This window comes from Pinus tabuliformis, chromosome 8 (assembly GCF_031772625.1).
Source record: "Pinus tabuliformis cultivar Carrire ecotype Pingquan chromosome 8, CPIR1, whole genome shotgun sequence".
Lineage (NCBI taxonomy): Eukaryota > Viridiplantae > Streptophyta > Pinopsida > Pinales > Pinaceae > Pinus > Pinus tabuliformis.
In genome coordinates this window covers 1,461,646,506-1,461,718,594 of record NC_142294.1, presented here as the reverse complement: position 1 = coordinate 1,461,718,594, position 72,089 = coordinate 1,461,646,506, and the positions used below count along the sequence as shown (strand labels likewise).

The following is a 72,089-nucleotide window of genomic DNA, read 5'->3' as shown; positions in this document are numbered from 1 at the left end:
TCCTAAGAACTAGTATTCAACCCATAGCCTTCTAGAGCTCAAGAGTGTTTACCCACTTGGATATAGGGACTAGTAACTCAACCCACCAATGGCTCTAGAGCATTTTTCACAACCTAGGCTCCAGGACTAGTAACTCAACCCAAGTTGTTCCAAGGCTTCTAGAGCATTTGTTCCAACCCACAGCCATAAGGAACATGAGCACCACTCGGAAAAGCAATCATGTGGAAGACCCACAACACCATGGCTATCCATGAAATGGAAAGGCAACACTAAAACCACTATCAATCCAGAAAATCCTCCGTGCCAATGACAACACATAGCTAAATAAGCACATGCATATACCATGCATCCATAAATCAGTAAGGAAATCACATATGTAACCTGTTACCTACAGAGCAATCTAGTTGTAGATATTTATTCACTTGTTCCCTTACACTTTCATGCTTTCCTTTTCCTTCTTTCTCCTAATCCAACGTATGCCAAAGTGCTCAAAGAATGCTCCAAGAATTCTCTAAGTGTTCGAGAGTGTGAGAGAATGAGAGAACAGAAGAGAGATCTACCCAAAAACCGTCAAAATACCATGAACTGATTCATGGAATCCTTTTTATCATTAAGGCCTCTATTTTCTTCATTTTCCTTTATTTTTCCTCCTCTAATTTCCCTCTCATGCAAATTTTTGTCTCTTCACCTTCCTTTTCTCGTATTTTCCTTTATTTTCATAAATAAATGCCAATTAATGCCTCTTTGCCTTTGCCAATTTCCTTAGCTATTAATAAACCGAAAGTGACAACCACTATGATGTTTTTCCCACCATTCAGCTTGGAATACATGTCCCATGAGATTGATCTTATTTTAATTACATGGAAAATCAACCAAAGGTTATTACAAGGATAAAGTCCTTATAGATACCAACCTCAGCAAATGATTGATTTTTGAGTTGGAGATTGATTGGGGTGGGAAGGTGTTAAAGAAACCTATAGACTACTAGAGGGTTCCTTTTGAGTGTTCATGGTGTTTGAGGCAGGACACTTTAGGAGGAATTTCCCCTTATACAACTAGAAGTTTGTCTTGGATGAGATGAAGAACCATAATTCAATGTTAAGAGACAGACATTCTATTAGTGCTCAACTATAATACGGGTTCATGATGTGGAAGTTGAACAGACCAAGATGGTATGAGGTTCATGGTTCTTCTTTCTGTAGTTCATTAGCATCGTCAAAGGAAACTTTCCCGATAGGTAAGCCTACTTCATGTTTTATTGTTTCATTTAGGTCATAGGATGCTTTTGTTACTCCCTATTTAGAGAGTAGAGCTTCTCCAGTAATACTTTAAGTTATGGACCATGAAGCTTTGGTATCCTTGACCTCTTGTCACTAAACGCCTATGGAATTCCACCCTATTTTTCCTATGGAGCACTCGATCATTAGACCATCCCAATTGCCCCCTCTCCATATTCTTGGACTTTGACATAGTAATAGTCATGGAGGAGATTAGAGTAAGGTAAGAGTTTCAAGTGCTCTAGACACAATGTTCATCACATGAATTTCTAAAAATTCAAATCCAAGGATTTTTTTGGACTTATGGCCCATCTCATTATGTAACTTCCTCTACAAACTTAATGATAAAATCCTCGCTGATAAATTAAGAGAATTATTCTCACAAGGTATATGACAAGAAAAATTTAGGCTTTTTCTCAATCAATGGATACTTGATACCATTGGAATCGCATAGGAGGGACTTCACAATATGAAAGAAAAGAATTCGTTGGATTTGGTCTTGAAACTAGATCTAGTAAAGGTTTATGAGAGGGTTAACTAGATAATTTTAAGGTTGATCCTTTTGGAAATCAACCTTTCATTAGAAGTGATTAATTGGATTAGGGCTTGAGTTTCCTCAGCTAACTCTGTTATTTTGATGAACGAATCACATACAAAGTTCTTTAAGGCAACGAGGGGAGTCAGACAATGATGCATGTTGTATCCTTTCTTATATATATTAGTAACATAGGGATTGAGAATCTAGGTGGATGATGCCATAAGGAACACTAAACTAAAAGGTATTCAATACTCTACTATAATCAAACTATTACGACTTCTAATGATGTATGATGTTGTTATTTTCGGACATGGATCCATAGGGTAGTGGAGAACTAATGGAATTGTAGCGTTGACATTGACGTCAACATGGACTTAGCATTATTTGTCTTACCATTGACGTCAACTTGATGATGCTGGATTTTATGGTTTTTGTTTAGTATGATTGATGCATATACGTTGAATTGATGTAGAGATGTTAATCCATGTAGAGTTGTTTGGCCAACTAGGCCTTCATGATCCTAACTTCATGCATATGTGTTTTAAAAGATAGTCACTTGTGATTAAGTTCTTGATGATGTAGAGGAGTTGGAGGAGATATGGCAGGGTTTGGAGAAGGTGTAGGAGCTCTGATAGGGTTTTGAGGCCCTTGCAAGTGAGGTTATGAGCATAAAGAGAGCCTTACATATGGTAACATAGGTAACTTGAGAAAAACCTATATTATAATGTAGGTCCCCAATGCATTAGGAGCATTAGTAATGCACTTTCTGAAAGGAATACATGTGTTAGTTATTTTGAGTTGACTTTTCCGGATTTTGTGCAATTTCCACATGCTTTCCAATGAATTCTAGTGGCATAAACCATAGTATTTTCTCATGGTTTTGCATCGAAATTTTGATTGACTTAATCTATAGCTGGAATGTTTGATTTGGTTAGTGATTAAGGTGTGAATACATTGATTCTTTGAGTAGTGGACAGAATGGTTCGAATAATTTAAATAAATGAACCAATGGATCAATGTGAGGTTACATAGGGCGCATAATGTTAAGAAGAGGTCTATACAAAGGTTAGAGGTTAAGCTCCTAAAGCCTATGAACATATAGTGGTCAATCACATGAGAGTAGTATCTAGAGATTAGTAAGGTGCATGAAGATGTCATTAATAGAGGAAAAGTTCTATCCAATGACTGAGAAAACGTATGTAGTGGTTGTAGCAGAGGTCGATTAGGGGCATAAAGCTTTGGATCATATTATTTTGATTACTGAAACTAATGGTGTATTGTAGGGAGATCCAATGTGTGTTTTGTATATATATATTTTTTTTACATGGCTAAGTTCTTGTATTTAGATTTGTTATACTATTGATAGAGATGTATTGATTGTGTGTATGTAGGAGATTTGATGTGTAGTGGTATTGAAGGAGTTTTGTGTATGATGTTGGTCGTATTAAGTGCAAAGTTGTATTTGTGAGAGGTTGTGTGGTTATATGGTTGACTGTATGAGAGCCATAGCTTGTGTATATGTTGAAGAACATTGTTGATAATTGGGTTGTAGAGTGATGATATGCTGCCAATGTAGTGAGGGTTTATCTACTAAGTATTTTGTATGGTTGTGTCAGAGAGGGCTATGAGTTAGTGGGTTTTTTATTTTTTTTTCAGCTTAAATTCACTATGACTCCAGTATGAAAATTCATGAAAAGAGGCTCATAATTTATCGTATAAAAAATATATGGGCCCAGTGTGAAATATTTTGAAATGAGATCCATGAGGGTTCTGTTAGCGCTCGAATCTGCCTCAGGCTGAGGAAGGAAAAATCCAAGGCAACATCAAACCACTTAGCCTCGTAGCTAGCCCTACGAGGACAGGAGAGGGCTCTCTCCAGTCTATCTCAGCAAAAGGTCTTCAAAGGGGCTGAGATGACTTTAAAAGAAACTGATTTTAGGCTAGTAAATTGATAAAAAGGGGTTTTTAATAAAATGATGGGGTTTTTCTGGGCTGCATGGGGCAAAGGAACAGCTTGAACAGAGAAATGTAATCAAAAACAAAGATTATCCCTTGAGGCAAGGTAGGCAAGAAAGTTTAACATCAAATTGAGATTAAATGGAATGGCAAGACTGCTGAGGAGCTGACAAGGGCATAGAAGATGAATCCTTCTCAAACAGAAGAAAACATTAAATATGAACAAACTTAAAGGCAGAGCATATAAATTATGAATTCTACCTTAACACTTCATTTGTTCAAATGGAAACGATCATGAAATGAAATGAACACATAACAGGCTACATGTAACAAAGGAGGACACAAATGTTAAATTTCATACCACAGGAATCTCAGAAGCCAGAGCTGTGTATTTTCATTAAAATCTCTGTCAAACAGCTGTACAATGAAACTCTCTATTCTCCACCAGCTCTCAAAACTCTCTCTCTTTTTTGCATTAGTACAGCTGCCAATGTGTGGTCAGAGGCAAATGAAAACAAAATAAAGTCTTGTGTGTAATCCGGACTGATTGCAGTAGGGGCTGAAGATAGAACCAACTTTACCAAATTGAAAGATTTTACCGCCTCTTCGGTCCACTTTAGATGGCTGTCCTTTTTCAGCATGTTTGTGATTTCTCTAAGATGCTCAACAAGATTCGGAATGAAGCGACGCAGAAAATTCAACTTACCATTAAAGGACTATATTTCCTTTTTGTTCCGAGGCTGCTCAAGTGGCTGAATAGCTTTAACACGTGCAGGATCTATACATATGCCGTCTTTGGAAATGATGTGGCCCAAGAGCTTGCCTTCACTCATGGCGAAAAGACTCTTCTTTGGATTCAGCGAAATACCATATTTTCTGCACTTTTGAAAAACAATTTTCAAGTGATATAAATGTTCTTCATCAGATTTCGAAAATACAGTCAAATCATCAAGGTAAACAACTAAAAAGACATCTTTCTCATTGGCAAAGGCCATATCCATCGCACGCTGAAAAGTGGCACCTGCATTTTTCAAACCAAACGGCATCTTTGCATAATGAAATGTTCCCCATGGAGTAGTGAATGCAGTTTTGTCACGATCATCCTCATTTACCAAAATCTGATTGTACCCGGAATAGCCATCGAGTAGCGACATCCTTGATGCTCCAACTACTCGCTGCAATATATGATCCATCTTGGGCAACGGATAATTGTCTTTTAAAGACACCTTATTCAAATTTCTGAAGTCAATGCATAAACGGATCTCACCGGTCTTCTTTCTTACGGGTACCAAATTGGATATCCAATCGGAAAATCTGATAGGTACTATGATTCCAGACTTGTACAACCTATTCACTTCTTTTTCTATCAATGGCAGCAATTTAGGATTGATTCTCCTCAACTTTTGACGGAAAGGTTTCTGATTTGGCTTTATAGGAATAGTATGCTGAATGATATTAGTGTCATATGTTTTCAGATCTGAATAATCCCATGCAAAGACATTAGAAAACGAAGATAACAATCTGACATACTCCTTCTTTACCTTTGGTGACAATGACTTTGATAGCTTTACCATTTTGGGATTCTCAGCTGCTCCAATGTTTACCTCTTCAACACCTTCTTCAGTTGGTCTCAATGTCAGTTTGCGGGCCACATCATCTTGATCAAACAACTCTTCCAAAGGAATCAATCCTTTAGGAATAAAATTGTCCTTAAGTTGTAGCACATCCATTTGATTTACTTCGTCTGGTTCTGCATCTATGGAAATGTCTTTAAACTCACCTTCAATCTGCAGAAAATCTTTGATTTCTTCATCATCCTGGAAGACTTGCCAACATCGTTGATTATCCGGAACTGTGGGGCGATGTTTCACATAAATATCAAATTTATTGCTGGAATTCGTTGGAATTTTTAAGTTACTTGCTGCCTTGGCCAATGCATCAGCAACACCATTTTGTATGCGGGGCACACATGTCAAAGTATGTTCAGAAAATAATTTCAAAATATCTAGGACAGCATTTCGATATGCCCTCATGCGAGGATGCTTGGCCTGAAACTCACCTTTAACTTGCTTTATCACCAACTCGGAGTCACCATAAACTGAAATCTTCTTCGCTTTCAACTTGCGAAGAATTTTAAGGCCAGCAATGAGAGCCTCATATTCTGCCTCATTATTTGAACAATCGAATGCTAGTTTATAAGAACACACTCTCACCTTGCTTGGGACTTTGTCTCAGGCAGAAAAGGGACTTCGAATCCACACACCAACACCAGCACCATCGCTGCCCACAGCGCCATCAAAATCCATGGTCCAAAGACCATCTTCATCTTCTTCCAACTGCTGAAACTGTGTTGCCTCTGTTTTCCCCTTAGCTTCAGCTGTTTGTTTCATGGTAGCTGGCTTTTCTTCTCTTTCCTTTTGCAGAACTTCTCTAAAATTTTCAGTAATCTCTGGTATATCCTCTGTCTGAACTAACTGAATATCTATCTCATTAAAATTATCAGCAAACAAAACAAACGACTCCAAATCTGTATGTACATAATTTACAGGATGATTTATTGGCTTTTCTTTGCTAGTTATCATGCATTTCATCTTTTGCTCTCGATATAACTTTCTCATTTGACCGAAGACTGGAATTGTAGCATAAGAAAAATCTAGCTGAAGTGTACCTTTCAACTTAGCTCCCCAAGATCTTGAAAGCAACATACCAAAACGTGGAGGAATATCTGCCACAACCACATCCATCAAGACATTCTTAGCTGTAATTTGATCTAGGCTTACCACCAAGTCCTTGATCAATCCGATACACTTTACCCGGCTGGAATCAAATGAATACAAATCATGATATCTTCTTGTGATGTCCAATCCCAGCCTTTCCATGATTGCTTTCGGCATCAAATTGTGCGAACCACCCGAGTCAAACATAGCATTATGTAAAACATACTCGTGCAACCTCAAACTGATATAGAAGGGAGGAACATCATTTTCAGGAGACTCACCATTTAAAGCAGGTCCAAAAATTAATTCCGGCTGATCATCTTCTACATTTACCGTGTCAAGCATTGGATCAATATTCAGAATTTTGGAAATTTGACCTCGGTAGCTGGTGTTTTTCATTATTTCTGTCAATGGAATAGACACTTTTAGCTTTGAAATTTCATTCTCCAAACTAAATGCTGAAACCTTTTCACCTTCTTTGGCCGAAACTTCTCTCCTTTCAACTTTATCCTTCATTGTGCTTGGTAGCTGATTTACCTTATCTGCTGAAGATGATTGACTTGTTGGGGGATCAATTATCTCTTTTCCTTTTTTCTATGGGGAAGCTGAATCATTTTTTGCTGAAGTATCTTTCCTCTTCTGAATGGGATTTATAGGAACAACTCGATTTCTTAATTGTCTCTGCTGAGAGGAAAAAGCATTGAGATATCCTCTTTGGTACTCCTCCGATTCCTCCTCAAGTGCTGCATCATTTGATAAAATATAATTCTCATCCTGATGGATGATGGAGTTTCTCACAAATTCTTCTTCTTCTGTAATATAGGTAGGCAGATCATCAGGAGTGAAAAAATGATTTTCCTCCCCGATAGTATCACCTTCATCCTCGGATTCTTGACTAACAAAATTCTGCTGAAGAGGAGGTTTTATTTGCTGCTGAGCTGCTAACTCTTGTGCCCTTGTTTCACGCTGCTTAATTCTATATTGTGGCTGCTGCGGACCTCTGAAATTAGGATTGCGAATCTGCGGTTCCGGCTTGTCGAGATGAGCGTTTTCAAGCAGCCTTTCTACCTTGCGAAGGAGCTGATCTGATGTAGAAGCTTCTTCTTTGATTGTCACTCTTTTTTCGGCTTTCATCCTTGCTCTTTTATCATTCAAATTCGCTTCAACACTAACAGCGATTTTCTGCATATCCTCCAAGGTAGGCGGATCTCTATCTCGCAATGAATAAGCCATCTCTGGATCAAAGCCATCCGGGAATTTGAGAAGAGCTGATTTTCTAGATGGTCTTAAATCATCTGGAATAGCATTGTAAACTATGTTAAATCTGATAATGTAATCTTGGACAGACTCACCATGATTACGTTTGAGATTGTTGTACTCGGCATTGATTTGAAGTGGATCCTTTCTGATTTCCCATCGATCTAGGAATTGCTTCTGAAGTTCATCCAATGTGGGTATGCTCCTAGCTGTCAAACCTCTGAACCATTTTCTTACTTCTCCTCTGAATGTTTGCACAAACAAACGCATAGTTACATCTTCTTCATCTATCTCATATAGATCAAAGAATGTTGTCATTTTATCTATATGCTGCTGAGCGGAAACACCTTGAGGAGTGCCATCAAACATGGGAATTTTACTCTGATAATCAGCTGGCATATCATGCAGATTTTGAGGAAGAGCAAGTGGGGCAAACCGAGCAGCCATTGCTTTAGGTAGATTGGGTCTAGGAGTAGCAGGTGGAGTAGGTGTAGCTGTAGTATGAGGGGTATAGGGAGGTGTAGGCGGAGGAGAAGTGATATGAGATGAAGAGGGAGAATTGACTGTGGATTCAGGATGTGTAACTATAGGGGATATAGAAATAAAAGGAGGATTGGTCTATTCGTGCGGAACTGAAGCCGTGATAGTAGATCCAATATTGCCAGATATAGTTTCGAGGAAATCAGCAAGATTAGTGACTTGGATATCTGTCTGAAGGTGTCTTAGGATGAAATTTTCAACCAATTTATTGTGTCTCTCGATTTCAAGGGCAACAGCAAAATCAGGGTTGAGAACTAGAGAATCAAGTGCACTTTCTGATTTGGTTTTGAACAGGGACAACTCAAAACTCTCATCAAAGTCAATGTCTTCAAGATACTTAAAAACAGCTGGACATGAGTGAGATTTGAATATATGACTAGAATCTGAAGCCAGCTTGGATATCAAGGAACAAATAGCCAATCAGCTTGTGAAAACTCTCAACTTATCATCAAAAGTTTCAGTTTACAAATGTACTGGGGTAAAATGCAAATGAAGTGTTGTATTCACAAGCTCACGGAGATGGACTGAAGCAACGTTTATCTACTTCGGCTTATGCAAAGCAAAAGCGTTTCGAAGGCTACCTGGCATAACTTCAGGCTCCGTCTAAGACTTATGAAACAAACACATCAACCCACAAACAAGTTTGTTCTCCCCAGTATGGTCACCAATATGTTAGCGCTTGAATTTGGCCTCAGGCTGAAAAAGACAAAATCCAAGGCAACATCAAACCACTTAGCCTCGTAGCTAGCTCTACGGGGACAGGAGAGGGCTCTCTCTGGGTCTATCTCGGCAAAAGGTCTTCAAAGGGCTGAGATGACCAATAAAGAACACTGATTTTAGGCTATTAAACTGATAGGGAAAGTTTGATTTTAGATTTTTAGGGTTTTGTTGGAAAACTAAGCACGACAATTTTGGGTGCGGGGATGAGACACAGTTTTTGCAGAGGTCTTTTTGGGGCAAGGTAGGAGATTGTCTTGATGCCTTTGAAATAAGTGAATGGATAGATATGACCGGTGAGGAGCTAAGGAGAGCAAGAAACTATCGAGAGTTCTCCTTAAACAAATGAAAACATAGATATTAAGCAAACTTAAAGGCAGAGCATAGAAACCATGAATTCTACCTTAACACTTCATTTACTTAATTTGCAGAAGAGAAAAGTAGGAAAATGATACACATAACAAACTTACAAGTACATGAGAGAAACACACCATCAACACAAATCACCACAGGAATCCCAAATAGTGCTGCAAAACCCTGGTCTTTCCTTTGCCAAAATTGTAGAGATACAAAGAGTAATACAGTATAAGCTTATCCCTCAAGAGTCCAACCATGAAAATGACTAAGAAAATACATAATATAGGCAAGCTAACACATTTCCTTGCCTCTAGGGGTCGAGCTCATCATCCTGGGAGCTGTTTCAACCAATTCTAAACTGAGCACTACAAACTAAGCAATCAAAACAACTTGCCTCTATAAGCTAGGAAACCAATTCATTCATTAATTTTTTTGCCATTTTATGAATGAATCTTCTAGAATAGGTAAAAAAGTGTCATGTCAACATAAAATTACATTAATTACATCAAGGAGGGTGAAAAATCCCACCAAAAGTCAAAACTGGTCAAATGCTGTGTTTTCCTGAGCTGAAGATGAAAAATAGAGAAAATGTCCTGATGCGTAGCGCGCCATTTCTCAATGCGTAGCGCGCCTTTCAGCCCACTTTTGGGGCACTTCCCGGCATCCAAATGAGGCACAAGTGGGCTTGTTGGAAAGGTCTGGATGTCTACTCTCCAGCCCAAGTGGAATTTCTCAATTTGGTGGCCATTTGCCCCTCCAAAAATGCAATCTCCCAAGACTGCTTCCTGTGTGTCCAAAAAGTGGCAGAAGGTCATTTTTTGCTTGTTTTTTGACCTTTTGGGGGCTCAAATCTCCATGAAATGTCTTGGTAGTGGCTGAGCAAGTGTACTTTGTCATGACAAATCCTGACGATGAACCACACTGGTTGGTTCGAAACGCGTCGACAAATAATTTATCTTGTGATTTTCGCCGAAGATCTTCTGTTAAATCCAAAAATGCTGAGTTTTCGTGAAATGGACCTCCCCAACTTAAGGGTAGCGCGCGGCACGCTACGCGTTGAGGGCAAAAACCTGTTTTTGGCACAAAAAATTCAAAATTGACCAAAATTGCTCCAAATTTCCTGAATTTTGAGCTGGAGGTGTATCATTGAGCACCATGCTCCTTCAAGGTGGCTTCAGCCAAAATTTGAAGTGGATCGAGCCTTTTCCTCCGTTTTAGTGCCTTGGCCAAGCGTGCTTTGAGTACCTTCATTTTTGCTTTGCACACATGCATGCGGGCCCAATAATGATTCTTCATGTGGCAGAGCATATCTTTGTCCCTGTTTGCCTTGGCTATCAACCTCTCTAAATGAGTGTTCACCCGAATGAGCATAGACCCTTGCTCAATAGGTGTCAAATCACCGGGTCTCTTACGAGCCAAGTTCCGATCTTCTCGGATCCTCCGCAACTCATCAAGAGTGTGTTCATCCTCTAATTGCTTGTTGCGCTGCTCTAAGTATGTGATTGTCCAATTTTCCATTTCCAACTTTTGCTGCAACAAGTCATTTTCAGCCCTTAGTTGCTGAATGATCTCCTTTGGCTCTAAGCTAGGAGAGCTGATATCAAGGTCAACAATATCTATGTCCAGATCTCCTGATGGCCCCTCATCAATCATGGGCTGCTTGCCTCTCTCTTGTACCTGTGCTGCTGTCGAAAGCGAGGCCCCTTCCACCTGATGTGGAGATAACACTCACTGTGCTGATGAAGAAGGCGAGACCCCTTCCACCTGATGTGGAGATAATACTCGCCGTGCAGATGCAAATAAGACCCTGTGGCCTCTCTGATATGTAACATATGGAGGAGCGCTGACATGCTCTGGCTCAGGAATGTCAAACTGTGAAGGCCCTCCCTCATCATGGACAATCTCGGGAGGTGGCTGTGGCACCATGAAGAAGTCGCGAGAAATGAAATCCTCCCAAGCAATACCCTGCTGTGCCAACTGATGCATCACTATGATCTCGATCAATGCATAATGATATATACTTTTGAGTTGCTGTGCGGGGTTCTTCCTTTGCACTACGAGCACCATCTTCTCTATATTTCGGCACATGAAAAATGGAATATTCATCATTCGTACCCGGGTGAAATGCATCAACAAACAGATATGGTACGAATATAAACGTGAAAATCTGTCCTCACAAGTGAAATAGCGCATAATGAGCCTCATCAAGGGTGCATACTCATCCCTTAGGAATCTGAAAGGAAAAACAGCAGTTAGGTGTCTCATGCATCCGGGTTTGATGTATGGTTGATAATGAAATTTGTCTAGCAGCTTGCGCTTGGTCCACTCTTCCCCAACATTTGGTATCCCGGTGGCTTGAGCAACAATTTCAGGTGATAGGGTGAAATCCACTCCTGCAAGGTTCACATGGCCATTGTGCAAATGTAGGACAAACAAGCGGACTAGTTCTCTATGGTGTTGAATTTGTGAGATCCTCTCACAATATCCAAAGCATGATTGATACTGAAAACATGTCATTGCAAGTGGACAAGCTTGAAAATGAGCCAGAGAAGTGGGCTCCTCCCTGACATGCCGACCACCCTTACCACCCTTGTGATGCCTCCTTGGCACTTCTACCTCCAGTGTTGAATCACTGTCATAACTCTGCTGATAATCTGATTCGGTTTCTGACATGGTTTTGAAGGCAAGATAGCTGAAATGTAATGCTAAATTTGCACCCAATTAACTGTTGTTTGACTTTTTCAAATGCTGTCACCAAGGGGACATAAATACAAGGGGATTGTTAGGGAAAGGGGAACATGGGAAATTATAATATTGTGGGACTTTAAGGTAGAAATGGGGTTTGGGAATGTAGTAAGTTTTAGGGATTTTAGAGTATGAAATTTTATGGGAAACTTTGAAGGAGAATGTTGATGGAAATAAGGGAAAAGAGGGATTACAAATGGGCAACCTTGGACAACAAAAGAAATTTGAAACCCTAGCACCATAAAGACTTTAAATCTTCCACATCAAAGTAGGGTTTTGACTTCTCATTTTCATGGCATTTAAACATATTAAGTTCTCATTCACCTTGCAAAACCAAATCAAGCCATGGAGGAGAGGCCTACCTGCAATTGCTTGAGAGAAAAATCGATTTGATGGCTTGCTGGCAGTTTGTTGAGCAGAAAACCCAACACGTAGCATGCCTTGCCCAATGCGTAGCGCCCCTCTGACGCGTAGCGCACGTGAAAAATAACATTGAGAAAGGCTCCTTGATGCGTAGCGCGCCCCTGACGCGTAGCGCGCCTCTGAAACTGCCCAATTTGCTCAAGAACTCTTAAAATCGCCTTTGCAAGGATTCACTTAGCTTGTGAGAGGCAAATGAGTTGCTAATGAAGAGTGATGTGCTTTTATAAGCTTCCTTTAGATTTTTACTGTCCCAAAACCCACTTTATAAGGTTTTGAGTGTTGACACTTTTTTGAATTAATTGGCTTTGACTTTTGGTTTCTTTTCTTTGAAAATTTTTGCAGGGATAGATTCTAAGGTTCTTTGGCAAAGGAGACCAAGGCTGCGCTTCAACATTTGGAGAATTTGAAATTTTGACAATTTTTACAAAAACAAGATAAAGACCTTTGTTTTCCAAAAACAGAGCTTTGAAAACAAGGTGAAAATCTAGCTATACAATAGTGAGAATTATTGAAATGATGTTTTATGAAGGACATCCCTCTGGCCTACTGGTCCTTTATGACCTCTCAAGACAAAAATGGACTCAACCCTAGACCTAAAACCTTGAAACTTAAAGCAAGATGAATGACCCTTTGAAGATTTTATTAACTTAAACAAACCTGAACCAGCAGTGCCAAACAAGAGGGGAATAAAAGACACAAACTCCCTTCACCAGGATTATGGCATGCCTAACGGAATGCAACATGATCACACTGATGGGACACCTAATCATGAAATGCAAAGAGCTTTGATCTCTGGTGGAGGGCTACTAGACCGACTCTAACAGGTTCGAAGGTTGGAGCCTTCAATTTTGTAGGTAGAGTCTTGCAAGCGATTGATGCATTACCAAGGGAGTAGTGGCTTCCTTCTAGTAGATGTTGGAGAACTTGCTCAGGGAGTAGAGGCTTCCTTTCAGTGGTGGCTGGAAAACTAGTGAGGGTGGTGGCTCTCAGCAGGTGACAACCTGCATGGTTTATGGGAGTGATGGCTTCATAGTGAGTGGTGTCTCACATTTCTTTATAAGTAGAGGCATGCACACTTGTTGTGGCTAGTGAATCACATGTAAAATAATTTTATGATATTAGAAGAGATGACAACAAGGAATATCTGCCGATGGTGGTTTTTAGCCTTATGGTTTCCACCTTGCATTTGGTTTTCTTGTGTGATGTGATTATTAATGCGTTTTGGTTATGTGTCATGATGGCTTATGGTTTATGAATTTTTGATCTCATGGTTATATGCTCATTAGTATTTTTGTTCATATGATTTTGGTTATGCACATGTTATTTATTGCTAATACATGATTATGTGTTGCTAATTAAATGTGTGATTCAGTTAATGTTTAAGAAAAGGAAAAAAATGATCGTAATTCATAGTAACGATCCCTCCTTCCCCCCCCTGCCCACCCCCTCAATAGCGTTCAAGGTTTCTATCAAGAGGTATCAGAGTGAGGCTCTTGGTTGCAACTTAATCATTGGAGAGTAGATCTAGGGAGTGTTGGTAGGACTTTGCAATTTATTTTATTTTATTTTATTTCTCGAGAATTAATCCTCTAGGAGTATCTACCCTCACTGTTGCAAATTTTAAGGTATGGCATGAAAAGGTCAAATATCACTTATTACCTTGTCGATTTAATATTTGGGAGTTTGTATGTGAAGGATGTGGCGAGGATCCACTTTCATCTAATGTAGTGCAGTAGGATGCTCAAGCAAGGTGCATCATTTATGGTAATCTACATAATATGCACATGGAGGAAATAAGCGATTTAAAATATGCCAAAGAAATGTGGGATAGATTGGAGATCATGTTTGGTGGTGATAGTATTAGCAAGAATGGTGAATTTGAGAACATCAACAAAAAGAAAGGAAAGAAGAAGGGCCTAAAGAATGAAGAGAATTAGCCTAAAGGAATAAACCACCCTAGTGTGAATGGTGCAATAGATCATAGTGACAAAACAGATATTAATTTAGCTTCAAATGAACATTTGTGCTACAAGAGAAAAAATTTGAAGGTAAAAGTATGGATGATTTAATTTTGAGTATGAATTTGACAAATATGATGATTTTCTTAGTGATTAAGAAAATTATTACATGCTTCTTAAGGAAGGATATGAATTGGTAATGGTGGTGATTGAGAAATTACCTATTGAAGTGAGTATGCTAACAACTGCATGTAGGGATCATGAAAAGATTTTGCATATATTTGATGAAAATGAGAATGAACTTAGAGAGGAGATCCATATCCTGAAGATCCAGTTGCAGGAGGCCAAAGGAATATAGGATGTCTTGACCAATCAGTAAAAGGAGAAAGAAGGCCAAATTGAAAAGTTGGAAGGTGAAGTGGTCTCCATGAGGAAATAGAAAAATGATTAGCTGAAGTAAGATAAAAGAAGAAAACTCTTGGATAGTGTGCCTCAGAGCTAAATATATCCTATGAAAATATACGAACTTGGCTTTGGAGAGTCTAGTTCACAACCAAGAAAAAAAAACAACGAAGAACCAAAGAAGCCTACAAGGAAGTATGGGACCAGCAATGACAACAAGTAAGGAAAGAAACAATAAATCCACCAAAAACATCCAAGAAGATAACAAAGAGGAGAACTTACATCCAGAAGATCATTCACTTTTAGAGTTGATAGTGGCAAGATTCAAAAGAGGAGACAAAATTCCTCTTACCCCCTTGATGGAAGAGATCAAGTGCTTTATCTATCATAATGTCTAACATGTGGCAGCTACTCAGTGAAGCATAATGCACACATATATGCACCAATTTGAAAAATGAAGAAGAGGACTCACCTTTAGGTATACAATTTCTTTTAATGGTTATTATTATTCTTGTAACTTGTTTGGCCATAAGTCCATTGATTGTAGTTCTAACATGATGAGATGGAGATCCAACATGATAAATAGAAGATTAGATACCTTGGCCTCATATATTGCTCATGTGGAGTGTTATGTGCACCACAATTTCAAGTTCATGGACAAAGATTGTAGACTGTTCAAATTCTTCAAGCCATCCAGTCAAAAGGTGCAGAAAGAGGAGAGTGCTCAAACAAAGAAGAAGTGAAGGACCATGTGGAAGAATAAGGAAGAGAAATTAGGAAAGTGTGGTATTACCCTATGCTCATGTGATTATAATAATAGGTAGTACATTAGCAATGGATTTTCCCACCATATGTTAGGATACATGAGGATATTTTTGTTTTTGAAGAGAACTAAGAGTGGCCATGTTTTTTTTAGGGTAATGAACCAACAAGAATGTTGGGGAAAGGAAAGGCCAACCTTGGTGATGCGAAGACCAATGCAGCTGATGTGAGGCTCATTGAGGGTATAAAGCACAATATTTTGAGTATGATCCATATTGTTGATGGAGGCAAGGAAGTGGTCTTCAAATCTAAAGGTTGTTTCATACAAAAAGAAGCTTTAAAGAGAATGATCACTAAAGGATTCAAGACACGGGATGATGCATATGTGTTGAAGGGAAGAGTGAGAAAAAATAAGATATAAAATAAATATTATTCATCATCAAATTCTAAGTGGGAGATATCAACCCCTATTGTAGTTCTTTCTTGCATGACATATATTTTAGACTGCAAAAATGCTTGTGAGGCCTTCATAGCCTCCAGGGGAGTGCATGGCAGAGTATACCCAAATGAGGTAACATGGTGGGTTGTTGATGTGTAGTAATATGGCATCATGATGGGTATGTGTAAAAATTGTAGTAGCAACAACATGTTTGATCATGATTTTTCTTTCCCATATAGGTCCACAAGGCCATGAGCTTAGGGGGAGCTATACATTTAGCCATATTTTCACTCATTTGTCTTGTAGCAAATTTATCTTTTTGTCATCGTGATTTGGAAGATATGGATTATCTCAGAATGTAATTATTTATGATCATCATTTTCATTGGTTATGTTTTCTTAGAATTGGTCATGCATTGGTGTGAGAGTTATAGATTGTTATTATAATTAATCATGGGGTGTAGGGAAACATGATTCAACCATGTACTTATATTGGTATAGTAGTGTTCTAACAGTATTGGGTCATGTCTTGGTGAATAGTCATGCATAGGAGTGGATATATATATTTTATCCTTGTATGCATCCTATTATGCAATCATTGTGTTGGACGAGTATGAGAGAGAGAGGTGTTTGGTATGTATTATATTAGACAATTTAAATCAGACATATATGCTCTCACATGAGCAAGATCAACCCTGTAACATTATTTCATTCATCAATTGGTCTTGATGTTTAACTTGTCTTGGTGTCAAGCATGCGTTGAAGAGAGTCTTGATATGGTTTTTTTCATGAGTGGGCGTATGGATTCATTGGTATAGCCATGCATTTTGTATTGATTAATCCATGTAGCTCATGTATTAGCCTTGTATTCTCATTATGTATCATTTTTCCATGAGGTGTATGGTGTTTTGATTTGGTTGGTGGCCTCCTCCTTACTCCAACGAGGTATTTGCAGTAGCTAATGTTAATATGTAGTAGTATGGAGAAGATGGTTACAACCCCATTACATGTTCAGGGGAAATATGTTCATCTTGTAGTTAGCATGGTGTTGAGCATTTTAGGGGGATTATTTCTTTTAGTATCTGTTTGCATTTTTCTTTAGTGTTGGCATTTCCCTTTTCCATTGATGTCAAAGGGGAGAGAGAATGGAAATATGGAAGAGTATGTAATATGGAGAGAGTTTTGAGATTAGCCTCAACATTATGGATGATCAGGTTGAGGTTGACATTAATTCCAAAGGGGAAGCATGTTGGCATTGTGGCATTGGCATTGATGTCAATAGGGACTTAACATTGTTTATTTTACCATTGATGGAATTTTAGTGTTGGCATTGATGTCAATATGGACTTAGCATCGTTTTTCATATCATTGATGTCAACCAGATGATGTTGGTTCTTGTGGTTTGTGGTATGTATGATTGATGTAGAGGTGTTGAATTGATGCATATATGTTGATCCATGCAGGGGTGTTTAGCCATTGTTTATCTAACTATATATTCATGATCCTCACTCAAGATCCATATGTGTTTGGCAAGATAGTCACTTATGATGAAGTTCTTGATCATGTAAAAGAGTTGGAGGAGGTATGACAGGGTCTGAAGAAGGTGTGGGAGGTCTAACATGCTTTGGAGACCCTTGAAAGTGAGGTTATGAGCATGAAGAGAGCCCTATATAGGGTAACATAGGTAACCTAAAGAAAACATATGTTATAATGAAAGTTCTTAGTGCATTACGAGTGTTAGAAATGAACTTTCCAAAAGGAGGACCTACATTACTACTTTTGAGTGCATTTTTTGGATTATGTGCACTTTATAGTGTATTCGATTGGCATAAACCAAGATATTTGGTCATGTTTTTGGGTTGAAAGTTCGATTGACTTAATCTAAATTTTGAATAATTGATTTGGTTAGTGATTAAGGTGTGAATGCAATGATTCCTTGCGTAGTGGATAGAATGGTTCGAATAGTTTAAATATATGAACCAATGGATCAATTTGAGGATACATAGTGTGCATAAAGTTAAGAAAAAGGTCTATGTAGATGTTAGAGCTCGAGCTATTGAAGCATGTGAACACAAAGAGGTCAATGACTTAAGACGAGTATGCAGAGATTAGTAAGGTGCATGAAGGGGTCAGTAATAGAGGGAGAGTTCGATCTCATAACTGAGACAAAGTATGTAGTGATTGTAGAAGAGGTCAATTAAGGGTAAAGAATTGGATCATATTTTTTTGATTGTTGAAACTAATGGTATATTAAAGAGAGATCCAATGTGTGTGTATGGTATAAAGAAAGAGGATAGTGTGGCTTCCTGGTTGTGTGACTGATATATTTTTGTGTGTAGGGGAAATGTAGGTTTTAACCCTATACATAAATTACCTACAAATGAATTCTTAAAATAGAAAAGTATATAATGTCAAGAACATCAAGAAAATATACAAAGAGATTTTCCACTAGATCCAAAAACTAGGACTAGCAGATTGATTTTTCATTCTATTCCTTTCAATATTAAAATATATATATATACATGTTGAAGAAGTCATAAACCCCAATCCATAACCCTAGATTAGAACATAACCATAGTTCCCTTGACTAGATCTACAAAATACCATGGGTAGAAAACCATCATGCCTAAAACCATGTGCAAAACCCATGCATAAAACCATGGATGTGTATCCCCGCCATCCTTGGGTCCACCCAAATATTACTGTGTTTGCATAAAAAGAAAAAAAAAATCGCAAGGTGTTGCTCCAGATCCCATGTAGGCGGGCTACCACCCCCCAACAGGGATAGGAAAAGACTCTATTTGAATCACTGTAGCATTGTATCTATGTTTTATATGGTTATTATTTTATTACATCGATGAGTTGTTGTATTCATATTTGTTTATGCTACTAATGGTGATGTATTGAGTGTGTATGTAGGATATTTGATGTGTGGTGGTGTTGCTGGAGTTTTGAGTATATGTCTTTAGTTACATTAAGAGTAGATTTTTATGTATGAGAGCCATAGCATGTATGTATGTTGTTGAACATTTTTTATAATTTGGTTGTATAGAGATGATATTTTTTTGATGTATTGAGGGTTGTTTTGGTGATTATGGTGTATGGTTGTGTGAGAGGGAGCTAGGAGTTATTGGGTTTTGGATCGAGTTGAGAGGTTAGAGTCATAATGAGTCCAATTTGAAAATTGATGACAAGATGCTCATAATTTATTGTATGAAAAATATATGGGCCCAGTGTGAAATATTTTCAAATGAGGTCAATGAGGTTTTAAAGGTTGGGGCATTTAGTGTTGCAGGTAGAGGGTACGTGAGTGGTGGATTGTGAAGGGAGTAGTGGCTTCCTTCCAGTAGAGGTCAAACAACTTGCTTAGGGAGTAAAGTCCTCCTTCTAGTGGTGGTTGGAAAACTAAAGAGGGTGATGACCCTCAACAAGTGATGGTCTGCATGGTTTATGGGAGTGGTGGCTTCCTAGTGTGTGGTGGCTCACATTACTTTGCAAGTAGAGGATTGCACATTGGCGGTCTCCAGTGAATCAGATGGAAAATAATTTTCTAATAATATAAGAGATGACAAAAACTACTATCTATCGATAATGGTTTTTACACTTGTGGTTTCTACCTTGCTTATGGTGTTCTCGTGTGATGTGATTATTGATGCGTTTTTGTTATGTGTTGTGATGGTTTATGCTTTATGCATTGCTGATATCATAGTTATATGATCATTAGTATTGTTGCTCATATGATTGTGGCTATGTACATGTTATTTATTACTAACACATTGTGATGTGTTTCTAATTAAATGTGGGATTCATTTAATGTTTATAGAAAAGCCAAAAAATGGTCATAAGTCACACTACTAAGTAACATGAAATCATTTTTCCTTTATAATGGAATTTCATATCACCTTTTGATGGATATTAAATATTTACTTCCTTTTCATTTTTATCCTTAGGAAGTTGGTCTAAAATACTTATGTTATCAACTGAAATCTAACAATTATAGAACCACATATTGGATATGGTTAGTAAAGAAGGTTGAATCTATGATTACTCAATGGTGAATTCATTGGCTCACTCTAGGCAATCAAGTTATCCTTGTTAAATTTGTTTGAGAAGGAATATCAATTTACTGGTTAGTAGTCGCTAGATTACCCAATGCTATTCTGGAGAAAATGTGAAGGTTGTGCTTCTTTTTCCTATGGAAATGTATAAGGAAACTTGGTTACTCTATAGAAAGTTTTAATTTGTTAACAAAGTTGAAGAAGGCTGAAGGATGGGGGATAAATAATATTTTATCCTTTCCAAAAGGTCTAGCAGAAAAAAGCTCTAGAGATGTATGTTCGATATAGGTCTGTGGGGTAGACTTATGAGGGAAATTATGGGAGGAAAAATATTGTCACTAAATAAATAAGATCAAATTAAAAATTGGTACAAGGGGGGTAAGATGTCTAGCAGGCCCTGACAACATCTTACCCAATCATTAAAAAATATTTATCTTTACAGACGGGCGATGAACAAATTATTGATCTATTAGTTGATACTTGGATTGTTAGGGATGGATTCAAGAGGTTATCATTAAATCTTATGTTATATATAAATTTTAGAGGCATCGAAACACTTGTAAATGCATCCTATATAGATGATGTTGACCCTCCGCAGAAGTGGTATAAAACACACGTATTGGGTCTCTTAGTTGATCATGTAAATGAATGGTATTCCCTTATTAGATCCTTGGCATAGAATGAAATTTACCTAAGGAAAAGTTTAGACTTATTTTTGTGGGCTAGACATAAATTGAATGGACTCTTCATGGTCAAACTAGTTATGAAGGAGCGGAGGAATATGAATAGGGGATAAGTCATTTTCGATGGTACACTATAATATGGAATTGGAAGTTCACTCTCAAAATTTGGTTGTTTGTTTGGTGAACACTCCATAACAATATTTTAAAATAGGACAACGTGCAAAAAAAAATTGGCTAGGCCTGAGATGGTTTGCACTATGTCAAAAGGATTTAGAGACTATGGATCATATTTTTTCCAAGTGTGACCTTTTCATCCATATTTGGCAGACTATTCAATTCGAATTGCAATGTCCTAGAGTATGGGAGGGTTATACTCTTGTTGAGTTTATTTCCAATTGGTTGACATCTCCTTTACCTGCTACTTTTACTTTCCTACCTTGCCTTGTTATGTGGAATATTTTCTTTCCTAGAATAGGATCGTATTCGATGACTAGGAAGTCAATATTTCCTGAGCGGTCTACAAAATCAAACAAAGATTTTATGAGCTCAAAGAGGAGAGGCACATTAAACCTACATGGGTTCTTGTTATCCCATTGATAGTTAGAGAGTTGCTTTGGGCCTTCTTTGGAAAAGTGAAGAAAGGATCCCCTGATAAATTTGGAGCATGCATCATCTTTTATCTAAAGTTTGATATATCCTTTTCCTTTAGATTAGGATTGGGAATGAGCACAAATAACAAATCATACCTTGTGGGGTTATGGTTCACATTGTTTTTCATGTAAAAATGAAACACGAAAATACTGCAGCTATTTGGTGACTCTGGAGTGGCCATTGATAAGATTATTTCTTTAAACAACTTAATTATGTGACCATAGAAACATAAGACTAGGTATATGGAGTCGTTTTTTGAGGATCTTTGAATATTCCATATTCATTGAGAACACAACTTCCTAATTGGTCAATTTTCTAAAATAGTCATCAACCTACTAATAGGGTAGATGGAGGTCTTGGAAACCACCTTATTAGGCATCATAGAGAATGGATTGTCCTTGTTGTAAACTTGGGGGAAAAATTTTGGCCTTCCTATTTTCTGGCTACAAACATTAAAGTTGTTTTCTACCCATGTTATAGAATGGTAAAGAATTATTTGTGTATATTGTCCTAGCTAGTTCATTCGACTAGAAGCCATCTCTATTATTCTTTTGATACATTTGCTTATTATTGAACCTCTCTATGTATAATTTGATTCATGTAAATAATAAGTATATTATTTGTTTCTGCGAGAAAAAAAAAATGAAACATGTATAATATCTCTTTAAGGTATTGAAATTTTGCAATGCTATATTCCTTTACTTCACTTTCTTATTATTAAATATTTAAAAGGGAAAAAAAAAAATTGTTAATTAATTAATTAGATATATAATAGTTAATATTAGTGAATTGGGTTTATCTCAAGTGGTTGAGAAGAATAATTGGGATCCTCCCCACTGAGGTCAATCCCCTCATGTGACATGATGAACTCTCATGTAATGAACCAAAATATATATATTTCTCACATGAAATATATGAATATTTATCTGTAAAAAATTTTTACTAATATCAACGATATCTTAAAATCTATATATGTAGTGAGATATAAATAATTATCATAAAATGAGTCATCAACGAGGGTGTTACTTAAGCAGCATAGTGGGTTTAGGGGTCCTACCCGCCACTCTGCAAAGATGACCTTATTAAATGGAGAGGGTGGCATGGCCACCTCCATGTAGTTAGATGCATGTGAGTAAATTATAACCCAACTACCATGGGTTGCAATGCACAACGAATTAAGGGGGGTTGACGCTTCTTATTGTATTGTAGGGTTGAGGGGAAATAGCTTGGGGCCTCAGAGAACACGGTATGGCTTGATGCTAGAGATAGTTTGGAGAGGCATATGAGTAATTAGTTGCCAACAAAAAATATATTTATTCTTCATACGCATTAAAAAGACACTTCATTTATATATTGGATCATAACTATTTAATTGACAAATGTGAAATCACAAATTCACTTAGTATTCAAGCAAGCTCAAGTAAAATGAACCCTTGTCAACATAGTAGTGGGGAAACTTAATCACACACCCTTATTCTGTAGTCAATATACACATAACCCAAACTTTTCATGCCCAAAATTTTAATAATCCAAAACCACTAATTAATTAATTAATATGTAATATACAGAGGTACATAAAATTACCAAAGAAAGAGTTTATTCCTTGCTTCACACACCCATTTTCCCACACAACACTTCTTCCTCGCACACATTAATAACCCAAAACTGCTTATTAATTGATTAATATGTAGTGTTATGTAGAAGGGATGTGTGCGGTAGAAGTGTGCACAAGGGGAATGTATGTGGAGACACAAGCATTGCGAATGAAATTTTTTGTTTGTTGTTATATACACCAATTCTCCTGTGGAACACTTCTTCATCATATATATTAAAAAGACACTTCATTTAATATTAGATAATAACCATTTAATTAACAAATGTGAAATCACAAATGAACTTAGTATTTGAGAAACTTAAATAATACGAGCCAACATGGACATATCAGTGGGGACAGTTAATTTTCGACCCTTATTTTGAACCTGATATACACGTAACCCAAACTTTTCATGTACCAAATTTTAATGAGCCAAAGAAGCTAATAAATTGATTAATATTTAGTGTGCAGAAATGTATGTGGAAATATAGAACATTGCAGAATAAATTTTATATTCGTTGCTCTACACACCCATTCTCCTACACAAACCTTCTTCCTCACATGCATTATTAAGCCAAAATGCACACCACAACTATATACAAATGTATGCAGAAGTACCAAACATTGTGAAAGAGAGTAGTATTGAGGAAGTGTGAATACTAAGATTCATCATTTCTATTTTGATATAGTTTTTAAATGATTGAAGCCATAACATTAGATCTGGAAAAGCAGTTTTTCGACAGTTCCTTTATATCCCCAAATCAAATAAAGTGTACATGTAAACCAAACTTTTTATACCCTAAACTTCAATAATCCAAAACAATTAATTAATTTATTAATATGTAGTGTTCTACGAGAGGGAGATATGGAGAAAAAGTGTGTGGAGGGGGAACGTATGCAGAGATACAACACATTCCGGGAGAAAGTTTTTACTCCTTGCTTCACACACCTATTCATCCACAAAATAATTCTTCCCCACATGAATTAAAAAGACATTTCATTTAATATTAGATAATAAGCGCTTAATTCACAAATGAGAGATCACAAATGCACATAGTATTCGAAAATTGTGAGAACCAATAATTATTGTGTCTACTTTGACATAATTTTTAAACGATCTAGGCTTTCAAACAAAATTTTAAAAACCACACAATGGGTCATTGACAAAGCAAATTTTCCATAGCTCCTTTGCATCCTAATATCAAATAAATAGAGCCACATCAACATAACTTGATATACATGGAAACCAAACTTTTTATCTCCCAAACTTTTTATCTCATTAATTTTTTGAAAGGTATGTGGAAGAAGTGGGCAAAGGGGAAATGCATGCAGAAATGATGAGCACTACAAATCAAAGTTTTTTTTCCTTGCTCCACACAAATGTTCTCCTACACAACGCTTCTTTCTCACATGCATTAAAAGCAAACTCCATTTAATATTGGGTACTAAGTTTTTTCTTAAAGTTAAAATAATTTCATTTCTACTGTAAAAGGTTCCCTTTGTATCCCCATTTATTTCACACACATTAGCGACTCCATACACCTATTGTCCTGCACATACCCCCTCCTATGCACACTCTTTACTCCACACACATTAATGGCTTCAAACACCTATTCTCCCACACATAACCCCTCTTATGAACACTCTTCATTCCACACAAATTAATGATTCTTTACACCCGTTCTCCCACACAAATCAATTTGTAAATGTTTAAAATGAAATAAGAGGTAAACGCACTAGGAGTTTGTGTGTTAGTGTTAGTGTCATTGTCAATGTCTATGTTTATCCTTCTGCATCTCCATGTTCATTCCTCTCTGAACATATCTTTTAATCAAATATGTCAAATTTTTAACTTTACCATTGCTTGCATCTCCGCACTCGGCACAATAAAAGTTTCCTCTGCATATTTGTTCAACCCCCATCGCTTACATAAGAAACCTGAAACCTCATGAGTTCTAGCATCATTGGGCATAGCACTAGCAATGTCGGGCATAACAATGTCAGTGTTAGAGCACTCACTAACGGAATGACCACTTACAAAATCAATATTTTTTTATTTTAAAATGATTTGTCAGGAGATGACAGATACCCAAAGTAAATCGCCCCCTACCAGAGAAATTATGTCACATCAAGGCCCACATAGCCAATGGAAAATTAGAAATAAGATTCCCAAAAAATAGAAAATTATTTTTGAATTTATGGGAAAAATAGAAATATTCAACATTTTCTCAAAACTTTGGTTAAGGTTACAAAAACTTGGCAAATTAATTGAGAGACAATGCACTTTGACCATAAGACAAACACTATAATCCCCGATGTTTAAGGGACTAATAATGTGGCTCTCTATGTCCCTTATGCTTTAGGAATTGTAATGTATGATGTACATTTTTAGTTCTTTCATTGGTGTTCATACCAAGGGATGTGTATCCTCGCAAGCCTCATAAGTAGATATTCACATAGAGAATATCTATTTTTCTTGTTTTTTGAAATTTAATTCAATTCATGGATATTAAATTTTTAATTAATTATTTAAATAAATATATATATATATATATATATAATTTAAAATTTACATTTAGCAAAAATATTTTGTTTGTAATTTTATAATATAATATACTTACATGTGTCTCGTGCCAAATAAAAATACCATATTAATACTATATTAGTGAAATTCTTAATCATAGTGAAAGATCATAATTGGGTAGGATATCAAAAGTACCATAATTCTCCTCTACCACCTCCCTATGGTGTTCGGGTATTCCTTAGCTTACCCTATCTTGGCTTTTCTATTCAAATTCGAGAGATGAGTTCAAAACTGAACTAAGCTCCTACAAGAATCACATGCCTCCTCTAGGCTTTCCTTAAGTTTCCTTTACCATGGGATATTATGGAATATACCACCTTATATATTCATTCTCAAGCTAATGTCTAAAAATCGACCAATCATGCGATGATAAGTATTTGATGTTTAGTCATGTCACTGATACTTCAACATTAGATTTCACAACATGTTGCAAATAAAGTTACTAACGCTCAATATATTAGAAATAAGTAATCAGAAATGAGTTGCTTGAATCAGGCCTGATTTCCAGTTGATAGGGGCTTGGAATCTAACATCTATATCCATACTCAATCTAATGTATGAATTTCACCAATCTTGTCGTGCTAAGAATTTGATGTTTAGTTATGAAAGTGATAGTTCAACTTTGGATTTCACTACATGTTGCAAGTAATGTTATTAATGTTCGATGCATTAGAAATGAGTTGCTTGAACCCAATTGATAATGGCTGGGAGGTGGGCGAGACAGGAATCCATCCTCCTGCCATCTCTGTACCATGTATGCAAATGCAATAGTACCAAAACGTTTGGTTAAAGATATTATTGTTAAAAATATCATTGTATCTGTGAATTCTTTTAGCCATCCCGCAATTGTATTTATTTTGTTATCAACTTTTGGAGGATCTCTTTTTATTTCTGCGTATCTTAACTCCATATTGCTACTTCGAATTGCAGAAGGGTTGATACAATACCAGAGTAGTTTGCATTTAATAATTTTTGTAATATTTTATTGGTTGGGAATATGGTGTATGCCTTTGCATTGGTATCATAGTCTATGCCGGGCTATATCCATGTGTCAGTTGAATGCCCTAGGGGTTAGTTTAGGCCCTCCTTTAAGGGTTTAGAGTAGAGCCTTAAAAAAATTTGATACATTATTTTTGGTATTTTTGCTCATGGTTATTTATTTGTTTTTAAAGAGTTATGGTTGTAATATAATTTAGGTAAATGAGTTAGGACCTTGGATGCCCAGTAATGTTTATATATATATATATTATATTGTGAATGGTGAAATTAATATAATATGTAGTGACAAGTTCATTTTGAAGTAGGGTTTCTACTTTTTTCAATTGTCTTCAGGGTATATCTTTGTTATCTTTGTCTACTAATTGTATGCAGTTGATTATTCTTTTTATCCTAATTAATTAAATATATATATATATATATATATATATATATATATATATATATATATATAGTTTCCCTTCATAGGCCTAAAACTGATTTGTAAGCTATGGTGGATATTTAATTGGAATTGTTTATAAAAATAAGTTTGACATTATTATTATATTTTTAATTGTTCTTAATATAGATTTAATAATACTTTTGAAATACTAATTGTGTATCTTAATTCTCTTTAGATCACATATTTTTTATTAAATATATAATAAGAAGAAATACACACATCATCCACAACAGGAAGAAAATTGTCTACAAAAAGCTTTTATGGGATAAATCCAAACAAGAAGGTGAAACTTCACAGTTATTTTTTTATGGTATGGAAATTTTCAAGTACAATCCAAGAAGTATTCTCTACTATGTTACTATCATCTGAAAGGATGCTACATAACTTTAATTTTTCTTTTCTTTTTTTCTATTATCCATCTTCCTATTCTCTATTTTTTTATTCAACTTTGGAACAAAATACAATAACATGGAATGGAACCCCTCATTCTCCCATGGAATGACTTTATATTTAACATCGGGTAGTAGCCAACTAATGGTAACATTTGGTATCCTCAACCTTCAACTGGTGTTACAAATTTGAACCTTCTAGAGTCTTCATTGAATTCCACATATGGATAGCCTTATATGCATAAGTAATGAGGGATTATATGACATCCACTTGTATTATGGTGGTCAAAATGTTAGGCCAACTTGTTGAATCCATAACTTTGCTTACCTACTCCTTTTAATGTGTTTATTGCACAATTGGAGAGATCTTTAAGTATAGAGTGATGTCTCTAGATCCAATTAAAAATTAGGAAATTTTTGTTCCCAAGAGATTTTGTTTGATGCCTCAAAATGGATATGTAAGGTTTCAAACTCTAATTCTTCAAATTGAGACTCACCATTAAAACGAACTTGCAACTTGACTCTTCCAATTTTTTCCACTTTGAAAATATTAAAATAAATGAAAAATAATATCATGCTCCAGTTTAAATAAAAAGAACTTATACTAATTTCATTTTTGTTCTATTAAATTCTTTTATGAATAAATACTAGAAAAGTAAGAATATAGCTTATTCTTATATTTTGATAAATGGTTCGTAAATATAAATTTTTCCTAAAAAATTAATAAAACACATCTCATGACTAAATTTATAAACTAAACATTAAATTAAAAAAAGATTTGTTTTTTTAAGAGATGACATGAGTTATAGAATCTCAATTTTTAGGGTATTTCATATTATAAAACACTATTTTAAGTTTTGTGAAGTTAGTTTGAATATTTTTAAATTAAATAGTTTTGAAATTTAAATATTGAAAATGGTATAACATAATTTTGAATTTAGATAAAAAAATAAATAAAATGTACTTTTTATTTTAGAAATAGTTTATAACAATATAATAAATTATTATAGGGAAAAACAAAGTTATTATAGAAAAAAACAAAGTTCATACATTTAAACATTAATGAACTACGGATAAAGTATTTACTTAAAAAAAATGAACAATTTGACGTGAGTAACAAATAAGATATTATTTTTTATTTATTTTTATATTTATCAATTAATAAGAAAGAATTATATATTATTTTTTTTTACGAAAATATAAAAAATAATTTTGAAAAAAATGAAAGATAAAAGAATAATATGGATAGTAAAAATGAAAAGATAAAATATTACAAAATAAATTATTTATATTTATATTTTAATCAAATAAAATATTAATATATTTTTAGATGAAATATAATTATATTTTTTAAATATAAATTAATTGTTTTAGTTTTATTGAATTAGAAATTTTGGATTCAAATCTTATTCTATCTTTGATGGAGATGAGAAATTAAACATGATGAAAATAATTTTAGGGAATTAAAAAAAAAAAAATTGTTTAAAAATTTATTTTTGTTATTATAACATTTTAAATTTTAAATTATTATAAAAAAATTAACTTAAAATAAATAAAACATTATTTACATTATATTTTGAAAATTTTATATACAAGAGGAAGAATTGTGGTTTCTTGACGTAGAAGCAGTTGGTGTTAATTTTTAATTTGTAACTTTTAGTGAATGTATTTTCACATGAATATATATACTTTTTAATTTAATATTTAAATTATTTACATAATTATTCTTTAAAATAATAACGCATCTACCATCTTTGAAAAATTACAGATTATAGAAAAACTATTTTTATACATACTAACGACACCTCCCACTCCCATTTCCCAACTCCTTCCATGATGATGATGCACCACATATTACAGTCGACATCAATTCATCATAAATTATATATAGTTTACCCTTGCCAATGTGGTTTACCGCCTCTGAGCCCCGCCCGTGGCCCTAAGCAAGTCCGTTTCACACGGTGTCTTTCTCCTCCACCCAGCCGAAGAAACCAGAAACAAAACCTGCATAGTATCATCGACTTTATTTTTGTATTTACATGCAACAAAATCTCTTCATTTAAAGCAGAACAGCCGGCCGTTAGAGTTCACAGAATAACCGCTATACGGAGTCCGCTTAGGTGTGGCCACAGAACCAAGAGGCAGCAACGAATGTCGCGGAGCAAACAGGCGAAGAGGAGACAAGAAAGCACGTCTACGAGGTGTGGAAATTGAGAAAAAGTCGCCGTCCCCGCTTCCCTATGTTACCAGAAACGGGAAACGGGAAACGGAACGAGAAACGAGAACGGTACGAGAAACAGAGTTTGCAGGTTTCTTGTATAAGAAACGAGGTACGAGAAACAGAGTTTGCAGGTTTCTTGTATAAGAAACGAGGAGAGAGAAAAAACAAGATTAAATGTTAACCATATAAAACAAAACATTAATCATAAAAATCTAAGACTTATCACTTAGAAATTGGAAGGATATGTAAAGGAGATCCACTACCAATGACGAGTTTAGGTAATTGAGTAGCCTCTAAAAACCCAAAATATAGGTAGTCTAAGGGGACACTGCTAATTTATGAGATTGTATATTGGATATAAATTTGTTGAACATAAATCATGGCTAAAAGAATTAACGAAAAAAAATTTACAGTGGGGAGGACAGGTTCCGGGAATAGAAGTTCAAAAAATATTTAATTTAACTGGAATGACCTGAATTAAAAATACTTAAAAAAACATGAAATATGGAGATATATGAAAGCGCTCCCGAAGGAGGGTCATGCATTGTTGGAGATTATTTTTTGGAGAGTGTACCCTTAATGTTCCATATCACTATTGTTTATCATTTTTAATTTTTTTTTCCTATATTTTACAATACTAACTTTTGAGCTGAAAAATATGTAAAATAGAAACAGCGGAATGAAAGATTATTTATCAAATGAAACAGATAATATAGATGGGAGAGATTGCAAACCCTGTTGTAAATCCTTTGTTATTGCTTGTTTAGTGCTCGGTGAAGCAGGCTTGTCCTGAAGTGGTTATGTTTCGAAATGATGTGTGCTTGTATGTTTAAAATGGAACCTTCACTCGCCTAATGCAGAGTCTATTTCCACAGGCGTCAGAAAGAGGCATGTTTCGAAATGATGTGTGCTTGTATGTTTAAAATGGAACCTTCACTCGCCTAATGCAGAGTCTATTTCCACAGGCGTCAGAAAGAGGCAGAATTGAAGCTTTTGGAGGAGGAGACAGCACGGAGAATTGAAGAAGCCATTCAAAAAAGAGGTCGAGGAAGCCTTCTTGAAGTATGAAGAAGTTAAACTAGAAATACAGATATATTTAGAAGATGGCAGGAAGACGATGATTCAGGATGTTGCTATACAACTTCAGGAGAAGCAAGAAAATCTTTCTCAGAAAAAGCTGAAAGAAGTATGTTTAAAATAGCCACGAGAATACTGTAATATCATTGGATACTGCTATTGTTTGATATTTCAATTAATGGACTGCTACGTTCCATTTTGGTAACTTTGATACAAAAAATCTGTTCTATTACAGGAGGAAGCACGGAAGCAGAACGAAGAATTAGATAAAATGACAGAGAAAAAGAAGAGTAAATTGAACTGTAACAGTTAAGAGCAATACTGGAACAACAACAGAAAGAGGAGGAACGTCATCGTGAGTTGGAGGCTCTTCGGCGACAAAAAGAGAGCCATTCGGCATAAAAAGCTTGAAGAACAACAACGTGCAGAGCAAATGAAGATGCGGGGCAAAAATAGAGCTCGCCCAAAGCTTTCTTTTGCATTTGATTTCAAGTAATGTGGGTTGATTAATACCTATTACAGTTTATTCTGTGAAGAAATCTCGCCCCTCATTTAATATATAAACATATTTCATAATATGGCATTCTTTAAATTCAACAAAAAAAAATCGAAACCACAGCTAAAATAACAACACCGATATTTTTTAAATTCAACAAAAATTCGAAACCACAGCGAAAATAAGAACACCGTTTACGGTTAAAGATCAATTGCTAGCCTAGGTTCATTGAAACATACCAGTGAATTGGGAATTCTCACAAATCCAGAATGCTATGGACTCTGTTCAATGCGCTCCTGCTCTCGAATGATGAACCTACGCTCCAGAATGCTATGGACTCTGTTCGATGCGCTCCTGCTCTCGAATGACGAACCTACGCTCCTCTCAGCTTAAATCGTGCTCACACCTCACGTTACGCGCAGGCACTACGCTCCTCTCAGCGTAAATCGTGCTCACACAGCTGCTGACTCACAGAACTCAAGTTGGAAACCACTATTTTTGAAACTCGGCAACTTTTGCTTTTTAAATGGGATTTAACGTAAAAACGGAGACGGAACCAAAACGTTGCAGGGAAAACGGATAAACGTTTTTGCATAAAACGTTGTGGGAAACGATCAGTTTCGCCAAAAACCAGTTTCCTGTTGATAAAAACGAGAACGCCCGTATAAAACGTGGTTTCCCGTCCCGTATGGTTTCTGGGGCTGTTTTTCGCAGAAACGCTGCCAATGGTCACGTTTCTGGTAACATAGCCTCTTCCAAGCTGTCGCCACGACAAACCTCCTCCCAACACATCAGAGGTTGGCGTTCCGCATCTCACCCATTTCCCCGACGCTATGCGCCTCAACCACGATTCTTGCCCACCATTCGTTCCGCCAAGGCAGGCTTCCAGCCAATCTGCCATGTACTCCTTAATAGCGTCCAGACCCCGATCTACCACTTGGGGAGGGGGCACAACTAGAGGATTCCCTTCCACATTAAGAAACTGCAACTTTTCCAAGCGCCCAATAGACGCAGGCAATGCAGTGATTTGATTGTAACTGACATTTAACTCGATGAGAGACGTGAGACCCCCGATCGATTCCGGGAGAGACACAAGATAGTTAAAATTGCTGCTGAGATCCAGGTACTCGAGGTTCATCAAGTTCTCAAGATCTTCTGGAAGGCCTCCAAGCCTGTTCGTGTGGACATCCAGAAAGCGGAGGGACATCATGTGGGAGGTGGAGTAGGGAAGATGTGTGAGCTTGTTGGAATGAACACACAGCTTCCGGAGGTTCAGCAGTTCGAACCCCAGCCCCTCAGGCAGCCGTATGAGTTGGTTGAAATTGGCCATCAATTCTTCCAGTGAACTGAAATAAAAATTAAATGTCACCGGTCAAAAATCAGAAAAAATGGCGGGGGTTTGAGTGAAAAGAAATTACAAAGACAACTCTCAGATGCTTTGATTAGCCTACCGGCAGCTTTCAATACTATCAGGAAGCGCAGCAAGAGAATTCCCAGAAACATTGAAGACCTTAAGATTCACAAGACGCCCGATGGAATCCGGTAGCGATGTAAGCTGGTTTGACTGAATGTCCAAATGAGTAAGATTCACAAGACTTGTCACAGAATCAGGCAAAACCTGCAATAAACAATTGAATCAGCGTCAATTTGAGGTGGGAGATTCCGGCCGAGTACTCATAAATAATAGTCTTGAAACAATGTACCTGTAAGTTATTATTAGAAAGGTCAAGCTTGACGACTGTAGATGACAGTTTCGCTATTTCATGTGGAACACTGTGAAGGAGAAGCCCGCTCAGGTCGAGCTTATGAGAGGAGCTTTTATGAGAATCTTGATTCAACAGCGCTACAATTTGTTTTTCAGCCTCTTGAAATTCGGATGTGTGGCTATCTGTGAGCATTTTAGCGTCCTCCGACTTTGTGGCTAGGGTTTTCCCATCTATCATAGGATTCCCATAGATTTGGTACTGCTCCGTGAGCTTTAGCACGGCTACGTATGGAATCTTTTCCTTTTCTGCGTCTTTCTTGGCCTGAATTTCCATCTGTACCTGCACTGACAGCAATACCCGCTAGCTAACACAGACATTTGAAACATTGTAGATACTAATATATTGACACAATAGGCAGGACTTACCCTTGCGGACGGCAAGGGCTAACCAGCCATATATTGTGTCATTAATGCGCTGGCCAGCTATGTATGTGGTGCAAGATATGGATGGCATACATAAACACTCCGGCGGGCGACATTGTATTCTCCGGTGACATACCCGGGACCCACCAACGATTGCCCGCCCGCTCCGTCCCTCCGTTCCCGCTATCCACGTCAGCGCACGGGATCCATTTTCAAATGAAACTCTTCCCTCGCGCCCATTTCATTAAAATTGATTTTCGAACGTGGATGGCTCTGCAACCTGCGCATCCGTTGCTAACAACCGCTGCATCCTGCTTCGCATGTCCTCTGCAACGTGCTCTACGACTGCTCTGCGCATCCGCTGCAACCATCCGCTGCATCCGATCACAGGTATTTCTCTGCAATCTGCCAAAAACAAGCTGCCTTGTCATTCATACTGAATATATTATGCAACATAATCATTCATACTGAATACTTAGGCTAAATAATAAGATGAGAAACTGAAACTGTTAAAGATCCGTTTTAAGTCGAGTTCATCCAAACTGAAACTGAAACTGTTAAAGATCCATTTTAAGGCGTGATTAAACGGATACAAAGGCTAAGGTTGCATAATGGCTAGGCCTCAAAGATACAGAGGAGTCCGTCAGAGGCACTGGGGATCATGGGTCTCTGAAATCCGCTGAGAAACTGAAACTGTTAAAGATCCGTTTTAAGTCGAGTTCATCCAAACTGAAACTGAAACTGTTAAAGATCCATTTTAAGGTGTGATTAAACGGATACAAAGGCTAAGGTTGCATAATGGCTAGGCCTCAAAGATACAGAGGAGTCCGTCAGAGGCACTGGGGATCATGGGTCTCTGAAATCCGCCATCACTTATTGTAAAAACTTTGTTCTCTGTCTATTCTGAATTCACCAGGACTGTAAAATTGAAGTTTTTGAAGTTGTTCCCTAAAATCTGCAAACTGGCATTTTAAAATGGTCATCCTGAGGAGCCCTGCTTTTATGGGTCTGGAGATAATCGGTGTTTTGCTCAATAATCTGACTTCCATTTTCCAAACTCTTCAAATCTGGAATTGCTCTACTATTTGCTCATATGTATATTCTTTCCTCAATGAAACTTCAACAACTTGCTACAACTTCTAAACACGTTTCCTTCACCTTTGTTTAATTCAACTTATCTTCTTCTCATTCTGAAGAAAATGACAAGTTACATATTGTTACAGATCTCATAAAATTGTTGAAGTGAATTGTCCACTCAATCTTCAAACTTATCTATAACCATTGTCCATTCATGAACAGATGTCACTTTTGTTGCAGTTTTCATTTGGGAATTTTAGTATATGCACTGGCTACTTGGATCCACTTTCTTCACCATCATAAAATGTAAACCATATATACTTGTCATTACATGAAAAAAATTTCCAACAGTAGTCATTGTTATAATCCTCTATTTTTGTTCCAGACAGCGCATATAATAATTGTAGAATTGTTCAAGGGGTAATCACAACCAATAATTTATAGCACCAGCATTTACAAGCCATCATAAAATAAGAGGTAGGAAACATCCTTTGACCAGAAACCTATGACCTAAAATGGATAAGATATAGTAACATTATTGTGCTTAACTAGGACCGGTGAAACGTCAAATATTTTATCCGCCCCCTTATAAAACAACAACTTGTATTTTCCTTGACATGTTTTCAGAATTTCTTATATGGTTCCTGCAAATCCTTGACTACCTACAGAAAAATGATTCGAGTGCACCTAGATTTCTGTAGGTAGTCAAGGTGCACTCGAATATAGTAAAACTAGATTTCTGTAGGTAGTCAAGGTGCACTTGAACCAGGACTGTAAAATTTTGATTCTCTATTTATTGTGAATTCATGGTTGTAAAATCTCGGTTCAATATCTCTGGAAAAAATGTTGTTTTTGCACTGACTATATACATATCCATTTGGTTTCCATCTCAGAAACCCAAAGAGATTTTCAATTTACTTCGTTGTTTGGTTGCAATGTTTGTTAAGTATATGCATTGCTGCATCCAATTTTCCTAACCTGGTGGGGTTGTCGGTTCAACATTTGTATGTTGACAAGGCAGCTTCTTTTTGGCGTTGTAATTTTTTGATGGTTTTGCTGTTACAATATCACAATTCGGTTCACTACATTTTGAAATGGCAGTTTGAATTGTCTTGAATTACATTTGATCTAACAGGACACTTCTGTTAGAACAAATAAATGCACCTACAGGTCTTTTGGGTTGGTGTTTTAATGCAACATTGAGCACAATATATTCTGACTGTGACCATTGTAATCCATGTGTAATGTTGCTGCGAAACATGGCCGTTTGAATTAGCCATTGACCTATTCCAGCTAAACGGATACAAAGTTGCAGGGAAATGAACAGAAGAAGAAATTAAGTACCTCTGAAGGGCAACTGCAGTGGAAAGCCCTGCAATTCCACCACCCACAATTACTATGCCTTCACATTGCTCATTGCTAATGTTGCTGCTGCTCATCTTCCTACCTCCTCAAACTTCAAACCAGTAGGGTGTCTGAAAGGTGGGTATGAGTAGGGCTCTCCACTGCAGAAGTCTTGAATGGTGATATCTCTGTTAGAAGTTTTGAAGGGTGAGATCTTTGTTTGATCTTTGTTTTTCTCGGGCGGGAGATCTGTTGCTCCACTTCTCTGTTTCGTATGGGTTTTCTCAAAGTTTTACAACAACACAAACAAACCATTAACTAATTTTTAGTTAATCTACCGAAGGATAAACCAAACAAAATTAACCTGAAGAGCTGTCAAGCCAAATTGTGGTAGAGGACTCATCCTCTGACACTTGCTGATGCTGAGGATGTGCATCCTCTAAGTCTTATCACTGATATGGTATTTTCTGTTATTTTTCAAGGATGTGCATTCAGACTTGAGGTAGCATAAAAATAATCAATTTCAATCAGGATATTTTGTCATGTTAAAGTATTCTAACATGAATCTATTTTGTTGTTGTCACTATGCAGTGCTTCTAAGCCCACGGAATGGTGGAAAAGTGGACACTATGCATTGAAGTATCAAGCCGCCCCAATCCGGGTCCAGCATCTTTAAAAATTGTCCTTCACAATGGGGCAAAAAATCATGTGATTTATAGAATATGGGAAGTGCAGGGAAAGACAACCAATAACGAAGCATACTACATTACACTCGTTGCAGGTTTAAAAGAGGCAAAACACAATGGGGTGAATAACATAACAGTGCTGACAAACTCAGAATTAATCTGTAATCACATGGAAGGCATCTACAATGTTTGCGCAGACAATTTGAGGCCCCTCTACAGAGGCAAAAATCTGGAGTGCTCGATTTAATTCTTTTTCGATAAAGCACGTTGCGAAGATCCATAAAATCTCTTCTGATCTAATGGTTGGAGCAATCTCAAGTGTAGATGCAGGTGCCAGAGATGATTCAGGATCATCGTTCATTCCATTGGCAAACATTGATCAGCATCAATATAGGTCTCGACTCTGTGTATACACCATGGTTGTCATTTTTATTGGGATTCTCATACCGTGGTTCTTTCAGTAAAGTACTCGTTAATGTACTTTTTTTTGGTTTTGTAATATCATTCACCTTGGATGTCCAATCATGTTATAACTGAATTCATGTGTCCAATTATGTACATTATATTTGAGGTGAACTAATTATTCTTAACCTACTGGTGATTCTGAAGGCCATCCACAAGTTGGCAAATGTGTGGATCATTGCTTTCAGTGCATATGAATATGTGAATGTTTGATTGGTTTTAATTATGTCCATTTAATATTTTTCAAACTTGACTAGACTACTATTGGACATGGAATTATAACTCCTCAGCTTAATAATATGTATGCACAATCTTCTTCAAGCATCATTCATGATTGCCTATTAATACTTGGAGGGTACCAAAGGCTCATAGTTACCTTGTTATCTACACCTGTTAATTCCATCCACATACTTGCAGCTGCTCCATAAAACAACACAACTATCTGCACAAGCAATCTGATTTCCTTCATTTGAAGCATTTTTGTTGAGTAGGGTTTGCAACACACAAGCAATTCTAGGTAATGTATCCTTTCTTTTCCTTGCTTTCCATACTATATGCACTCACCACATATTTATTTCCTTCAACTTGTTGCTTGACACGAAGTTGGAATCCTTAACACCTACATATAAACTTAGAATGCTGATGACTTGGAACATGTAAGTATTAATTCTCTTTTTGTTTCTTTAAGGACAACTGTTTTATAGCCAGGTTCAAGCATGTTTGCAAACCTCTGGTCGTCTGATGATAACCATTCTTCGACATTTGGGTGAGACAACCGTCACAACTGAACTTTAGTAACATTCATGTTAGACCTCTTATTTCTTGTAGGTTAATCAACCTCCATGCATAATTACGCTACACTCTCAGTGCATGGATGCTCACATTATCATGGAATAGCGTTAATGATCCACAACTTCGTTAGAATAAATTTCTGCAAGAATACATTTCATACATAGAGCAGAGCAGACAACTTAAAAAGGAAAAAAAGGATGAAAATAGTCAACTGAGAGACCACATTCCTCTTGAATAATGTGCCAACGACCAGGAATCAACCAGAAAGTAGTTATGGAAAGACCATCTGCCATCTCAATCCTTTCCCTGTACTCATGTTGAAAAGAGATTGGTTGTGATGAACTCGACTTAAAATGGATCTTTAACAGTTTTGGAAAGACCATCTGTCATCTCAATCCTTTTCCTGTTACACATGTTGAAAAAAAATGGTAAAATTGTTTTGTGATGAACTAGACTTCCTCAAAATCGATCTTAACATTTGTCTTTCCATAGTGCATGCACTCTTCATCTAGTTTATTACCATTTATGAATCACATAAATTTGGATGTTGTTTACACATTTTTCCATCAGCAAGAAAGAGAGTCAACTTTAAGGTCACGAGCTTTGAAAATTTGTTAATTGAACTCTGAAATTTGTTAATGGTTAGTTCTTTCTCTAGACCGGCTTTAGACTGAAAAAATAAGCACCTCTTAAAGAAAATTATTCCACCAGCTCCACTGAATTGAGGTTGTTCCTGATAATTACATATATAGAGATAATGACATGGGATATATCTCGGGGGCCATAAATGGCAAGTTTATTGTATTGATTCCTAAGAAGAAGAATCTGTCAAATTTTGTTGATTTTAGGCCCATATCCCTTTGTAAATGGGTTTATAAAGTGATATATAAATTGATTTCCAGAAGAGTTAAATTGATTTTATCGAATTTTATTACTCAAGAACAATTTTAATTTATGGAAGGAAGGAAGATACAAGACACCATTGGAATAGCACAGGAGATGATCCATTCAATTAAATATAGAGATCATAAATCATGTCTACTTTGGATTTGGTTAAAGCCTATGACTTCATTGATTGATAATTTTTGTTATTAATGTTGATCAAAATGGGTATGAGTAGACATAACTCAAAATGGATCATGGGATGTATTAAATCTACACATTTTGTTGTGGTTATCAATGGTTTACCTTCTAAGTTCTTCTTGGCCTATAAGGGGTTGAGACAGGGATATGCATTGTCACCCTTACTATTCCTTCTGCTAATAGACACATTAAGCAGGAAATTGAAGGATTCATGGGACAAAGGCCACATCAAAGGGGTCAGAGTTTCCAATTACCTATAGGTAACACATCTTATGTTCGTAGATGATATTTTATTTGGGGGATAGATTTCTATTGCTGAATGGTCCATCTTTCATAAAAGAATTAAGATATTTGGGGATACCTCTGAACTGTTAATCAATGAAACAAAGTCAAAATTAATACATAATGGAAAAGATGAAGCAGTATTGGAGGAAATAAGGTAGTTTTTTGGGATATCTTCCAACCATATAGATGATGGTTTCAACTACTTGGGATTCATTTTAAAACTGTGTGGATTCAAAATTAAGAAATGGGAATGGTTAATTGGCAAGTTTAAATATAAATTAGATAGTTGGAAACATAAATGGATGTCATTGGGGGGGAGATTGATTATGCTTAAATTTGTTTTACAAAGTCTATTATTATATTGGACACATTTTTTTCTGTTGCCTAAAGAAATTATAAAAAAGATTAAATCAGTTATGGGACACTTCTTATTTTCTCAATCCTTTCCCTGTACTCATGTTGAAAAGAGATTGGTTGTGATGAACTCGACTTAAAATGGATCTTTAACAGTTTTGGAAAGACCATCTGTCATCTCAATCCTTTTCCTGTTACACATGTTGAAAAAAAATGGTAAAATTGTTATGTGATGAACTAGACTTCCTCAAAATCGATCTTAACATTTGTCTTTCCATAGTGCATGCACTCTTCATCTAGTTTATTACCATTTATGAATCACATAAATTTGGATGTTGTTTACACATTTTTCCATCAGCAAGAAAGAGAGTCAACTTTAAGGTCACGAGCTTTGAAAATTTGTTAATTGAACTCTGAAATTTGTTAATGGTTAGTTCTTTCTCTAGACCGGCTTTAGACTGAAAAAATAAGCACCTCTTAAAGAAAATTATTCCACCAGCTCCACTGAATTGAGGTTGTTCCTGAGCAGCATCATCAAAAAAAATTCCTATCACCCGAGCAGCTAATATATGTAATTATCTCTATATAAACGATCTTCTACACATATCACAATCGGTAATTTAGTTGAAGTATACGCATTCCTATCACCATGAATACAAAAGCAAATTGCTATAATAAGCATGAACAAATAAATAACAGAGACATTAATATTGCAGAGGGAGATATTTCTTGAACTCTCTGTATCCAGTACTCATAATAACATGATGATTAAGAATGCAAACTTGATCTGTACAAAGTTGTATATGCCAGATTAGAATGCAAACACTAAGCAAAATCAGAAACAGAGATACACCCATGAAATGAAAGTCTGAACTGGCTAACATGTAAAGTCATTTGCCCAGCAATAGGCTAATAGCTGTATTTTAATTGCAAAGTAGACTGATATCAAAAAAATAAATCTACATAAAACAAGATAAAGTAATCCATAATATGAAAATGAAGGGTTACATATAACAATTCTTAGCAGTAAAAAATCAAAAACCATGCCCTTGGTTATTTAATCTCAGGCTCAACAAAAGAACAATAATCAATGCCACTTTCCAAAGTAAATTTTGAAAACTAATCCGAGCATACACAGTAATGAGAAATGAGCACAAGCAAGCCAGTAACCATTTAATCAGAATGAGATGGTCTTAATTCAGTTTCTAGAAGATGATCAATGCTACTCTATTTACTAAATGCAAGTCTGTTAAGATAACACAACTTCCCAACTTAAGATTGCAGTCCTAACAACTGAGTAATCAAAAACCATGACCTCTGTTTTTAAATCTCAGGCTCAACAAAAGAACAATAATCAATGCCACTTTTCAAAGTAAATTTTGAAAACCAATAATATTAACAGAACTGTTTCAATGGTCGCAAAAATGCAGAGCTTTTGATATTACAAAGACCAAGTTGGTTTGCCTGCGAAGGAACCACAAGCATAGTTAAACATACAAATAGAAGGAAACCAGTTTCAATGCCCTAACTAGCCAACAAATTTCACCAACCACTAAGAAGTTCCAGTTATTCAAAACTGTCCCAAGAGATTCACACATAATTATGTTCCCTGTCAACCTTTTAAATGCTCAATAAATCAAAGCTGGAGGGCCAAATCAGGCTGTGAATCAACCAGCATTCCAGAAGACTACCTAACTGGAGACCTTGGAGACTGTTTTTCTACATTCAAATCTGGTGGAATCGAATTTGAAAATTCAGATGTCTGTTGAGAAGGCTGTTTTGAAGGTAAAGACTTCCATAGTTGTTTTTGAGATTGGGATGTATCAGCTCCCATTGGTATCTGCCTGCAATTAAAAGGACTCTGTGTGGTTGAATTTGGCAATTCTAACATCGAGTTTACACCTCCCTAAGAAGTGGCATGAGATGACAGATTCTGAGGATGCATCCAGCTCAGCTGTGAACGAATATACAGAGGCATGTCCATGGGTGCCTGCTGTTGAATAAATTGAGGAACACTACTAGAAATGTCTGATAGTTTTGTATCACCATATGGTTCCCTGGCCACACAATTGGAATTACCATCCAACCTTCTATCAAAACCAGTGCTGCCAGAAGTTGTCGTCTGGACACTTGAAACAGGTTGCACATGTTCAGCTGGTTTGGCAGATGCCCATTGCATAAGTCGGTTACTTCTGGAGACAATCTCAAGCAATTTTGACTGGGATACATCTGAGGTAAATTTTGCACCTGCCAGATTGACCTCACTGGATTTAGCAATTGATGAAGCTGATTTCAACTCACTCTGTTTGACTCCTTGCAAAGGCGTTTGAAAATTTATATTGTTGGCTGACTGTGAACTCATAGATAGAGGAACAGGTAACCCAGTAGATTGAGACAGAGATACTAGTCCTGTAGATTGAGCAATTGTTGCAACTGTAGATTGAGCCAAGGTCTGTTGATCCTTGATCTCCTCACGCAATAACAAAGCACCAGGAGGAGCTTCAGCTGTAACAAAAAAGAAAAAAACACGTTGTTATGCAATCGCATACCCGCCATGGCCTTATATAACAAAACGAGCCAATTATATATATATACTCTTTGTCAGCTCAAAATTTATAACCAAAAATAAATAATCAAAATACAAGCATTATCCAAAAGGAAAAAGTGTACTGTAGATCTTATGAAATCAGAGTAAACAATCTTTCTTTCAAATCATTTCAAGGATAGTGATCCAAAAATTCAGATTCAGCCCTAAAACTTACAGGTAATAGATTTCAATAACCTCAAGTTTAAAGTGAAATTTCTGAATTTGCATTGAGCAGCAATTCTTGAAATTTCCACGGCTCCATCAGAACCACTGTCCTCACTTCCTCTGCCGCAAATAGGACTATGTGGGCACAGCAGCAGCAGTGACGAGGAGGCACAGTTACATAGGAGAAGCAGAGGCAAATGCATGCCTGCAGTGTTTTTTTCTAATTATCTGTTCTCCTTATTTAGCAGAGTGCTCATAAGATACTAAGAAAATTGAAATAAGATACTAAGACTGTACTGAATAAATAATTTACTCAACTTGAATAAACTTTACTAATACAATACAGGTAGAAAACGTTATTGCAATACTCCCAAATGGTTTAACAAAACGAATTTATGAATAACCAGAATCATAGACAGTAATTCAAATACTTTGAGGAATGAAATTAGCAAATAGTAGAAATCAAATACTCATAAATATCATAACTCTATCATGGAAATAAGGGAGATTTATCCTCAATCTTTCCTCTCTAATAATTCTAGACAATCCTGCTTTGTACTGAAGAATAGAAAAGAATGACAGAAAACTACTCACAGATAAACACACACTGCCATGAACCAGTATGTGAAACCTTTGATTAAATCTCAAAATTGAGGCCTACAAAAAATATATATGAAAGTATTTTCTGATTACAAAATCCAACCCCTCTCTCGATTTGCTTCTTAAAATTTAAAAGTTTCCATAACAACAATTTGTTATGAAAAATTATAAAAATAGAATTAACCAATAGAAAATAAATAGTTTGTTACAAATTAAATCAAAAGCTCCGGTTATGTTTCTTTATTTGGAATTTTCTGTTGTAGTTAATAAATTTTAGGAAGGATTGCAACTATTTGTTGCAATTTTCACCAACTGGATCACTGAAAGATGTCATCTTCCTATAGGCTACATCCAAATCTGAGCATTTCTTATAAGTAAGAGAAACTGGAAACAGGTATTTGATCTAGCAATGGATGTAGAAATCATTCATTAACTTACTGATGAGTGTTTTACCATCTATCTCCTCTTTCAAATTTACAAATTTACTGTGATCCCCTTTTCATTCAATCAATATTTTTTAGTGGGCCTACCGGGAAATCAATTTATTTGGTGTTGTCCAGGATGTAGGTAGTCCTAATTCTCTCAAAAGATGCAATTAGGATTTTTGGAATTGATCTCAACAAACGAATTCAGATTATTGAGCAAAACACCGATTATCTCCAGGCCCATAAAAGCAGGGCTCCTCAGGATGACCATTTTAAAATGCCAGTTTGCAGATTTTAGGGAACAACTTCAAAAACTTCACGCTTTCTCATCTTATTATTTAGCCTAAGTATTCAGTATGAATGATTATGTTGCATAATATATTCTTTAGATCTTCCATCCACATCTCTTTCAAGCTATTGTACTTTATTACAGCTGAACGCCGACACTTTGATAAGATCTCCGCAGGTAGGGTTTTATTTGTTAACCGTGGTTTGAAAACCCAAAGGATATCTACCCAAAGGGTTTCTACACAGTCGATCAGCCAAACCGTTGGTTAATATGAAATGCAATTAAGCGAACACATAGATGATTTTATAATTACAGAATGTTGAGAGAATCCGAGGGTTTTAGCAGTCTTTAAAACAGATTTAAAACTCAATGAATGTTTAAAACCACGATTTGTCATTTGCAGAGAAGGTGCAGGAATTTACCAGGAGGTAACAGAGCTCAGTCCGGCGGGTACTGGATGTGCAGAGTTTCGGTGGCCAGCAATGCGCTTCAGTCCTGCGGGCACTGGGTTGCAGAGCAAACTGGTTCTGGTTGCAGAGTTATGGTGGCGCGAAAATAGTTATCAGAATTATGTTATTGAACGAGACGGGGTGGGTCCGACGCCAGAATTAGGTTTTTGAACGAGACGGGGTGGGTCCCGCGTGGGTCATCGGAAACGCGAAGTGGCCGCCGGAGTCCGATCCCTATGGATATGTATGCCATCCATATCTTGCACCACATACATAGCTGGCCAGCGCATTAATGACACAATATATGGCTGGTTAGCCCTTGCCCTTGCGGACTCCCACTGAACCTCAGCCATGCCCGGCGGACATGAAAGAGAGGCGATGACCTTCAATTTCTGGCATAACTCTGACTCGATGCGGGCCAAAGCTTGGTGAGGTTGCTCCAGCAGAGAAGTATCGGTTCGGGCGCTAAGACCTCCGATGGCTATAGTAGGCATCTCAGTAAAGGCTGTCATCTTAAAGACGGAACACAATAAGTCAATTTATAGTATTCTCTAGCGGACTTCGTTCAGATCTGCCGCGTAGACACAGATTTCTCCCGAATTGAAACAAAATTTTGGATTTCTTAGGCAAACACGAAGTCCAGATGTCACAGTTGTTGCATACCTACAGATAGTGAGTCTATGGAAATTCAAAATACATCTCAATTTTGGAACCAAAACAAAAAGTTCAGGCAAGAAGGCAAAGATATTTTACAAGCATTGTATGATATTACGGAAAGAAGATTTAAATTCTTGGTCGAAACATCAGCCACTGCTGCTATTAATGAAATTTAGTTACCTCGAAGCTCTGACAAAGTGATGAAGACTGCCTATAACCCAAATCCCGATCGATTTTGGAATCGCGAGTACTTTGCCAACTGTATGTGCCAAGGCAAGTTAAGTTACCGGTATATATAATGGGAAGAGTTAGTGGGTACGGAACTTTCTTGCAATGACGGTACGGTATTGGACGGAAAACGGACGGAGATAATGGCCCCCACCGGGGCCGCCTGATCATTATCGCCGAAATGGATAAGTGACAGCTCATAAGGTCGCGATCAGGAGGTCAACGATTCGAAAGGCGGTTTGGTTACGAAGAATACAGTGATAGGAAATGTTTATTAAACTAAAAGTTGTAGTTAGAATATACGGGAAAGCCAACAACTAAAGTATGCTCACCATTCATAGTTGCACACCATAGTGGACTAGTCTCTCTTGTTGCAAATGAGTGGTTCAAATTTGCAGTATTTTGAGATATAACTCATATAATCCTTTGAGTGCACGAACCTACATTCTCACTCGTAAATTAATTTCTACGATTTAATCATTTAGATGTATTTTATATAATCCTTTGAGTGCACGAACCTACGATCTCACTTGTACATTAATTTGTACAGATGAATCGTTTATAAACTTTTAGAATGAAGGGACGATTACAATATAAAAAAAAAACATGGAAAATGAAATGCTTAGTAAGACGATAGCACGTCTCGTTTAATTTTCCATATGACACTCATTCTTAAGTTTGATAAAGATAATAGCGCAACATAACATGTCCAGGACGAAAAGGTGTGGTTTCAAAAGTCTTAATGTATGGTTGTATATTTCAAAACTGTGGGATGTTGACTAAAGAGAAATGTATTGTTTTTAACAACATACAGATGCATTATGTTTTACAATAACGGGATGTAGTTTTTTAAAATAGTGCAAAGGGATACAACAACGCCAGAATGTCACTGGTTTAGGGTTTAGGCTGGAATGCTTGTGCGATTTTTCCTTTCTTATAATCGACGCAAAGGGATTAGGAATTCCATGCGTTTGAACATGTGTTATGAATGCCCTCGATTCGGTTATGGAATATATGTGATCAGTTTTAATAGGAAATATCCCAAATATTTTAAATTTTAAAATTATTTGTTATATTAAATAATAAAATTATAATAATTTATATTTATAAAAATATTATTATAATAGTAATATAATTAATTCTCGATTGGGTGTGAAGTAGATAGAGATTTGCTTGGGGATTGTCGACATGATTGGGGATTAAATGTTTGGGATGGTGGGCGGTTTTTTTCTCGCCTTCACACGCTCTCCCGTCTTAATGTTGTGAAGCGTCATAGATCTCAGCGGATCCACAACGTGAAGTTGGGTAGACCACTATGCTTACAAGTGGTGAGAGTGGAGGTTTATTTAAGAACATTTGTCCGGCTGTTGAATTGGTGTCACAGGTATCTTAGGGAGCCTAAGGTAACTATGTGTTGGCTCATGGCGCTTGGAATGCAGGGAGAACACTCAGTCGCAGTCTGTCTCTGCTCAAGGTTGGCACACATAGTCTGGTATGTTTTCATGCTTAGCATATACCGTGGGTTGGGGGCTACAATTCATGATTCACCTTGTGTTTGGAGGGGAAAAGGAACAATGGTTAATTTGGAAATTTCTGTGACTAAAAGTTATGGCTTTCTCAACTATGTTATGTCAATATCTACCTTTTTTAGCAATTTACTATCCCATATGGGCATGATTACTGGTTTCTAGATCTTTTTTATAATGTTTCCCCTGGATGTTGAATATGGGCTTTTCCATTTCAAGCCAGAATTGCACTAGAAAACCCTGTGGAGAGTAAGGGTTCAGATTTTTGGTCAGGGTTGAATCTACGGACTCTAGTCTCGGGCTGCACAGGGGTCGTTGTTCTCATTTAGATGGTGCCTCACACTTCGGGAGGATTCTTGTTTATATCTGTGTATTGGCTTGGGTGGTGGATTTCTGGTGTGGTGCAGTGTCATCCGACACTACCTCTGTTCTTATGCCCTTCCATTAATTTTATGTTTGATTTTCAGGTGGTTTTCTGTATTGTTGTTACTCCAGGTCCGCCTAAGTCGCTTCTCCCTCTAGCCTTTGCACAGTGGGTTGGCTCTCGAATGTGGGAATGTGAGAGAATGCTGATGAAGGGTGGTCCGATTTTACTCATAATGGTGAAGACTCCTCCTCGTGGTGGTCCCTGTGGTCGTGGAGGTTGTGGTCGCAAGAATCAGGGTGGTAAGGGAAAGGAAACAAGCTCAACGTCCAGAAAGACTTTGTGGCAGCGCAACAGGAAATCGGATGTTGGGATCTTATAGAATACGGTCTAGGCCTATTGTGTAGGGACCTCGACCCAGGTAAAGTAGTTGATTTTGACCTAGAAGGCAGAATTAAACTTCAAAGTTGAGCATGAGCGACTGACAGAGGATTGGAGTGATTTGATCCCTCACCCTGGTTATACCTGCAACCACCTCACCTTGTATAAACAGTTTGTTCATCTCTTTTGGCGTATGAAATTTATTGTGGCTAAAGCAATGGTTTCTTCCCTCAACATAACTATAAATGTGGATTCGGATCCTGGTCTTAGAGAGATTCATAAAGAACTTCAGCGAATTCAAATCTAGCTGCAGCACCGGAATGTTCGCCTTGGCTGCATAGAGCACCATATTCCATGTCTACCCCAATTTGCATAGAGCACCTTATTCCATGTCTACCCCAATTTGAATTGCCAGGTTCAAGCGCAAAAGATCATGCTCTAGTGGAATCGTGAGATGACTAATTGCTGGAAGTCATGTTTAATAATTTTTGGCTTATATTTTGATGTATATGTCTAGTAGAATTTACGTTTATAGTTTTATTCTTACTAGATGGTTTATAGACTATAAGTCTTATAAGGCTTGGATAGACAAACTCAGAATACTTATGTAATGGACGGCTTATAATGCAGTTTGGTGGCCAACAAACCTGGTTTCCCACTGGGCAGGTTGAGGCCATCGAACGATTTATATGACTGCAACATGCCTGATTATTGAAATGAATGAATGGAAAAGTATTGCCAAGCTTACAAAACAAATAGTAATATAATTAAAGATCAAAGTTTATTTAAACATTAAATTGATATAAAAGATGTATTTATTTGAAATATAATAAAAATATAATAGTTTTAGTCATAATTAATAATTATTAGGTATATTATAGTTTATATAAACAAGTGCTACAAAGTGGCTAGAACCTGCCACTTGGTTTAAATATAGTTAAGTTAAAGTAAAAGCATTGAATGGAAGTTAGTGTTAAGTGTTAGAATCCATCCAATTTAGATTTTATTGATGTGCAAATTGAAGTGTTTTGTTAATTACAATTCTGCATTGTAGCAGTGGAGAATCCAATCCTACCTAGATACAATAATAATGTCTTGAAAATGTTTTTGTTGAGAACCTTATTTATAAAATTTTATATTTTCTATATAAAATATAGATAAATATATTTTTTCAAAATTATAAATATATTCCTAAAAAAATATAAATATAAATATTAAAATTAAATTTTATTTATTTATTTATTTAGTTATTTATTAATTAAATTAATAATCATTTTAATTTATTATTAATAATTTGTATTGATATTAAATAAGATTGTAAAAATATTTTATTATAATTTAATTTATTGGTGAAAATCCATTTCATTTTCATACTATTTAAAACAAATTTGTAATAACAATAAATACCTAAAAAATATAAAGAAATGGTTTTCATTTTTAAAATAATTATAGGATAATTCAACTCATCTATATTAATTGATTTAGGTATCTAACTATTTAGCACATGTCATTTATTATTATTATGAAACTATAAACTACTTTCTGTTTTTTTTAATCAACTTTAAATTCCTTAAACGACATTAATGAAGATCATTCCTTTGCCTTCTGGAATTCTACGAAATGCTTTTTTAATTGATCTGTGCTTAAGTGTATACAATGCACCCAACGCGCAGAATATAACCACGAGCTAGAAAAAAGAGTGAAAGGGGTATTCCATTAAAGCATACTTACCAAATTCGGCCGAATCTAGCTGAAGACTTCGGAAATTCGGCCGGTTAAATTCGGTCGATAATGTGCTAAAATTCAATTCGGTACGAACGGTAGCTAAATAAATTTGTTAAATTTTTTTGAGTAGGGAAGTATCATGAATAATAGTAAATTATTTATTTCCAATAAGATTGGTTGGCATCCAATCTCTTGCCACTCATAATTTTTTTTGGAATTGATTATAAAGTTTTTAGAATTTTTGGATAACTAAGAGAATATTAAGATTAATTCTACTTAGATAATTCTTGATATGTTTTTTTATGGTTAGTTATTAAGAAATCTTTCATAATGTATAATTAGAAAATAATCACATTAACTACTATTTATTGATTAACCAACAAAAAGCTTTAATGGTTATAAGACTTGTCATTCCTTTCTTATTCATGTAGAAAAAGTTCCCAATTCCATCTCATTCATTTTCATTGAGGATGAATTCTTTCTACTAATCTCAATATCTAATTTTATTTGCAACTTCCATAATGTAACTGAAAATGATTTTTGAGGAGTATGACTTTTTGAAAAATAAGATTCGTAATTTTGATTTTTTAAAATTTATTAAAAAAGATATTTTTTTACTAGTGGTAATATGGATACTCTCAAATTTTTTATAGTATTGAATTTTACATAGTCAAATTTTTTTTTTCTGTATCTAATCGAATTCCAGTTCGAACTTGGTAACTATGCATTAAAGTATTCAAAATGATAACATAAACAATGTTTTCTTCCAAAATTAAACTATGTTCTCCTTTTCTTATCAAAAAAACTATTTTCTCCTTTAAACAAATATTGAATATAAAAGCAAAAATTATTTTTATGTATGTTAACTTGTAATGAAATTTGCAATCAATCTAACTTACAACATTTTCTTGAATATGGGAAATGTGATCCTAGATATTCCCAAAAAATCTTTGTGATAACACGTCTCAAAATCTGAAAGATATATGGATTGCAATAGTAAAAACAACATAAAAACGATGGACAATGATGGAAGGAATCACCATTGAGAAATCAGGATGGAAAATTTACTCTTAATGCCTATTTCTTGGGCGATCACTCATCTCTTATGTTAAGAAACAAGATAAAAACTTCCACCTGTCAAAAATGGATTGACTCGAAAAATAAAGATCAATGGGCTTGATTTGAATTAAATCATTACACCTTCCTTTCAATGGGGTGGTTCATCATTTAGACATATGTTTATAGGTTGAAGTGTCCAAAGGTTTTGGTGTAATATTCCCTTTTCTTGATATGGTCAAAGTGGACAGAATCTACCCATGGTATTTACCATGGTATTTGCCCATAGTATTTGCTTTCATTTTGCGAGGGAAAACAATAAAGTAAGTTTTCTAGAGAGTCCATTAAGCATATAATAGGGGATAGGAGCTAGAAAGTGGGATTATTTGGAATTGTTTATCTTATTGTGTTTGTTGAGAACTTGGCGTGCATAGTTCTACTTTGATCCTCGGATGGAAACCCCACATTGAATTTGTTTGGTTGATCCAACCAAGATTCACAAAGGTGTTTCAATGTCTTAGATTAGTCTTTAATGAGTAATTTTGCGTACCATTACAGGGGATCCAATGTAATTTGTATGAGAATACATCTTTCTTTTCAACTATTAATATAAATAAGAAGTTGCATGTTTGAGATCCCCTTTTGTTTAGTGTTTTGATTGCAAGAATTTTTAATTCGAACACTAAAGTGTGACAGATCTGTTAAAATTTTTAACGTTTGGGATCCTATAGTGGTATCAGAGTTGTGCATCCTATCAGCCTTAGGGTTTTGTTGGCAGAACAAATTTTTATTTGCAGGATTGAAAACTCTTGTCATAGGTTTGGTGGATTTATTTTTAACCCTAGCCGACATTTTTCGTCTTTGGTGGTACTCGATATCACCCTAGTTGGTCTCTTACTTTCCATAATTATTTCTGGAGGTGATTTAGCTAGGGTGAAAGATTTCAAGATTGGATATGTGCCTTGTTATAAAGAATCTGATCATTAGATAACTAAGATCTGATCCTCTCAGGGGAGATAGAGCCCGTATCAAATTCAAAGGGCCACAGGCTATTATCAATTATTGTTAGGGGCCATGTTTTAAATCATTGCTATTGTATATAGTGATTATTTATTGCATTGTTTAAGGTTTTAAGGTCACACACACATTTCTTGTAGCAAATTGTCACGACCATACATCAAACAAGGGTTTGAAGACTGTGAGGCCAAGTACATCTATCACATATGATCTGTAAACTGTTGTGGATATTCCACTAGACATTTCAACACAATGGATATGATAATATTATCAAAATAGGAGATTCTACATTATGTTTATTTAATTTCTAGATCTGTAAAATTAACTGTAATCAGTGCATGCATGTAAAAGTAAATCAAAAAAAAAATAGAGAACGACAAAATAAGCTCACACACATAACACACAAGATATTCTCTCTAGGCAACCCTTTCAAGAGAAAACAAAGCTGGAAGATGAGGCTGCTTCGCTCTCTTTCTCTGTCTGGAAATATGGTTGTAGATACAAAGAAGTAATATTTGTGGCCCGTGGATTGCTACAGTGCACAAATCCTCTCTATGTGCTCTACCTCCTATCTCTTTTGGCTATCTTTGCTCAACTATGGAACAAAATTCTCTCTAAAGAATGGAATGCCTCTTCCTCCCAATGGCTTGGTTATAACACAACCCGATAGCCTATTATTGGTTAAGTTTGACTACATCAACTCTTAACTAGAGTTACAAAATAGACTCTTCTAGAGTCTTTTACATAAAAAACACGTGGCTAGCTAATTTTCCATGAATAATGGTGGTTGGCATGGCATCCTCCCAAACTATAGGTGTGAAAATAGGAAGGTCAACCTCTGAGTGGCATAAATTTTGCATACAGACTCTGATTGACGCGATTCTTACATCGTTGGAAATCTTTGTGTGTGTAGAATAACATGAAAATTATCAGTGCTTTAGAGGCAAAGTTTTAGACCCAAAAAATGTCATTTGATTCCTCTAAACGCTCCCAAAAGGTTTTGAACCCCGTTTCACCAAACTCAGTCCCGTAAGCTAATTCCTCCACTTTGTTTCCTCTCCAAATGCATCAATATGGATGACAAACAATATAATGATCCAATTCATATCACACCTCCCCATTTTGGGAGCCTTTTAGTCCCCAAAAGCTTTTACTGAATGAGGTGAGGAAATTTTTCCTCCACCTTCTCTCTAGTGTGCCATTTAGCTTTGCCTGGAAGTTTTCCCTTCAACCCAATCTACCAAAAGTCTTTTTGCCCTTGTCTTGTAGTTTTGGACCTCTTCTACAAAAATGTATCTTCTGTGAACTATGCCTGAGCGTTTGGTGCCAAATCTTCCACAATAGGTATGGTCTATTCCTCTTCGTGATCTAGCATGGAAGGCTCATAGAGTTCCAAATTCTCTACATTCACAACTCAGTAAATGTGCATATATGGTGTGAACTGAGTCGATAGGCATTATCACCCACATTTTTTAGTATCTCAAAAGGACCATATCTTAGAGCCTTGATTTTCTTCCTAGACCCCTACAACCTCTCCTTGTTTAACTGTAGTCATACTTTGTCTCCCACCCTGAATAATTTCTCTATTCTATGCTTATCATGCCTAGCCTTATACTTCACCTGCAACTTCTGCAGTCTTTCCTGTACATGTAGATGGATCTGCCTGATCTTCTCTATACCCTCAAAGCACCTCCTGTAATGTCTTCCTTCACTCCTCCTTACTACCCATATGAAATATCCAAAGGTGAAGGTGGAAAATATCCATAACAAGTTTCAAATGGGGACTTTCCTGTAGAAGTGTGGACCGCTCTATTATAAGAATGTTGCATATATACCAGATTTTCATCCCTGGTCTTCGGATTCTTCTGGTCATAACCCCTTAGAAGTTGTACCAATGTCCTATTGAATACTTCTGTCTGTGGATGGAATGCTCTAGATCTCTTCAAATTCGTGTCCATCTTGTCCCACAATGTAGTCTAGAATGCACTAAGAAATCTTGTATCCCTGTCTAAGATGATGCTCCTCGGTATCCCAAAGTGTACCCAGAATTTTCCAAAGAACAAATTTGTTGCTTCTTGTCCGTAGATGGTATTTTTACATGGCATCAAAACACAAATCTTGCTAAACTTGTCAACTACCATGAATAGGTAGTCATGTCCCTTCCTGGTTGTCGGTAAACCTCCCACAAAGTCCAAGGAAATGATTTGCCAAGGACGAGTAGGTACATGTAAGGGATGATACAGACCCTGTTTCCTATTGCTAGGCTTGTTGGTACAACAAGGCATGCATCCTCTTATGAACCTAGCTACTTGTTCTTGCATCTTGGACCAATACAGATACCTCTACAAGTTAGCCATGGTCTTCCCTACACCAAAGTGCCTTGCAACCTTGGAGGTGTGAGCCTTTATAATCAACTACAAATGCTCACCTTTAGGAACACATAGCTTATCCAGCCTATAGAGTAGCCCATCCTGGAGATGTTAGTCAATGGTGTTTTTTCCATCATGCACATGAATCTGTCTCTGCAACTACTGATACACCTCCTTGAAGTACTCATATTTTGAATATGCCTCTCTGTATGCATCATGGGTGAATGACTCCATGTGCATAAGAGTCCCCAAATATGTAATATTTGATGTGGGTGGTCTTAAAAGCACATCGACGAACTTGTTTGCGTTTCCCTTCTTATACTTGATCACCAAATGGAACTGTTGTAAAAACCCCATCCACTTGTAATGCATCGTCTGTTGTAGCTTATTCTGGGCTTGTGGGTACTATAACAACTCGTGATCCATGTGGATTATTGTCTCCTTTCCCATCAGATAATGCTTCCAATTCTTTAGATATTGCACCATGGAATAGAGCTCCTTATCATAGGTAGGGTAGTTAAGAACTGCCCCATCAATTACTTCAGAATGGTAGCAAACGGGCCTTCCTCCTTGCATCAAGACAACTCCCATAACATACCCACTTGCATATGTCTCCACTTCAAAGGGTCGTTGCAAGTTTGGTAATGCCAAGACTGTTGCTTCACTGATCTTCTTCTTTGACACATCAAAAGCCATATGCTACACTTTTCCCCACTGGAAACTCTTGCCACTTGTTGTTATGGCGTGGAGCTGTGCTACTATTGTTGAAAATGAGGCTATGAATTTCCTTAGGTACTGTGTTGCTCCAATGAAACTCCTAACCTCAGTAACATTAGTAGGCATTGACCATTTTATGATGGCCTCCATATTGGAAGGATATATCTTCAATTCTCCTCCACCAATCACATATCCCAAATACACCAAGGACTATTGCACAAACTCGCACTTCTTGAGATTTTCTAGCAACTGGTGCTTCTTCATTGTTTCCATCACCTACATCAAATGTGAAATATTCTCATCCAAAGTAGCACTATATGCGAACATATCATCCAAATAGATAATAAAAAATGAATCTATAAAAGGGCACAGTACATCATTCATTAATATCATGAATGTAGTTGGTACATTACATAGGCCAAATGACATAAATAACCACTCATGCAAACCTTGCTTGGTTTTGAAGGCAGTCTTCCATGTATCTTCTTCTTTGACTTGAACTTGGTGATATCCAAACTTCAAGTCCAGCTTGGTGAAATACTTTGCTTGCTGCAGCTGATCTAGTAGATCGTCTATCCTAGGCAGGGGGTATTTATTCTTGAGTGTGACTTTATTCAACACCCTGTAATCTATACACATCCACCAAGTCCCATCCTCCTTTGGAACAATAATGATGGGTGACCCACATAGTGATGTACTCGGTTGAATGACACCCTATTCCAGTAGTTGTTGCAATTGTTTCTTCACCTTCTTGCTTCTATAACAAACTACTTGTACAACCCAATATTTGGAAATGGGGAGTCTAGCAATAACTGGATCTCGTGCTCCACTTCTCTCTTAGGGGGTATCCCTTTAGGCTCTCGGAAAATGTCATTGTATGCATGTAACAACCCCTCTAATTGGTGTTTTTGTTTCTTAGCACACCGCTCTAGGGATGCCTTGCCTCTTATTGACTCCTATATAGATTGATTTTCTCTTAAAAACAATAAAACATACTTTTTTATGGAACTGAGCAATTTCTTAGCTTGGTTGGAACTTACAAGTGATATTTTTGACTTGCCTTTATGTGCATTGATGATGAATGATTTTCCATCCTTGATGAGCCGATAGTGGTTATATCTCCTCATGAATATTACATCACACATGTACATGTAGGGACTCCCAAACACGACTCCACATACATCAAGGGGAGCCACATCAAGATCTACTTCATCAATAAAATCAACACTAATATCAAATCTAATTTTACATTATTTTTTTACCTTCAACTTTGCATCCTTATGTACCCATCCCTGTGGTTATGGGTTTGGATGATCACAAACTTCCAGCCCTAACTTCTTGACTATATCTGCTGCAATGATATTTGATCAATCTTCTTCTTCCTCACCTCTATCTTTACATGGAAGATTTTGGTCATTTCTTTCTCTTCTTGTTGCTGAAACCTACTCGGATTCACCTCCTTTTGCACTGATGTAGAGACGATCTTCTCATCCTTGTCTAAGCTGATTTCAACTTGGTTGCTTGAATTAGTGGCCATGAGATTCTTCTTCTTATTATATTTCTTATTTTTCTTTAGCTTTAGCTTTGGATGCAACTTCCAACACTTCTCCTCTATATGGCCATCAATGTTGTAGTGGTTACAGTGTTTGCTATGATCTTTTCACTGGTGTGTTGTGGATCCCGTCTTTTACCTTTTCCACCCTTTTCTTCTTCCCATTCTTAGAAGCATCTTGTTGATCCTTTTGCTTCGATCCACTTGATTGCGCTCTTTTCAGGCCTATGTTGTCTAGGTACTATGCCCGTACACAAGCCACATCCACCATTTTTGGCTTGAACAACATCACTTGCTCATGCAAATAGTGGTGCATACCCCCCAAATACTTGAGGAGTACATCTGGGTTCTTTGGAGAGATACCTAACATTATAGCCATCTTTCTGAATTTTGTGGTGTACTCTTTCACGCTTTGGCCTGGCTTTTGCTTGAGGTAATGCCACTGGATCCACTGGTCCTCCACGTACCTTATGGGATCAAACTTTGACTTAATGCGGGTTTTGAAATCCTCCCACTTAGTCATTAGAGGTTCTCCCTCCAACCTCAGGGTTTCCGTCTGGCTCTCCCACCAGGTCAGTGCATGACCCTCCAATTTTAGTTGCGTGAATGAGATCTTTTGTCCTTCCTCGATCTGATGGACACTAAAATAAACTTCCAGTTGCTGCAACCAATGGCTCAACTTTAGAGAGTTAATATTGTTGTGGTATGGATTGATATCAACTTTTGCTTCCACTTTAAATAGGGATTTGTTCACGACACTCGAATTGGGTTGATCTTTTCTAGGTTCTTTCCTCGTTTGGTTATCTATGTCTTCCCGGTCTCTTGACCCCCTTTTTAATTTTTCCTCTACATTTGAACCCCCTTCTTCTCCAAATTTCCCCAGCTTATTTCTTGGGGTTTCCATGAGGAGGTTGAAATTACTGTTTATATCCGCAACTTGTTCTTCAAGACACGAAAACCTCACCTCTGTAGGATCACGAGTTTCGTTTACAGATTCATCGCCCATGGTTAGGGTTTTATTATTTTTGGCCTCACCAATCTGGATCCCTGCAATCTCTATAAAATACCCAAAGAAACCTACTCTGATACCAAATGATCCATAAACCCATGGATATTCCACTCGACAGTTCAGCACAATAGATCCAATAATATTATATTAAAAATTTTGGATTCTACACTAATACAATTTTGTTTAATTTCAAAATTTGTAAAATTAACTGTAAATTGTGTATGCATGTAAACATAAATCAAGAAGAAAATTAGAGAATGGAAAAATAATCTCACACACACATAATACAAAAAATATGCTATCTGCGAAACACTTTCGGGAGAAAACCCAACTGCAGGTGACATCGCTTCACTCTCTTTCTGTGTCTAGAAATATGGCTGCAAATACAAGAAGTAATGTCTTCGGCTTGTGGGCTGCTACAGTGCGCAGATCCTCTCTATGTGCTCTACCTGCTATCTCTCATGTATACCTTTTCTCAACTATGGAACAAAATTCTCTCGAAAGAATGGAATGCCTCTTCCTCCTAGTAGCCTGGTTATAACACAACTCGATAGCCCACTAGTGGTTAAGTTTGACTACATCAACTCTTAACTAGAGTTATAAAATAGACTCTTCTAGAGTAGTTTACATCACAAACATGTGGGTAGCCCCTTTTCCATAAATAATGGGGGTTGACGCAACATCCTCCCCAACTATAGGTGTGAAAATAGGGAGGTCAACGTCTGAGTGGCATAACGTTTGCATACAGACTCCAATTGACGTGATTCTTGCATCGTTGGAAACCTCTATGTATGTAGAATAGCATGAAAATGTTATGTGCTTTAGAGGAAAAGTTTCACTCCTAAAAATATCATTTGATGCCTCAAAACACTCCCATAAGGTTTTGGACCCCATTTCTCCAAACTAGGTCCCACCGTAAAATCCTGTGACCTGATTCCTCCACTTTTTTTTCACTCCAAATGCATCGAGATGGATGGAAAATAATATAATTATCCAATTGGAACACAACGGGGAATCATCATACATCCGAAGGTCGAGAATCCATAAACTACCATAGCATATGGTTAAAGGAAGTTTATACGTTGGTTTGCAGCTGAGAGCTCATACACTAATTGCATATCACAACAGATAGAATAATTGTTATAAGAGTCACCCATTGTAGCGTGGAGGAAAGATAAAGAGCATGAAATTCTCTCCAGGAATTGAGCAGGTTCTTTGAAGGAGCCATGCCACGAAAGGGCCAAGATCATTGTCTTTATCAAGCCTTATTTTTTAGGTTTTTCGATAGAGCCAAGGGACCATGTACATAATAACTACATCAACATCGTGGATCGAGAAAGGGCCATTGTATTGAAGGTTGATAGGAAATACTTATCAACATCAAGGATTATAAAGTTAGTCGAGAAGCCTCATATCTACCCAATCATGCTAAGATCTAAACCCAAATTCAAGGCAATGCACATGTTCAACCAATGGCTTGATAGGATCAAGGGGCCATTATGTATGTGAATTTCCCACAAAGAAGAAACGATTAGTAATTGGCATAAATATCTAGGTCTACATGTGGCGGGATCAATAAAGCAAGAGTTCACTTGGAAGCCATATACAACATTAGGCATTGTCACATAGAATTGGTATGCAAAGATCCTTAGGTCACAATTGAAGTCATTGGTCATGAAGCAAACTATATAGGGGCAACAAAGGCGTATGATCTATATGTGGAAATCTTAGAGTAGGGAAATAGGTATAGATGGAGACTGAGACCACAAACAATTATAATAATAGCGATGTGTTAATCCGACGATTTGGATGTGGTGGTTGTGATGGCCATTGCGACAGCAGTGGGTTAGGGAGAAGGGTCGAGAAACCATCCAAATAATGTGATTACATCTTATCTGAGATAATGCAGTTGGTCATATCCAAGCCATGTGCACTGTCGTTGGTCGTAAAATAAGGACTCTGTAGCTACCACATGCTACAATATTGTTAGAGAAAATTGCCTATTTGGTAAAAGAATCAAGTCACCCTTTTTCATATTTGTCTACAAGGGAGGCTTGAACCACTAGTTCGTTGCTCTGTAGGATCCCAAAGGTTAAAAATTTTAACAGATCTGGCCCACTTTAATGTTTGAATTAAAAATGCTTGCAATCAAAACATTGAACACAAGGGAACCTAAAACATACAACTTCTTATTTATATTAATAGTGGGAAAAAAAATGCATACCCATACAAATTAGATTGGAGCCCCTACAATGGCATGCACTGATGCTCATTGAAGACTAATCTAAGACATTGAAGCACTTTTGTAAATCTTGGATGGATCCACCAAACATATTCACCGTGAGGTTTCCATCCAGGGATCAAAGTGGAACTGGGCACACCAAGTTCTTAACAAACACAATAAGATAAAAAAATTCTGATGATCCCACTGTCTAGCTCTTGTCCCCTTTTATAGACTTGATGCAGGCAAAATTTTAAATGCTAATATTCACAGGTGGGCTAATATTCCATGCTTTGTCCAAAATAAAAGATTCTCCAATCTCCATTTTTCTAAAAATGAATTTTCCCAAAATTTATAGTATAAAATTATTTTACCTTAAAAATTGCCAATATTATATATTGTCTAATATAAAATAATTAGAAATTTAAACACTTTTACAAAATTATCATCAAACATTTTAAAATTTAGATATTAGGGACTAGTAATATTCACCCAAGGTTGCTAAACTTTAAGATAAACTTGCATCCTTAAAATTTTTCCTTGCTTGATGGACTCTCTAGAAACCTTATTTTATTATTTTCCCTCAAAAAATGAAGGCAAATAACATGGGTTGATACCATGTGAAAATACCATGGAAAACACCATGGGTAGATTCTGTCCACTTTGACCATATCAAGAAAAGGGAATATTACAAATCCTCTTGCCCAAAGATTGCTTGTCCTCAAGCAATCCACTTCTATCCATGACAAAAGCATATGTATACTAATAGCAATATCCCATACAAACCAAAGTGTTATCCTGTGCCTCCATGCTAAATGGTCCTAAATGGATACTTTGATACTTGGATCCAAAGAGTCCTCGAGCCAATCCTTTCCTCAATAGATTCACCTGGATCCCAATGCCACCTAATTCCTGGGACCTATGGGTTATGGTACCATTTCATCCCTCCATAACATAGTTATTGATCAAATGAGAAAATGCCCTAGTACCCATTTTTTTGAGGTAGCAAAAAATCACTCGATTTTGAAAAATGGTGATTCAGAGTACACCTTTCCTTTTTGGAGCGTATATTTTCCACTTTAATTTTTTTTTTTTTATGTATCAAATATGAACATTTTTTTAAATGTTAGTGATTTCCATGCTTATTTTGAAAAGTGTTGATGCAGCATTAACACAATTTTTTAGAGGGCTTATTTTTTACACTTAAACTTTTTTATGTATCAAGTGTGAACATTTTTTTTTGTTAGTGATTTTCATCTTAATTTTGAAAAGTGTTGATGACCATCAACCCTTTTCGTTTAAAGGGCTTAGTTTTTACACTTTAAATTTTCTAATGAATTAAGTGTGGAATTTGTTTTTTTAAACGTTGGTGATTTTCATGTTAGTAATAAAGCATAAAAATAAAAATAAAAAAAAACATGACAAAAAAACAAATACAAAAAATATATAAAACAAAAAACAAAAAACCTATATAAATGTAAAAACAAAAAAAAAAACAAAACAAAAACAAATTTAACTCGTAAAAAAAAAATGATTAAAAAATTAATGGAAAAAATAAAAAGTAAATAAAAAATGTTTTTTTTTTTTCTAAAAAATATATATATATAATTTAAAGAAAAACAAATTAAATCAAAAACAAAAATCTAAAAACACTTTTTTTAAGTTAAAAAAAACAAATAAAAAATAAAAACCTCATGAGAAAAAACAACTTAAAATAATTACAAAAAAATTAAAACTAAAAAAATCAATTAAAATAAAAAAATATTTAAATTAAATAATTTAAATAAACAAAATAAAATAAAATAAATATTTAAGATTTTTTTTTAAATTAAAATTATAAAAATAAAGAAATAACATAAAATAAAATTAAAAGAGAGTATATATATATATATATATATATATATATATATATATATATATATATATATATATATAAAAAAACAATAAAAATATTAAAAAAATAAAAAAAAATATTAAAAAAAACAACCGCAACCCCTCCTCCTCCTCCCCCGGTCCCCATCGCCCGCCCTCCTCCCTTACCGCCCACCCCTCGCCACCCTCGCCCAACCCTCCTAACACCCCCTGACCCCCTTCCCTGCCCCCCTGACTCCCGCCCCTCACCTCCCTCGCCCAACCCCCCCCCCCACTGACTCCCAACCCTCCGCTCCCTTGCCCCCCTCCCTCACCGCCCTCCCCTCCCCACTCGAGAACCCATCCAGCAACTGGAGGCCGCAGGCTGGGGGCCCCGATGGGGAGGGGAGGTCGGTGAGGGAGGGGGAGGGGGAGAGGGTGGGGGTCGGGGAACATAGGAGGAAGGGGGAGGAGGAGGGGAGCAGTGAGGGGGATGAGGGAGCAGGAGGGCAGCGGTCAGGGAGGGAGTTAAGGGAGTGAGGGGGGGCAACGACTCGAGTAGGGGAGGAACAGGGGTCAGGTTGAAGAGGGGAGGGTCGAGGAGAGGGGAGGTGATGTGGATGGTTACCAAAATTGATGTGGTAGTCTAAACTTAGACTAATGGTTTACTTAAAAACCAATCAGGTGTGCGTTAAATAGATTATATGCGTGTACTTTCTCCCGAGGGTCCCTCTAAGATGACCAATTACCATCAGTCCCACTTTGACTTCTTACTCCTTGAGCGCTTTAGTCTCCACCATTGATCTGGCTTCTTCAAATCCAATGAATATCGCGTCATATCACGTGCCAACTAGCCCAGACGATCTCCACCATCGATCTATCTTGTCTAATCCAACGGCTACCGCACAATCTCGCGTGAATTCTTGCATGACCCATATTAGGTTGAGAGCATGCGAGAAAAGTGGTTATCTCGTGCTACGTGTCACCAGCTTAGGTTAATCGTGCAAATTAGAGAAATACTATTTCCCACTTATTTTCCATGGGATATACCACGTACTTCTTTTTAATCCCACTCACATGCTCAATGCATAACTTTAAGAACCACAGTTTAATAAAAGGTTTAGCTTAATCCTTTGACTGCACAAATCTACAATCTCCCTCCTCGATTAATTTCTACTAAATTTATACTAATGAATCATTTCTGAACTTTTAGAAGGGATGATTATGCAAAATAAAATACTTAGTAAGATGCTAGCACGTCTTATTTAATTTTCCGCATGACACTCCCTAAGTTTCATAAAGATAATAATGTAATATAACATGTGAAGTACCAAAAGGAGGTGGGCTTCCAAAAGTCTTGTTGTAGGGTTGTATATTTCAAAATTGTCCCTTTTTGAGGATATGCAAATTCAAATTCAAATTCAAATTCTAACTCTTATGCCATTAGAAATTTCTGTGGCAGAAAAACTCATGATCTAGAAGCTCCTTCCACTAGTATCTAAGATTTTTCAGGTTTCAAAGTGAGGTTCCATCTCAATACGTATAAATATAAGCTCTTATGCATGTATGGCCTATCTAAATTTTAATGTGAAATAGATTTCAAGTGCCAAATTCTTGAATTCACTACTAAGATGCACTATAAATTTCCCAGATTCAACTGAGAATTGGAATGATACCCCCCACAGTTCCTCAACCTAAGCTTTTTGGAGATTTTTGTGTTTTCATAGATTCAAGGTATTCTATAATATTTATAAGAAAATAAATGTAAAATAAAGTTTAGTGAGGTAGTTTGTGAAAGCAAGGGACATATAAATCTCCTTTTATCTCTTTTCACCATCAAATCCAATCTTTAGGTTAGTGTTTCTTTACATAACTACCAAATTCATTTAAATCTTTATGTCAACGTTTCTTTATCATGACAAGGTATTTCCTTCCTGATATTAATTTCAATTAAATCTTAGCACAATGTTTCATTATCATATAAAGGCATTCCCTTCGTGATAGTAAGCCACAGGCGAAACCCATAATTTTTAAAATCAAGCTTTATTTAAAACGCTGTATTTCTTCCCTTATCTCGAAAGCATTTTCTGATAATTAACTCTATAGTTTTCGAAACATACAAATTAACATTATAAACAACTTTAGTAAAATCAGAGTTTATTTAAAACTATTCTTCCCTTTCCCTCATTCAAGGGAATTCTATTTATTAACTTTCTAGCTATTGAATGCATATAGCTCAATACTTTAAAGTGAAAGAAATGGCTGGTAACAGAGAAATAATAAGTATGCTTCCCATCAAACTATGGAGTGTTTTGAACTGAAGAGAACTCTCTAGGGTTGAAATGAAACTGCAAAACTCTATTAATAACCAAACAACAGAAGATTGCAAATTTTTGTATACGGGGTTACAACTAATATTCTTTTTCCTCCATTGGTCTTCCCATAAGATATAAAATGCCCATGGCTAATCATATAGTTGTTATCAGGTCTCCTGCTTCATTCACTCCATTCGACATCCAGGAATTAAAGAGTGTCAGTGGTTGTTCATGCAGCTGTTGCTACCAAGGCTCTTTAATGAGATGTTGAAATTGTAAAAAATTTAAATGAAATTTTTTAACAAAAGGAAATGACATTAGTAGAAAAAGACCAACCAAGATTGAAATAATCATATAAGCATTGTTACTGAATGTGAAAGCCACCCTCAAGAAATAAAAAGACCAAATTTGAAATCCAACCTCAACAAAGAAAGAAAAAGACCAATCAAATCATGCAACAACCACTAGCTCTAGTTTGCACTATAGATGTGTATTGCACATTGCAATATTTTCCTATTAGATATAGAAAATTCTCTTATTAATTATGTAAACTTTTGAATCTATAGTTTGCACTGTAGAAGTGTATTGCACATTACAATCTTTCCCTATCAGATATAGAAATTTTTCCTATTAATTATGTAAATTTTTGAATCTATAGAGCCTGATGTTTTTAATAGAAATGAAACTTATTGTTTGTATTTTTTGAATGGGCATTATGAAAAAAAAATTCAATTCCCTTGGTTGTTGAAGGTATATATTTGTTTGTCTTGTTTGTTTTAAACTACTTTAAGTTGAACCAAATAGATATTATAAACTAGAAACAAAACAAAACTAGAAAGTCTTTTCCATTGTGTTAACACCCAGGTTGTTCCCTATGACTCCCAAGGGAATACGGCCGGGGTAACCACTAACCAAACTTTGGGTTACAGTTCCTAGCCTAACTGCAACCAGAGAGGGCTCTCTCTTTATGATTTGCCTCTATTATGATGGTGTTTTAGGCTAGCTATTGTGCTCAGGTTTTGGTTTATGTTTTGGTTGAAGGATTCCTTTCAGGTCTTATGATGCAGTGTTTAGACAGTACAATACCATTGGGCAATGGAGTCTGAAGTTGTGAAGTGATCTGATACGCTGGTTTGGTGGTGCTCAAACTGTAGGGCCTATTGTGTATTTTAAACAGACAAACTAGATCAAATGGTGATGTATGTCAACCAACAGAAAGCAATTAAGGATTTTCTATTAAGTTGATGGGATGAAAGTGAGAGCACTGCACAGGAGCAAAGTTCAAATTCCTGAGACAAAGGCCACTGTGAAGGATGTATTCTGTAAGCGCAGCATTTAAGAATTACACTTAACTAGATTACAGCTGAAGAAAACATTGATAAACAACGCAGATTGAACTCAGGTTACTCAATGAATAAATCCTGAAAGCTATTCTTTTTCCTTATTGCTTAGTATTGAAAACGGATAACATATATGGATTTTAACAAACAACTAAATAACAGAGAGAGATACAGAGACTTATTGTATGATGAAATACACAGGGATCGAGTAGTTATCAACAGACACCAGAACGCATCCAACACCTCAGAAATCCGAGAAATTCCATTGCTTTGCTCTATTATCTTCTGAAAAGGATTACAACATAAGAACTTCTTTAGGAGAAACCAACAACAACCATATCTCTAGTGCGAGGGCTCTATAAATACAAAACATCTTTACAAAATATCAAGGCGTTGAGTCATCTGAGAAATAACTCTTTCACCAACTTTGTCATTACAGCGGAGTAAAAGTTAATGCTTCCTTTAATACAACATAAATGCTTTTGCATTTGTCAGAAGATATTTTAGCTTTGGGAATCCAACGAGTCGGTTGGAATGATCCGCATCAATGCTGAAGAAGGCGTTGTGGAGCTGTTCCGCTGTCTTTCTCGGCTGGGACACCTGTAGCTTTCCCTTTGCTGTGCTGGCTATGGGCTCTGCTGAGTTGGCTCAGCTTTCGTCTTAAATGCCTGCTGACCGAAATAAACTGTCCTGTGCATGACAATTCAGTTTTTTCTGTAACCGAAATTTAGTGGATGGCCTGCTGTTCATAGAATCATTTGAATTGCCTTGACCCACCAGTCCTGTGGAGGCATTTCATGCCTGAGAATGGCCTCCATTGTTTCCTCTACCTCTGTATATTTGAAAAAATTTGGGGCTACATCAAACAAGTGATTAATTTCATTCATTATAAAAAATAGATTTTCTATCTTACTATAGAAATCCTGCCCTGTAATAGGTCCTATGTCTTCTGAAGTGCTGGCCTTCTCATTGATCTGTGCTGAGGCAAAAATGTTTACTCTTTTAGCATACTGTTCATGGGTGAATAATTTCCCTCCGCTGTTCAGTAAGCTAGGGAGTCCTCTGTTCTGCAATACCTGAAATCTCTCCATGAACCTGTTTACCTCAGTGTGCATATCCTGAGTTCTTCTGTCCAGTGTTTGCACCAAATTTCTCAAAGTAAGCACCCTCTTGATCATTTGAATAGTCTCAGTTCTGTTTGTGATTCCAATGGTGGCTAACTGAGAGCTTGTCCTATTATTGAGTACATTGATCATTCTGGTGGCCACTTCAGGCATATTGCTCAATGCAGCTCTTGCCCTATGGACCTCCTTTTGTGCTTTTGGGATGAGATCTAATTGCTCATGGATTGTCTCAATGTATTGCCATTGATTTGTAATAGATTGGCCAATATTGGCCCATATCATTGCTCTGACTTCAGATACAATCTTATCTAATCTGAGCTGCTTTTCCAGCTCTTTGATCCTGTCATTAAGGGCCTTGATCTCCCTGCCCTTTTCTGCCACTTCTCTTTTTGATTTATCATATTTATCATCTATCTTGGCCAGCTTTTCCTTGGTCTCATGCAGCTCTGTCATTTGAGCTTCCAGGATTTGTATCTCATTCCTCAGTTTCTGCATGTCTAGGCTATGTGCCTGTTCTATACTTGTAGGTGCTGCTGAAGTGGATGTAGCTGTTTGCTCAGTTTGTTGAGGTGGAGGCACAGTGGTAGGAGCAGTGTTCTCAAGATTGATGACCGGGGGAGGCTGAGAGGTCTGGCCCTCTTCCCTTTGCTTTAGTGCTGCTTGCAGTGCCACCTGTGCGGCCTCAGACTCTCCTAATTTCTCTTGTGTCTGCAGGAGCTGCTTATATATAGATATTAGTAGATCTGTGGCATCCTTTTCCATCCTTTGTTGGGCTACCTCATCTGTTTGGGGGTGAATGGTAGCTGGGAGTTTGACTTTCTTCCTTAATGCAGCCATGTCAGCATCCCTTAGTTTCAAGATCTCCTGTATCCCTTTGATGTCCTTGGGGTTATGCCCAATTTCCACAATGATGTCCTCTAGGGATCTTATCCTGTTGTCTTTGGCCTGAGATGAAGCCCTCTCCAATTCTAGTTGGGAGGCTGTAGCATTGAGGCTGCTTGTTAATTTGTAATTCTCCAACGTTTTGTCTGCCAGGGAGGCATACACCATTTCACCAGTTTGCTTGTGCAGCTCAATTTTATCCATTGGGTGGATGTCCTTGGCCAGGACCTCTAGATTAGTCCTGAGATAATCTGCAGTAGATTGTGGCTGGAGCGCGGTGGGTATGAAGTGACTCATAGTCAACTTGCCTTCGTCCACATCAAAGGCAACCATTAATCTTTGTTGGTTGGAGGGAGCCATTTTCAACAAATGGTTATATAATTTGACTTTCATGGGTTCACTCCTTCTTTTGATGTCTATAAACTGCTGTTTGATGCCTACCTCTCCTTCCCTCTGCTGGCTGGAGGAAGTGACCTCCCCTCCCATGGCTCTGTCTTGTTCTTGGTGGAAGGAACTCACCGAGGTTCCCTGCTGGGTGGGCCCATACCCATTGCTTGTCTAATTGCTGCATCTTCCTCTGAGAAGTCATTTAACCTCTGTCTCTTCTCCTCTTGGTTGATGGATGAAGTCATGGGTGTTTCTCTGTCCCTTTTTCTACTTAGGTCCTCCTTCTGTGGAGTTTGAAGGACCGAGGCATCAGTAATGTTTTCAGGCCTTGAGTGTTCTACATTTTGGGCCTGCTGCTCAGTGGTAGTTGGGGTGTCTACCACTCTTTCTTGGTGTAAGGGCTGCTGTGTTTCAGGTTGCCCTTCTCCTTGCTGCTGTTGCTGTTTTTGTTGTTGCTGCTCTGCTGCTCTGCCTGTTCTTTCTCTTGCTGCTCTGGCTCTATCTCCATCACCTTTTCTTTTCCCTTCTCTGATATATTTCCAGCAACTCTCGTGGCTTGCTGTTGGGCAGTTGAAGAGGATGCTGCTGCTCCAATTTGTATGCTTGGTAGTGAGCTGACCTGTGAATAAAACTCAAGGTCAGCCATTTTCTTTATGTTTCTTTGAGCTCTTTGATTAAGCTCTTCTTGAGTAACAGCTTCCTCTAAAGTCCCTCTCCTCCATTTACTTTGATTGGCATGTTTTTCTATGTGAGGAAGGCTGCAATGATCATAAGCAGACAACTTGTATTTAAGCCTCCTCATGGTAATGAAGTTGTTAGGGTCATAAGGTTTCCATAGGAAGCTGTATTTGAGACCAAGGCCCCCAAGTATTCTATCTGCCTCCTTCCACCCTTCACCCTTTCGTTATAGAGGAAATGGCCAAGTTGACTTCTGACTTTAGCTGTGCCTTCTTACCTTTGCCTGAAAAGTGGAACATGTCCACAAAGCCAAACTGCCTGAAGTATTCTAAGGCAAATAGTCTCATGGGCACAAACCTGGGTAGTCTAAATGGGGGCAACTCACACCCATATATTCTAATAACGGTGTGGTGTTGGTAGAAGTACCAATCCCCAATGCTGTATGCTTTTGATAAATGCAGGAGTCTTTGCATATCATCTGTCAATCTGGGAGGAGGTGAGCCAAAAGTAGAGTCATGGCTGGATGAATGAAGTTATCAATGAACTCACATAGGTGTATGGAGAATAGAAATTGAGGTGGAAAGCAGATGTCCAGTACACCACCGATCTCAAATTTCCCTGTGCATCTTCTCTTTTCATTGGGAAGGAGAACTTCTCATGCTGGAAGTATAAAAGCAAATGATATATGTAAGAAGTATATTTAAATACCCTATCTCTTGATAGGTTCATCAACTGCTCATGCATCTTGTCTGAGATGTATGTGGCATAGTCATAGCAGACTGGTTTTCTTCCTGGAGAAAACATGAGCATTAGGTGCATAACTGTTTCATCCACATACTCCACTGAATCATATCCCAGGATGGGACTGATCATGTCAACAAGGTCCAGGCCCAATTGGTTGAGGTAGACATAGTTGATGGGAGGGACTTGCACAGTGTTAGCTTTGATGAATAACTGGTTAAGTTTTGTAATCTGGGCCTCTGTCATTCTGGCTCCCTCCATAATCAAATCAGCTAGTGATAGAGGGACCAACTTCTTATCTGTTTTGAACTGCAGCATCTCCCTGATGGCTTCAGGGGTAATGAAAAACAAAATTGTGCCTGAAGAATCAAGCACTGCCCTCTGGGATGCATCATAATACTCAGCACACAAATGAATGAGTTCTGGGAATTGGTTGACCTGTGGTAGCTTGAAGATTGGGAGAGAGGAATCCCAAATTCCCAAGATGTCTGTTCCATTCTGATGTTGGACTTTGATTTCATTTAGTATTTGGAGATGAAACCTGCTCCTGCTTAGCATTTCTTCTGATATCTTATAGTCTAAGTCAGCTAATGCTTTCCAGTCCAATGCTTTGTGAGGGGCATTCAGAGGAGCTACATTTAGGGCTATAGGAGCTACAGGGGAATCCATGACTCTTCTTGGGATGTGGTTCTCTTTGAAGACTGTTGTTACTATGCAGAGTAACACCGACAAAGTTTCTTTGCAGAGAATGATAGTTTATGAGTGAAGGGAAGGTGAAAGGCTGCAGCAGTTGAAATACTGCCTTTGAGTGATTAGGTGGGTGGCAGAAATGCTCAGAGTATGCTTTTTGTGGTGGATTTGTTTCCTGCAGGTGAAGGGTTCACGATTGCGCGAACCAGCGACAGTTTTCTTTCAAATTACCCACAGTGGTTTGACAGAAGTGTAGTGACGGCTCTGGTTCAGTCTAAATGTCAATTCAGTGGCCTTTAACGGTGAATTTCGGGTCTTAAGGTCTGTTACTTATTGATACGCGAAATGCAGTGAAAATGGAGTTTCAGAGCTCAAATGAGGAATACCTGTAGAGTTGGACTGGTTAGAGCTTGCTGGCACTGAAGAGATGAACGTTCTGGCGGTCAGGAAACACTTTTCCGCGGCTGGTGCAGGTTTGGTTGTAATTATGCATGCAGGATAAACAACGATGAATGCGCTCAAAATGGCAAAAAAACACGAATTTTCGGCCAAAATAGACTTTTTGGTGATTTTGGCGCGAATTCGTGCTGACGTCATTATGACGTCATGAGTGGGGTCGGGGCCGGATGACGTCAGCAGGACGTCATCGGGCCAGGTGGCGGGGTCTGGTTGGTCCACTGGGGCAGTGAGATGGCAGGGCAGGTGGACCAATGGCTGGGCAAGGGAATGACAAGACGGCGTACCTGGGTGACGGAGCGATGACGGGTTGCTGAGGTCACATAGGCGGGAACGGCAAAACCAGAAACCGCGGCGGTTTGATATCGCACCGCCTACGGTACGATGGCGGTTTGCAGCAGTAGTACCTCCGACGGATTGTGGAGCCGACGCGTGGATACAGCGTGACGTAACCTTTATACGGCCGTCGGGAGGTAACCTTCGGGCATCGGATGAGCTCCGACGCTATGGTGGCCGTCAGATCTGGAGGAGCCAAATCGGACGGTGATCGGAATACTGATGTGACAGGAAGATAGCGTACTTAATTTTCAGACGTCGGAAGGACTCCGATGCAATCAGAGCCGTTGGAACGGGAGGTATTTGATCGGACGGTTGTCGGGAGAAGTAAAATGACAACCAAGTACGGGGAGGGGGAGGATTAAAATAATGTTTTTTCTGGGAATTTGCGCGATGGCGGAGACTGGGTAAAAGCGGGTTTTCACGTTTTGCTTGGAAATAGCTCCGCCCTTTAGACTTAGCATAAAGATAATATGTCGGTTTTTCATGATTTTTGGCCATTTGAAGCGGGTAATGGTAGTAATTAGGCTTTTAAGGGGTTTTTATGTGCAAAAAGGGGTCAAAATGAAGGAATTAGCTCATGAAGGGGTAGAGGTACTTGGCCTAGGTTCATCAACATGACCAGGTGTCATTCGATCCCTGACTCAAGACTTATTGGCTATAATACCAAGGGGTGGGTATTTATATAATGCTTGGGGTTTATACACCATGGTGTTAGTAGTAATAGGGGAAAAGGTAATATAGGGGATTTACATAGTAGAATTAGAGTTAATATGGATGAGGGGGTAAGTGGAGGGGAAACCATTTAAGTTTATGTGAAACAAACTTGGTTTCAAGAGTAGATCAAAATGAAAAGATTTTTAGACAAGAAATGTGGCTTCTAAAGATTAAGAACCACCATGAAACCTTAGTCTTTTCCATGAATCTTAGCTGATGGGGGAATGTTAGAAATGAAATTGGAGGGGAATGAGGGAAATTAGTCATGGTCCTTGCTGCAACTTGATGAATATGCACACCTTGTCACTTGATAGATTTTGCCTTGGTAATCATAGTCACCACGCCTGCAATGGTGAAAGTAGCCTTTTCTGCAACCACCACTACCTACCCAACTATTTTGTCTAGCATTTTTTATTTCTTCTTGGAGGGTGCACTTGAACTTGCAGACCCTTACTTGCCTTTTCTTTTCTTTGGCTTTTTCTTTGTTATTTCTATCTACTTCTACCCTTATTTCCTCCAAGGTCCCAGATTAAGCTGTTGGGAGCCTTTTCTTCTCTACCTGAACTGCTTGTCTGCCAAGATTAAACAGTTTGGACAGACTCCTTTCTCTATTCTATAACTGAAAATTGAAAACATGGCATGATCCAGATTAAACTGTTTGAGTCATCCATCAAAATTGAACCAGGGTGATCAATATTGAAACACTTTACACACCTTTTGTTGTCTAGGAAATATGGGATCTTTGTGACATCAAAGCAGAGCATATTTGGACTTTCCCTTGTCAATCATGAAATATGAAACCTATTGGTATAGGTATCTAACAGTGGCTCCACATGGGGATGGTGTTTCTTTTTGAAAGACCAAGAACAGCAGGTCAGATTGCCTTGCTCCATTGCTGCCTATATCATCCTTGAAGTTTGCTGCTTTGAAGTGCCAAATTTTGTGCTTCCCTTCTTGGTAGACCTCTGATTCTATTTACCTTTTGCTGATTGGTGAATCACTTAGAAAACTGCATTTTTACAATCTAAACAGAAAATAATATGTACATCCGCATATATACAAAGGAACCTCAGGTTGCACTCATGGGAAATAGTCAAAATAATGCTTAAGCATCCTGCCATTGACAGGACCTTCATCCAGGTCAGCTTCAGTTAGACTTTTGAGGAAGTAAGTATTGTTACCTTGTACTGCTTGGACAGCAAATGGTCCTCTCCAAAGGGAATCAAATTTCCCATGTTTTCCTTTTTCTTCTCTCCTTGCATCCCACTTGAGGACTTTATCACCAATGCTGAAATCTTCTGCCTTAGTTCTTCTGTCAAAGGCCTTTTTTAATTTTTCTTGTAATATCTGCACTCTGCTGAAAACTTGTTCTCTAGTTTGCTGTAAACAGATTATCTGATTGATCCTCCTTTGCATATCATTTGGCTCTGCTTGACTCTCTTGCAGAAGCTTCATAACAGGCACTCCTAGTGATGAAGGAAATTTGGCTTCTAATCCATAAACTAACTCATATGGGCTAGTCCCAATTGATCTTTTTGTTGTTAGTCTATCTGCCCATAAAGCATTGACTAGTTTCTTATGCCAGTTCTTTTTGTTCTCTTCCAGCACCTTCTTTATGATATTTATTAAGCTTTTGTTAGATGATTCAGCTAGGCCATTTCCTTGGGGATAGTATGCCGTAGAGTGACCCAAAGTAATATGATATTTGTGGCAGAAGTTTACCATTTTCTTGGATCTGAAAGCAGC

The 72,089-nt window shown here is 37.1% G+C and overlaps 2 protein-coding genes and 1 pseudogene across 4 annotated transcripts; 1 reads left to right on the top strand and 2 right to left on the bottom strand.

The window, feature by feature from the left end:
• The first annotated feature begins 26,357 nt into the window (after positions 1-26,357).
• On the top strand, positions 26,358-31,278 carry LOC149241307 (uncharacterized; annotated as a pseudogene).
• Positions 31,279-31,714: 436 nt separating this feature from the next.
• On the bottom strand, positions 31,715-33,318 carry LOC149241306 (uncharacterized). The gene is made up of 3 exons (XM_089370505.1): positions 32,982-33,318; positions 32,730-32,896; positions 31,715-32,624 (listed from the first exon to the last, which is right to left on the bottom strand). The coding sequence occupies exons 1-3, from the start codon at positions 33,315-33,317 to the stop codon at positions 31,715-31,717; spliced, it is 1,413 nt and encodes a 470-aa protein (XP_089226631.1). The 5' UTR covers position 33,318.
• Positions 33,319-40,862: 7,544 nt separating this feature from the next.
• Positions 40,863-44,918, bottom strand: LOC149241305 (uncharacterized). 3 transcript variants are annotated; one of them, XM_089373928.1, is made up of 4 exons: positions 44,842-44,918; positions 43,978-44,667; positions 42,252-42,477; positions 40,863-41,994 (listed from the first exon to the last, which is right to left on the bottom strand). In XM_089373928.1, exons 3-4 carry the CDS (start codon positions 42,442-42,444, stop codon positions 41,396-41,398), a joined length of 792 nt encoding a protein of 263 aa, XP_089230054.1. In that variant the 5' UTR covers positions 42,445-42,477; positions 43,978-44,667; positions 44,842-44,918; the 3' UTR covers positions 40,863-41,395. The 3 variants fall into 3 exon arrangements, with proteins under 3 accessions (XP_089230054.1, XP_089230052.1, XP_089230053.1); XM_089373926.1 differs by having other exon boundaries at positions 42,252-42,469; XM_089373927.1 differs by having other exon boundaries at positions 42,252-42,446.
• Between the last annotated feature and the right edge of the window lie 27,171 nt (positions 44,919-72,089).

Bases quoted from the DNA above. Each gene is read 5' to 3' on its own strand.
- LOC149241306 (XM_089370505.1), bottom strand. From the start codon at position 33,317: ATGGAAATTCAGGCCAAGAAAGACGCAGAAAAGGAAAAGATTCCATAC. The intron at 32,897-32,981 runs GTACATTGTTTC...TGTTTATTGCAG, and splicing joins TTTCTAATAATAACTTACAG to GTTTTGCCTGATTCTGTGAC. The intron at 32,625-32,729 runs GTAGGCTAATCA...TTTTTATTTCAG, and splicing joins GATAGTATTGAAAGCTGCCG to TTCACTGGAAGAATTGATGG.
- LOC149241305 (XM_089373928.1), bottom strand. From the start codon at position 42,444: ATGCATTTGCCTCTGCTTCTCCTATGTAACTGTGCCTCCTCGTCACTG. The intron at 41,995-42,251 runs GTAAGTTTTAGG...TTTTTGTTACAG, and splicing joins GTTATTGAAATCTATTACCT to CTGAAGCTCCTCCTGGTGCT.